At 47.8% G+C, this 72089-nt stretch overlaps 1 protein-coding gene across 1 annotated transcript; it reads right to left on the reverse strand.

Moving 5' to 3' along the window:
* Positions 1-23972: 23972 nt before the first annotated feature.
* On the reverse strand, positions 23973-58650 carry LOC147119877 (uncharacterized). The gene is made up of 3 exons (XM_085985284.1): positions 58414-58650; positions 37369-49329; positions 23973-32667 (listed from the first exon to the last, which is right to left on the reverse strand). Exon 2 carries the CDS (start codon positions 49232-49234, stop codon positions 48053-48055), a length of 1182 nt encoding a protein of 393 aa, XP_085841410.1. The 5' UTR covers positions 49235-49329; positions 58414-58650; the 3' UTR covers positions 23973-32667; positions 37369-48052.
* Between the last annotated feature and the right edge of the window lie 13439 nt (positions 58651-72089).

Genomic DNA, 72089 nt, shown 5'->3' on the forward strand with positions numbered 1-72089 from the left:
CTGGACTCCCCGACCATCGGGAACAACCTTCCTGCATCTAGTCTGTCTAGTCCTGTTAGAATTTTATAAGTTTCAATGAGATCCCCTCTCATTCTTCTAAACTCCAGCGAGTATAAGCCCAATTGACCCAATCTCTCCTAATACATCATTCCTGCCATCCCAGGTATCAGCCTGGTGAATCTTAGCTGCACTCCCTCCATGGCAAGAACATCCTTCCTCAGATAAGGCGACCAAAACTGCACACAATACTCAAGATGTGGTCTCACCAAGGCCCTGTACAACTGCAGCAAGACATCCTTGTTCCTGTACTCAAACCCTCTTGCTACGAAGGCCAACATACCATTTGCCTTCTTAACCGCCTGCTGCACCTGCATGCTTACCTTCAGCGACTGGTGCACAAGGACACCCATGTCTCGTTGCAATTCCCCTTCTCCCAATCTATTGCCGTTCAGATAATAATCTGCCTTCCTGTTTTTGACACCAAAGTGGATAACAATGCATTTATCCACGTTATATTGCATCTGCCATACTTCTGCCCAATCACCCAACCTGACCAAATAGTACTGGAGTTTCTCGGCATCCTCCTCACAGCACACACGCCCACCCAGCTTTGTGTCATCTGCAAACTTGGCGATATTACATCTAGTTCCCTCATCTAGATCATTAATATATATTGTGAATAGCTGGGGCCCAAGGACCGGTCCCTGCGGTACCCCACTAGTCACTGCCTGCCACTCAGAAAAAGACCCATTTATTCCAACTCTTTGCTTTCTGTCTGCCAACCAGTACTCTATCCAAGTCAATATCTTGCCCCCAGTCCCATGTGCCTTAACTTTACATGCTAATCTCTTAAGCGGGACTTTATCGAAAGCCTTTTGAAAGTCCAAATACACCACAGCCACAGGTTCTCCCTTATCTATTTTACCAGTTACATCCTCAAAAAATTCCAGTAGATTAGTCAAGCACGATTTACCTTTTGTAAATCCATGTTGACTTTGTCTGATCCTGTCACTGTTTTCCAAGTGCTCTGTTATTACATCTTTTATAATGGACTCTAGCATTTTCCCCACTACCGAATTCAGGCTTACTGGTCTGTAATTCCGTTTTCTCTCTACCACCTTTTTTTGAATAGTGGGGTCACATTAGCTACCCTCCAATCCAAGGGTACTGTTCCAGAGTCTATCGAATGTTGGAAGATGACCAGCAATGCATCTACTATTTCTCGGGCCACTTCCTTAAGTACCCTATGATGTAGATTATCAGGCCCTGGGGATTTATCGGCCTTCAATCCCGTCAATTTCCCTAACACCATTACCCTACAAATACTGATTTCTTTGAGTTCCTCGATTTCTTCAGACCCTATGTTCCTTAACATCTCTGGGAGGTTATTTGTGTCCTCCTTTGTGAAGACAGAAACAATGTATTTATTTAATTGGTTTGCCACTTCTTTGTTCCCCATTATTAATTCCCCTGATTCTGACTGCAAGGGACCAACACTTGACTTCACCAATCTCTTTCTCTTCACATATCTATAAAAGCTTGTGCACTCATTTTTTATGTTCCCTGCAAGCTTACTCTCATACTGTATTTTCCCCCTCTTAATTAATCCCTTTGTCCTCCTTTGTTGAATCCTAAACTGCTCCTAATCCTCAGGTTTACTGCTTTTTCTGGCCAATTTATATCACCTCTCCTTGGATCTTATGCTATCCCTAATTTCCCTTATTAGCCACAGTTGAGTCACCTTTTTTGTTTTATTTTTATGCCAAACTTGGATCAAAAAATTCTGTAGTTCATCCATGCGATCTTTGAATGTTTGCCATTGCCTATCCACTGTCAACACTTTGAGCGACATTCTCCAATCAATCCTACTCAACTCGCGCCTCATACCATTGTAATTTCCTTTATTTAAATTCAGGACCCTAGTCTCTGAGTCAACTACTTCACTCTCCATCTTAATTAAGAATTCTAGTATATTATGATCGCTCGGACCCAAGGGGCCTCGCACAACAAGATTGCTAATTAATCCTTTCTCATTACATAATACCCAGTCTAAGATGGCCTGATCTCTAGTTGGTTCCTTGACATATTAGTCCAGGAAACCTTCCCAACTACACTCCAGGAAGTCCTCCTCCACAGTATTGTTACTAATTTGTTTAGCCCAATCTCTATGTAGAATAAAGTCATCCATGATAACTGCTGTGCCCTTATTGCACGCTTCTCTAATTTCCCTTTTAATACCATCCCCAACCTCTGCATTACTGTTTGGAGGTCTATATACCACTCCCACTAACGTTTTCTGCCCCATGGTATTTCTCAGTTCTACCCATACAGATTCCACATCATTAGAGCTAATATCCATCCTTACAATTGTGTTAATCCCCTCTTTAACCAGCAATGCTACCCCAGCTCCTTTTCCTTTTTGCCTATCTTTCCTGAATATTGAATAACCCTGGATGTTGAGTTCCCAGCCTTGGCCACCCTGGAACCATGTTTCCGTAATCCCATCATATTATATTCGTTTACTTCTATTTGCGCAGCTAATTCATCCACCTTGTTATGAATGCTCCTCGCATTAAGACACAAAGCCTTCAGGCTTGTTTTTTTAACACTCTTAGACCTTTTAGAATTATTATTTACTGTGGCCATGTTTGATTTAAACCCTTGATTTCTCTGACTGCCACTTTTGCTTTTCTCCTTCCTGTCTTTTGCTTTTATCCTTGTTTCCCTTTCCTCTGTCTCCCTGCTCAGGTTCCCAACCCTCTGCCATTTTAGTTTAAACCCTCCCCCAGAGCACTAGCAAACACTCCCCCTAGAACATCGGTCCCGATCCTGTGCAGGTGCAAACCGTCCAGTTTGAACTGGTCCCACCTCCCCCAGAACCGGTTCCAATGTCCCAGGAATTTGAATCCCTCCCCCTTGCACCATTCCTCTAGCCATGTATTCATCTGAAATATCCTTCTATTTCTACTCTGACTAGCACATGGCACTGGTAGCAATCCTGAGATTACTACCTTAGAGGTCCTATTTTTTAATTTACCTCCTAAATCCCTATATTCAGCTTTTAGGACCTCATCCCGTTTTTTACCTATATCGTTGGTACCTATATGCACCATGACAACTGGCTGTTCACCCTCCCCTTCCAGGATGTTCTGCAGCCGCCCTGAGATATCCCTGACCCTTGCACCAGGGAGGCAACACACCATCCTGGACTCTCATTTGCGGCTGCAGAAACGCCTATCTATTCCCCTTACAATAGAATCCCCTATTACTATAGCTCTACCCTTATTTTTCCTCCTGTCCTGTGCAGCAGAACCACCCCTGGTGCCAGGAAGTTGGCTGCTGCTGCTTTCCCCTGATAAGCCACCCCCCCCCAACAGTATCCAAAGTGGTATATCTGTTTGAAAGGGGGATGAGCACAGGGGACCCCTGCACCACCTGCCTGCGCCTACTACTCTACCTGATGGTCACCCATTCACTTTCTGCCTGTGCAACCTTTACCTGCGGTGTGACCAACTGATTAAACATGATATCCATGACGTCCTCAGCATCACGAATGCTCCAGTATGTATCCACTCGCAGCTCCTGTGCTGCAATGCGGTCTGCCAGTAGCTGCAGCTGGATGCACTTCCTGCACACATGGTCATCAGGGACACAGGAAGTGTCCCTGATTTCCCACATAGTGCATGAGGAGCATGCCACAGGGCCGAGCTGTCCTGCCATGACTTACCGTTTAATTAATTTAAATTAAATTAAATCAAATCAATACAACCAATTACACTACAGTTAAATGATAAACTTAAGGGCCCTCGTTTAACAACAGTCCCTGCTATACCACAGATACCTTAGAAACTATAAACCACAGATTTAAATTTTGGAAAAAGAGAGAAATACTCATCAACCAATCACTCACCTGCTTTCTGGTGATGTCACACTTCGATTACTTTTTACTTCTCTCTCCTGCTCCGAGATTGGTAAATCTACCTGCTGCTGCTGCTGCTTTTATATCACCGCTCCTCCACCACAGCTCCAACCAGGTCTGCCACTGCTGTGCGGCCTAGCTGCTGCTGCTTTTATATCACCACTGCTTTTATATCACCGCTCCTCCGCTGCCGCTCCAATCAGGTCCACCGCTGCCGGGAGAGGCTCATTGTTGGGCAGTGGCGGAGACTGAGTGACCCGACAGGAGAAACAACAAGTGGCCTTGACACAGCAGAGGAAGCAACTCAGAGCCGGTTAGCATCAGGGTGGGCGGTGGATGTAGAACTCGGTCCCTGGCCTCCTGTGTAGGGCTTTCTTGTTGCATCATTTTGAGCTGAAGTGGAGAGGGGGGAGAAGCTGCTGGGTTTAACCCGCAGTACTTCTGAGCCCAGTGGGACCCAACAATTTCCAATGGGAGACTGTGAAGGGAGGAGGATTCTAGGGGAGATTAAGTTGCTGAACAGACACTGTCTGTACAGTGTAAAAGATTATCGTTTTAGGAACAAGTATTTCTGTCGAGGCTTTCAATCCATTTTATATATACAGATTTTTTAAATTCATTCGATGTGGGTGCCACTAGCAAGGCCAGCAGATATTGCCAGTCCCCAGTTGCCCGTTAAGAAGGTGATGCTGCACCTTCTTCTTGAACCTCTGCAGTCCGTGTGGTGAAGGTACTCTCAGAATGCTGTTAGGTGAGGAGTTCCAGGATTTTCACCCAGCGACGATGTAGGAACGCCGATATATGTGACTTGGAGGGGAACTGGGAGGTGATGGTGTTCCTTTGCACCTGCTGCCCTTGTCCTTCTAGGCGGTGGAGGTCACATGTTTGGGAGGTTCTGTCAAATATCTAGTCAAGTTGCAGATATATAAAGTCACTCTCCTTCACCCCTCCCCCTCCCACCTCGCTCTCTCTCCTCCCAAAGAGGCCAGAGTCTTGTGTAGGCCCAGATCGGGAAATGGGTTCCCTTCCCTGAAGGACATTAGTGAACCAGTTGGGTTTTTACGACAATCCGGCAGCTTTCATGGTCACTTTTTTCTCGTGCCGGCCCCACAAATTCCCAGATTCGTTAAGCTCAATTTCACTACCTGCTTTATGTTTTTGTGGGTTCTCTTTCGCACTCACTGTGTCCAGTTTAAATTAATTTTGCAGGATGTTAGAAGTGGAGGATTTGCAGATGGGGAACTCAAAGCAAACAGTACTTCAAGATCTGACAAAGTCACTCGATTCGTCATGTAAGGGGTTTTGAGTGTCGAGGTCTCTCTCTCACTCTAGAGGCCTCTCTCTCTTGCACAGTAATTTACCGAGTGGTTCGACCCACTCACCCCTTAGGTTCTATACACTGGCTTTGAGGCAGGAACTACAATGCAGAGAATACTCTACAGACCAAGTTTAATGAAACGAAATGAAATTTTATTGCATAAAGGAAAAATTGAATGTAAGCCAATAAGGCACATGGGAGGGAAAAACAAATCATAATACAGTACTAACCAATATATATACAGACATATTATACTTTACAATGGTCACCATGAATTGGCGAAACACACGGAACATTGAGGGACTATCCCCTAAAATGTGCACCCCCTAAACCTAGCTAGATCAGATTATGAGGGGCCAGAAACATGCTCACCAATCCAGTTAGAAAGTATAGGGTTTTGAAAGTCTGCGTTTTGGTCCTCTCAGGCGTCCTGTCTCCACGTGGTCGTTGGGCTGTAGGAGCAGCGGGCTGCTCAAGCTGATGGCTTCTTTATTTCAGCAAGACGCGCCGACCATCGTTTCACCCATGGGCCGTTTTCTCGCTGCTCCTTCACACCACGATGGTGGTCACAGTCCCAATTTCTCCGTGCTCCTGCATACATCGATGGCCACCCATTCTGTAGGGCGTTTCGTCTCTTCTTCTTCTTCACCGTTCTCTTCGTCTCGTCAACAGCCCGGGGTTTGTTGATGATCTCCCGATAACTACCCCGGGTCTCGTCTTCTTCTTCTGAACAGCCTGAACGGCTCGAATGTTCAAGATCGAATAATCTTCGCTTTCTCTATCAACAACATTGGCTGGCTCTCCAAAAAGCTCGAAAGGCTACTGATAGCTATCCTGGGTCCCCAATTATACTTCTCATTGAGGCCCTTATCTCCCGTCAAATCAAGGTTAGTCTTTGTTTAACTTTTGGCGGGCTTGTAGCACAGCGGGGTGATTTTTGTGTTTAAAGTACCTTCGGGATGGCCGGTAAATGCCACCTCTGGTCTGGAATGACCTTGTATTGTCTTTAATGGGTCTTGATGTCCCCCTTTGAACTTGAAGCTGTTTCCCTTTGTCTGGGTAAACATTTAGATGGCCTTTAACTACAGGCCGATCTGATCGGATCTGCAGCTAATCTATATGTATGGGGTTCTGTCTGGTTTTGTTTTCTCCAAAACTGCTTTCCAGAACTTACAATGGGCTGAATCCACAAAAGCTGTCTGCGGACTGCAGGAACCATTTTAAAATGTCCCAAAAAGCTGGTCACGGGGTCTGGCGGCCATTTTGTGTGCCCCTTTTTCTGGGCTTCTTTTAAAACAGTCTTTAATTTTAAGGCCTTTTCTGCCAATAGACCCTTATAGGACAATGTTCAATTTTGTGAATCCTACAATCAGGACCTTTGAACATGGAAGCAGAATGCACCGTTCAGAGCGGGGAGAAATCGTACATGTGTTCTTTGTGTGGATGAGGCTTCAATGGATCCTCTGGCCTGTCGAGACACAAGTGCAGTCACACCGGGGAGAAACCGTGTAAATGTGGGAACCGTGGAAGCGATTCAACTACCCATTTGAGCTGGAAACTCGTCGACGAGTTCACACTGGAGAGAGACAATTCACCTGCTCTGTGTGTGTGGGAAGGGATTCACGTGTTCATCCCAACTGCTGAAACACCAGCGAGTTCACGCCAGGGAGAAACCGTTCACCTGCTCCAAGTGTTGGAAGGGATTCACTAATTAATCAAATCTGCTGCAGCACTGGTGAGTTCACACTGACGAGAGGCCCTTTAAATGCCTGGACTGCGGTAATTGCTTTAAAAGTTCCAGGGAACTGACGTGCCATCAACTTTTTCACACTGACGAGAGACCGTTCAGGTGCTCTCACTGCGGGAGTGGGTTCAGCCAATCATCTAACCTCACTGTACACCAGCGCACTCACACCAGGGAGAGACCATTCACCTGCTCTGAATGTGGGAAGGGATTCACTCAGTTAAGCAACCTGCTGAGACACCAACTTGTTCATACTGATAAGAGACCTTTTAAATGTTCTGACCGTGAGAAGATACTTAAAAGAAAAATGGATCTGCTGACACACCAGTGAGTTCACACCGGGGAGAGGCCATTCACCTCCTCTGAGTGGTGGAAGGAATTCACTCGGTCATCCCACCTGCTGACTCACCAGTGAGTTCACACTGGGGAGAGGCCGTTCACCTGCTCTGAATGTGGGAAGGGATTCACTTGTTTATCCAACTTGCTGAGACACCAGCAAGTTCACAAGTGACCGCAGGGGTTGGATTCTGCTGTTGTTGCTGCTGTTAATCACATCCAGGACTGAACCGTGTTCATTCTGACAGTTGGGGTTTGTTTCTGCTGATGTTAAACTCCAGCCCAGTTACAGGGGTTATTAATATTCTGGATATATGTGAAATAAATCAGCTTAGCTTTAAACACATTGTTGTGGATTTTTGACGTTCCCACCTGAGTGTTTAGCATCACCTGGCTGGAGCTCAGAAAGGACAATCTGGGGGGAGGATCGTACGATGGGAACAGAACTACAGTCTGGACACAGTCCTTCAGGGCCACACTGAGAGGGGCAAATGGCACTTTGCTGTCAGTGAAGAGAGACGAGAAAGACCAATGTCCCCGTGAAGGTTAATCTTGAGTCCTGTAAGGAATGTGTCCCAGCTGCTCTCTTCCATGGGTCAGAGCTCCTCGGCATGGAACAGAAGGCTCCTTTACAACTGTGTTTAGAGTCAGGAAGAGCAACTGTGAATGCTGGAAACGTGCTGTCAAATCAGAGATTGGTGTCAAACTGCGATCTGTTCCTGACTGAAAGTGAAACGGCAGGGTTAAGTTTCCAGTCTAAAAATGACTGGAAATTATTCCACAGAGATTTAATGGGCCAGAAATTCCAGGCCAGAAGCGTGAGTGCGCTCGGTGTACTCACGCTTCTGGCCGTTGGAAATGCCGGCGTTCAGCAGGAACAGCGCATGCGGGGAACGCCGGCATTTCCAGACCTCGAGCGCGTGCGACTGCACAGGCAGCGCTTGCGCAGTGAACTTCGTGGATTTCGTTCATGAAATCCGTGAGGGTAAGTCCTCAGAACTTACACTGAAAAAAAGCAAGTGTAAAGTGGTTCATTGGCTGCGGAGGAAGATATATTTTATCGTGGAGCTTTTGAAATGCAATATTTTTGTTTGGGAAAGGGAGGGAAGTTATTTTAAGAAATTTTAAGTAAGTTTTAAAGTTAAATTTTTTTTTTTTTTTTTAAAGGGTTTTCAGAACGGTAGGTAGAAGGAGCATTTGTGGCTGTGTGAATGGAATGTGAGAATGAGTTATGTATGTATGTCCACATATATTCCTTTACGTATATGTATGTATGTTTTATATTCCTTTACTATGAATGTATGTTTTTAATTATGATTTTCCAATAAGTTACTTTCTCTGAAAGTCATAATTAAATAATACATTCATACACATAAGTAAAGGAATATATACATTACACGCAAAGGAATATATACAGACATACATACTTTCAGAAGCTCCACGATAAGAAATATCTTCCTCCGCAGCCTCTGTAGCAACTGTACCCATGCTTTTTTCATGTGTAAGTTGTAATGACTGGACCTCACTGAAAGCATTAATGAAAGCGGCGAATTATACTGCGCACGCGCTGCATGTGCAGTCGCACGCGTTCTGCCCCTGAACCCCTTCGTTCAGAGGACAGGAAATGCCGGTTTTCCCCACATGCACTGTGCATGCTGAAAACCGGCATTTCATCCGGCCAGATGCGTAAGTACCCCGACCGTACTAGCGCATTTGGAAGGGAATTATTGGGCCAACATTTTACATGTCAATAAAATAAAAAATTTAACACTTGCACGACTTGCCCCCTCGCATCTGCGACTGAGGGTCCAAGGAGGTGCATTGCGCAAGAGGTCATCATCGGACGTATCCTCACACCGTTCCCTTTGGGGAACTGTATGAAGTGGTGGAAGGATTTATGGCCGTGATTAACGCTCATTCCGTGACCGTAACCATCTTTGAACCAGCCATTAGGGTGGTTAGTCCTATGGCGGGAGGGTTTTACGGGCTCCCACAACCCATCTGAGGGGGGGGGGGGCCACCAACACCCACGGACGCAAGTATCCCGCTGGATGTCCACCCAGAATTTAAAGTTGGAGCTCCGACTCCACTTGCCGGGACTGTCTGGAGTGGGGTTCAAAACCCTACTCCTTCTGGCCCAGCGGAGGGGATGCTTACTGCTACGCAAAAGGCCCACTCCGCACAAAAGGTGACACCCATACGTTTCCTGCGCCTTTTCCCTCCCCGTGACTGGAGCCCTATGCTGCCATTTCACGTTGCTAATCGGATTGGGCGTTTGTCATAGCGGTAGGATCCCCGCCGCTGGGCCAGATCTGGGTAGGGTTTCGAACCCCGCTCCAGACAGTCCCGGCAAGTGGAGTCGGAGCTCCGGCTCTAAATTCTGGGTTGACATCCAGTGGGATATTTGCGTCCGTGGGTGTGGGTGGCCCCCCCTCCTTGTATAGCTTGTGGGAGCCCGTAAAACCCTCCCGCCATAGGACTAACCGCCCTAATGGCTGGTTCAAAGATGGTTACGGTCACGGAATGAGCGTTAATCACGACCATAAATCCTTCCACCACTTCATACAGTTCCCCAAAGGGAACAGTGTGAAGACACGTATGACGATGACATTGCTAAATAAATAAATGGAATTAAAAAAATTCTTTTAGGGCTTTTAAAAGTCTTTAAATTGCTTTAATTCTCTTTAAAACTACTTCAGATTACTCAAAATAATGTAAACATTTAATTTTTTTTATAAAAGTTACCAAAATCTTGAAAAAACTTCCAAAAACCTATTTAAACTGCTGCTTTGCATGTAAAAAAGCAAAGCAGCTTGACAGAAACATTGGGGGCGTGTCCAGTGAAACTGAGACCTCAAGGGGCGTGTCTCACTTACACTGCACGCTCCTGGGTCCGCGCTGGCTGCACTCCTGGGCGGCGTGACGTCATACGCTGCCCGGGATTCTTGTTTCAGTTTCTGGAAGTGCAGGCGTCCCTGGAGCTGATTGGCAGGAGCGCGGGGTAAGTGCAAATACGGGGCTTGCACGCGCTGCAAGCCCCGTTCTGGAATTTCTGGCCCAAAATGTGTGTGTGACAGTCCTGAGTCTACCATTTTAAGGCAGGTGTTAGCTCATTTAAAATAAACCCGTTTAAAATAAATTGGTTGAAGTCTGCATTAAAATAGCAGAGGGAGGAGTTCACAGGAGCCTGTTAACTGCTGGTACAATTATACAACAGACATTTGATCTCCAGATAAAGAAGGACCTGCAGCATGTTTCCAGGAATTCCCCGTTTTGTTGATGTGTGTGTGTTAGAAACCAGGATAACTAAAAATACATAACCTAGAACATCCACGGGGTTACTCCAGGATCACTCCCGCTGTGGAACTCCACCATTGACCCTGCACCAATCATTACACACTGGAGGTTTATATCAAGAGCTTCTGTGTGATGGTGAGGTGATCACTGGACAATAAAGTGCAGAGACTGGTGGCTGCTCATTATCCTCGGTGTGATTTAATCCCCTTTCCCACTGAATACTGCGGACAGACAGGCTCACCTTGGTAACGGAATGGTCACTGTGACATCACTTTCTAAACAAGAGCCCACAAGACAATATGTGTTATCAATAAATGTTAAAGGGATTCAACGCTCGGAAGTTACATTAAAAGGAAATAAAATGCTGGAAAATAATTGAAGATAATTTATCTCTGTGAAGTTCACTCGCACACATAAAGGATGATGTGTTTTGTTTACACACTCACACATATAACAAACACTTTGTGTGAGGCTCTTATCAGTTGTTCTGTTTAACCCGATGGACACTACCATGGTGGGCTTTACGACCCTGCGGCAGCCCATCCGGCGGGGCCCGCTGGGTCAGGATATAAAGAGACCGCGCGCTGTTCCTCCTCCCACTGCCTGGGGAATGGGCCAGATATTTAAAGGGACAGGGACTCCCCTTTCTCTGTCTATTTATAGTTAAAGGGACAGACCCGTTTATCTTGGAGTGTTGGCGGACTTCACTAACAGAGCTCCCATTAACAGTCGCTCCCTTCTGTACTGTGCAGTGATTGTAAACCTGTCTGTTTCAGTGACTTGAGCCTTTCTAAAATGTCTCACTGTTTTTGACGATCCATTTGACATTGTTTGTTTAATAGTGAAAGTCTTCCGAATTTTGCAGTGTAATTAAGGTTTTGTTTAAAGGTGAAGTGATATTTCTTTCTAAATATTCTGTTCTCACTCTCCCCTTCCACTTTAAAACACTATGTACTACTGACTAGGAAGGTACCAAGGTCAATCCTTAATCTGGGCTGTGAGTTGATCTCCGACAAGGCAGCAGTTCAGGGGCTATAATTATCCCCAGTACCACTGGGCTAACTAAGAGCAAGAATCAGGCACTGACCCTGCTCTTGATGGAGATCCAGTGACATCAACTGGGAAGTGTATGGATGTCCATTGAGGGCAGAATTGGACTGCTGTCACTGCTGACACTCACTGAGTCGGCTGATGGTGAGGCTCTAGAATCATAGACTCATTAGAGCACAGCAGGAGGCCCATCGAGCCCGTGCCAGCTCTCTGCAAGAGCACTTCAGCTAGTCCCACTCCCCCTGCCCTTTCCTCGTAGCCGTGCCAACATTTTTCCTTCAGGTACTTATCCAATACCCTTTTGAAAGCCACAGTTGAATCTGCCCCCACCACCCTTTCAGGCAGTGAATTCCAGATCCTAACCACTCACTGCGTAAAAAGTTTTTCCTCATGACACCTTTAGTTCGTCTGCCAATCACCTTAAATCTGTGTCCTCTGGTTCTCGACCCTTCCGCCAATGGGAACAGTTTCTCTCTATCTACTCTGTCTAGAACCCTCATGATTTTGAACACCTCTATCAAATCTCCTCTCAACCTTCTCTGCTCCAAGGACAACAACCCCAGCTTCTCTAGTCTATCCATGTAACTGAAGACTCTCGTCCCTGGAACCATTTTTTCTGCAACAAATCTTTTCCACACTATCTCGAAGGCCTTCATATCCTTCCTAAAGTGTGCTGCCCAGAATTGGACACAATACTCCAGTTGAGGTCATAAGAACATAAGAAATAAGAGCAGGAGTAGGCCATACGGCCCCTCGAGCCTGCTCCACCATTCCATAAGATCATAGCTGATCATCGACCTCAACTCCACTTTCCCGCTGGATTTCCATATCCCTTGATTCCCCTAGAGTCCAAAAATCTATCTACCTCAGCCTTGAATATATTCAAAGACTCAGCATTCACAGCCCTCTGGGGCAGAGAATTCCAAAGTTTCACAACACTCTGAGTGAAGAAATTCCTCCTCATCTCAGTCTTAAATGGCCTACCCGTTATCCTGAGACTATGCTCCCTAGTTCTAGACATTCCAGCGAGGGGACATAACCTCTCAGCATCTACCCTGTCAATCCTCTTCAGAATCTTATATGTTTCAATGAGATCACCTCTCATTCTTCTAAACTCCAGAAAGACCAGTGTTTTATAAAAGTTCATCATAACTTCCTTGCTTTTGCACTCTATGCCTCTATTTATGAAGCCCAGGATCCCGTATGCTTTTTTAACCGCTTTCTCAACCTGCCCTGCCACCTTCAACGATTTGTGCACATAAACCCCCAGGTCTCTCTGTTCAGGCACCCCCTATAGAATTGTACCTTTAGTTTATATTGCCTCTCCTCGTTCTTCCTACAAAAATGTAGAGGTTAACTAATTGCACCCAGCCAGATTCAGTTCCTTCTGGAGAGAAGGGGAGACACAAAATCCCAGATGATGTAATGAATGTTGTTTTTAGACAGTAAAGATGAAGGGAGTGTGTGTAGAATGGGGAATTTACAGCTTAGGAGGGACAGGAGGGGAAAGAATGTTGTATAGAAACTAGATTTGTTTGTTCTGAAGGTCTATTCTGTTGTAAATGCCATATGAGGGTATTAGAAGGGGAGGATCTGCAGATGGAAACTGAATCCAAACATTGCGTCAAGATTTGACAGATTCTCCGGATTATCAGGACCTGAATATCATCGGCCTTTGGATATAGAAGGAAAAAACACCAATCACAGTGGGGAGAAACAGGACACATGTTCTGTGTCTGGATCCACTTTTAATAAATCGTCTAGCCTGTGAGACTCGTGCGCCCACCTGAATCAACAGTGTAAATGTGGGGTAAAAACAGAAAATACTGGAGATGCTCAGCAGTCTGGAGCCACCCTTTGATTTTTAACCTGTCCCATTACCATCGCCTTTTGCCTTGAATATCCCTTAATCACTCCTGCCTTCTATCCTATCACAGACCTTCCCTTTTGTTCTTTCATCCCCTCCCGCATTTCCCAGCCCCTACACTTGCTTAAATATCTGTTCCATTTCTTGCTTTTTTTCACTTCTGACGAAGGGTCATCGACCTGAAACGTTAACTCTGCTTTTCTCTTCACAGATGATGCCTGACCAGCTGAGCATCTCCAGCATTTTCTGTTTTTATTTCAGATTTCCAGCTTCTGCAGTATTTTCTTTTTGTATTAGTGTAAATATGGGGAATGTGGGAATGGATTCGGTTGCCCGTCTGAGTTGCAAACTCTTGGATACTGTCAGACCGGGGAGAGGCCGTTCACCAGCTGAGTGTGGAAAGAGAGTCACTCACTTATCTCATCTATTCCCACCCTAACATGTTCGTAAGGGGGAGAATCCATTCACTGCTCTGTATGTGGAAAGGGATTCTATCAAACATCCCATTTACTGACACACCAGCACAGTCACACCGGAGAGAGACCGTTTAGATACTTCACGTGTGGGAAGGGATTCACTCCGTTGTTCCAACTGTTGATACTCCAGAGTGTCCACATTGAGAACAGTTGCTGTAAATACTCTGACTGTGAGTAAAACTTTCAAAGTTCAAAGCAGCTGATGCACGATCAGTGCATTGATACTGGAGAGAGGCTGTTTCAATATCCTGTGTGTAGGAAGAAATTCACCCCACCTGCTGAGACTCCAGTGAGTTCACATGTGACTGCAGCGGTTTGGATTCTGTTATTAATCACATCCAGGACTGTGTCTTGTTTTGCACACTTTGTACAAAAATAATAAATTGTAGGACAATGGAGTATTACAGTTTAAACTCTTTTATGAAGCATCAGGTCTGTGATCTGACTCATACAGCACAGTGGGGACAAGATGGAGTTAGGACCCATTACAGATGCCTGCAGGCCAATGACAACTCAGCATGTGATCACGTGAATATAATAGGTATTCCTTACAGATACCTGCGGGCCAATGATAATTCAATATGCAAATGTTACATCCCCTTTCTTTTAAAAGAAAAATATTATGCATTACTTTTAAGGTAACCTTGGATGTCAAGGGATATACGAGAATGGATTAGGAAAGAAAGGGGGGCTTTTGGCAGATACAAAGGACTAAAGACAGAGGAAGCCCTAGAGGAGTATAGAAAGTGCAGGGGGATACTTAAAAAAGAAATTAGGAGAGCGAGGAGGGGCCATGAAATAACACTGGTGAGCAAAATAAAGGAAAATCCTAAGGTGTTTTATAAGTATATTAAGGGCAAGAGGATAACTAGGGAAAGAGTAGGGCCCATTAGGGACCAAAGTGGCAAACTGTGTGTAGAGCCAGAGGATGTAGGTGGGGTTTTAAATGCATTTTTTGCATCTGTGTTCACTATGGAGAAGGGCGATGTGGACATAGAAATCGGGCAGGGGGACTGTGATATACTTGAACATATTAGCACCGAGAGGGAGGAGGTACTCGCGGTTTTAGCAGGCTTAAAAGTGGATAAATCCCCAGGCTCAGACGAGATGTATCCCAGGCTACTATGTGAGGCAAAAGAGGAGATTGCAGGGGCTCTGACACAAATTTTTAGAACCTCTCTGGCCACAGGGGATGTGCCAGAGGACTGGAGAACAGCTAACGTAGTACCATTATTCAAGAAGGGTAGTAGGGATAAACCAGGGAATTACAGGCCAGTGAGCCGAACATCAGTGGTAGGGAAATTATTGGAAAAAATTCTGAGGGACAGAATTGCTCTCCACTTGGAGAGGCAGGGATTAATTAGGGATAGCCAGCATGGTTTTGTCAAGGGAAGATCATGTCTGACCAATTTGATTGAATTTTTCGAGGGGGTGACTAGGTGTGTCGATGAGGGTAGTGCAGTGGATGTGGGTTACATGGATTTCAGTAAAGCTTTTGATAAAGTCCCGCATAGGAGACTGGTCAGGAAGGTAAGAGCCCATGGGATCCAGGGTGCCTTGGCACATTGGATCCAAAACTGGCTTAGTGGCAGAAGACAGAGCGTGATGGTGGAAGGTTGTTTTTGTGACTGGAAGCCTGTGTCCAGTGGGGTACCACAGGGATCAGTGTTGGGTCCCTTGCTGTTTGTGGTCTACATTAATGATTTGGATGTGAATGTAAAAGGTATGATCAGTAAGTTCGCAGATGACACAAAAATTGGTGGGGTGGTAAATAGCAAGGCGGGAAGCCTCAGGCTACAGGACGATACAGATGGGTTGGTCAGATGGGCGGAACAGTGACAAATGGAATTTAACCCTGAAAAGTGTGAGGTGATGCATTTTGGATGGACTAACAAGGCAAGGGAATACACAATGAATGGTAGGACCCTAGGAAAGACAGAGGATCAGAGGGACCTTGGTGTGAATGTACATAGATCGCTGAAGGCCGCAGAACAGGTGGGTAAGGTGGGTAAAAAGGCATATGGGATACTTGCCTTCATTAGCCGAGGCATAGAATATAAGAGCAGGGAGGTTATGATGGAGCTGTACAAAACGCTGGTAGGGCCACAGCTGGAGTACTGTGTGCAGTTCTGGTCGCCACACTATAGGAAGGATGTGATTGTGGAGAGGGTGCAGAGGAGATTTACCAGGATGTTACCTGGGCTATAGCGCTTCAGCTATGAAGAAAGACTGGACAGGCTGGGGTTGTTTTCCTTGGAGCAGAGAAGGCTGAGGGGGGACCTGATTGAGGTATACAAAATTATGAGGGGCATAGATAGGGTAGATAAAGAGGAACTTTTCCCCTTAGTAGAGGGGTCAATAACAAGGGGGCATAGATTCAAGGTAAGGGGCAGGAGGTTTAGAGGGGATTTGAGGAAAATCTTTTTCACCCAGAGGGTGGTTGGAATCTGGAACTCACTGCCTGAAAGGGTGGGAGAGGCAGGAACCCTCACAACATTCAAGAAGCATTTGGATGAGCACTTGAAATGCCATAGCATACAAGGCTACGGACCAAATCTGGAAAATGGGATTAGACTAGATAGGGCTTGATGGCCGGCACGGACACGATGGGCCGAAGGGCCTCTTTCTGTGCTGTATAACTCTATACCTTTCTTTTACATAATGTTCTCGGTAGCATAAACATATAAGTAAACTCAGCATTTAACTAGCACTGGAAACATTTCAACGTTTCAATAACGATGTACAGTTTTTTTTAGGGCAGCGATCCGCCTACACCCTTTGACAGTTTACAAGTCAATGATAACTCTAGGCTTGACTTCTCATCCCGATCTTGTACGGTATGGAACTGAGCATGCTCCTGAATCAGTCAACAAATCAGGTTCAGGTTTAGGTAAGTATGATGTGTTTTGTGTATTGCTCTGTTCATCACACTCTGTTGAACTGATCCTCTCGTTGGAATGACGATGTTGTTCCTTGGTGTTCAGGAGGTGCCTGCAATTGCGGCGGTACACCTGTCCTTCTGGGGTGCGGACGTGATACGATCGCTCAGTGTCAGCTGGCTGGATGACGACTGCTGGCTTCCAGTAGTCATGCTCCTGTATTCTGATGGATTCTCCATTGTACAGTGGCGGCAGTAGTCTAGCTGACCTGTCATAGTATCTCTTTTGGTGTTGCTGTCTCTGTACACATTTTGCATGCACTTGCTTGCAGCTGACAACCTCTGGCTGCAGCTGCTTGTTGGTGCTTGGAAGGATTGAGCGAAGTCTGTGGCTCATCAACAACAGCTGTGCTGGTGACTTGAAGTTGTCCTCGTTGTTCCATGTGAACAGATCCATTGCCCCGACCTGCCAGGACCTGTCTGGGATACGGTGAGGTATCATGGGCTCTTTGACATTTGATGGGCGGCGTTCTAGACAAATGGAACATTTTCCGACAATGTCCTCAATGTGTTTGCACATTCCAGGCCAAAATATAATGTCACGTGCTCTTTGTTTGCATTTTTCCATGCCCATATGTCCAGCATGAATTTTTGTCAACATCTCTTCTCTGAAACTGGTAGGAATGATGATTTTCTCCCCTTTGAAGACGATTCTGTTGATTTGTGACAGTTCGTCTCTGTGGTTCCAGAATTCAGATATGCTCTGAGGGCATTTCCTCCTTTCCTCAGGCCATCCTTCATGTATGACTTTGCTCAGCAGTGTGAGTTGTGCATCTTTCTCTGTTCCTGCTCGGATCTCCTTCAGTTTTGAGTCACTCACAGGTAAGCTGTTGTACACCATGTGCACCTGCACATCCATGCCTTCACTGAGGCTGCTGTCCTGGTAGCTAAGAGACTTTCTGGAGAGCATGTCTGCGACAGGAATGTCTTTGCCTGGACGGTGAATGATTAGGAATTAGTACTTCTGTAGCTGAAGGATCATTCTCTGTAGCCTTGGTGGGGCTGCAGCTAGTGGTTTCCTCATGATTGACTCGAGGGGCTTGTGGTTGGATTCCACAATGACTTGTCGGCCATAGACGTACTGGTGGAAATGCTTGCATCCATACAGAATTGCATATAGCTCTTTCTTGATTGGAGCATAGTTGATTTCACTGTCTGTGAGAGATCTGGAAGCGTAGCCGATGGGCTTTCCTTCTTGCAGTAATACTGCACCTAATCCGTACTTTGACGCGTCCACTTGTAGTCTGAGATCTTTGTTGGGGTCGAAGTAGGCAAGAACTGGTTCTGGTTCTCTGGTGATTAGGTCTTTCATTTTCTGAAATGCAGTGTCATGTTGTTTGTCCCACAGGAACTCATTGGATTGTTTGAGCAACTGATGCATGGGTGCATTGATTTCGGAGAGGCTTGGGGCAAACTTGGCTAAGTAGTTAACAATGCCTAGTACTGTCTCTAGCTCTGCGCGGTTCTTTGGCAGCTCCATCTTCTTGATGGCAGAGATTTTCTCTTGATCCGGCTTAATGCCATCAGTTGAGAGGCAATGCCCGAAATAACTGATCTCGATGGATCTGATTATGCTTTTCTCGGGGTTGAGCCGGATACCTTTCGCCCGTGATCTTTGTAGCATCGCACAGAGGTTCCTGTCAGGTTCCTCTCTATTCCTGCCATAGATGAGGATGTCATCTATGATTGTGACTACTCCATCGAGGCCTTCATAGGTTTCATCGATCTTCTGCTGGAATTCATCCTGAGCTGAGATAAGACCAAATGGTAAACACAGAAATTGGTAGCGTCCAAATGGTGTGGTGAACGTTGTTAGCTTAGATGACTCTACCGTGAGCTTGATAGTCCAGTATCCTGATCATGCGTCCATTACACTGAAGTAACGTGCTCCCACTAACTTGGGTGTGATGTCATCTAGCGTTGGTCGAGGGTAGTGAGGGCGTTTGATAGCCTTGTTCAAATCTCTGGGGTCGAGACAGACTCTGAGCTTGCCTGTACGTGGTTTGTCAACCACTACTAACGCGTTGATCCACTCTGTCGGTTCTGTTTCCTGTACGATGATTTCTGTATTCTCCATGCTCTGCAGCTCCTCCTTCAGGCGACTACATAGAGCAAGGGGTATCCTTCTCGGTGGGCAAACCACAGGGGTTGCTGTTGGGTCAAGGTGAATAGTGCATTCACCTGGGAATAGTCCAATTCTTTTGAAAACGTCAGCAAACTCCTCCACGACTGTCTGCTTCTCAACTGGTGCTGTCAATGATAGCACTAGCTTGACGAGGTCCATGTCTAAACATGCCTTTAGACCTAGCACTGGAGGTGCTTGAGTGTCAACAATGTAAAAATCCAACATCATGTTGCTTTCTTTGTACTTGCATTTCATCACGCATGTGCCTTTTACAATGAGCTGCTCACCCCCATAGCCGGTCATTCTGCATGAGGTGGGCTGTAGCTCACACTCATCCTTCAAGCTGTGATACTCACTCAGAGGAATTACATTAACTTGAGATCCAGTGTCTAGTTTAAACTTAAGCTCTGTGCCCTGTTTTCCTATCTCAATATCGGCATAGGCTTGCTCAGTCTCTGAAATCTGTTTTTTCTGTGACATAGAATCAATAAACAATTCCTCTGCATTTGGCTCTCTATCTGGCATTTGGCTGTCACTCACTGTGTGTACTGCTTCTCCGAAAACAGTCCTGCAGACTTTAGCAAAGTGGTTCTGTTTCCCACATTTAGCACATCGCCTTCCTTTGGCAGGACGTTTCTCCTTTTCCCCATGCCAGTTGTTTCCACAATATCCACAGTTTTTGAAGCGTTTTATGTCTGTGTCGCCCATTTTTAGAACTCTCTCTGTTCTTTCTGTTCTGAAACACGCTCTCTGGGCGTGTTCTTTGGTGTGTGTCTATTAACTGCGTGCACTGTCTGTTCACTCGAGCTGCTCGTGGTGCCGGTTATGATTTTCAACTGCGCTTGGGCTATCTCATGTGATCTAGCGATGTCCATAGCTTTGTCCAGTGTTAGCCCGGACCCAACATTCAAAAGTTTCTCTCTCACTTTAGCTGAATGTATTCCAAACACGATGCGGTCTCTGACTATCTCATCTTTATCTGCATATTCACAGTCATTTACCAGCAGTTTTAACTCAGTCACGAACTGTTCAAACGACACACTAGCTCCTTGCACTTTCTCCTGAAACTTGTACCTAGCGAATATCGTATTTGTCTTGGGCATCACATATGCTTCAAAACGGTCAAAATAACTTTTCAGTACCTTTGCTTCATCCGCGGTGAGAGACCATGTGTTAAAAATGTCTCTCCCTTTTTCTCCGATCCACAGGAGTAGGTAGCTGCATCTTTCTTCCTCCCCTTTGCTTTTCAACAGACCTGAGAACATTAACTCCACATGTTGCTTGAACTTGCTCCATTCTCTATGTAAGTTCAAAGATTCCCAATTCATTCGAGGTAAGGGAGCTCCAACGATGTCCATTTCAAATCCCTATTCTGACACCATGTCTTGTTTTGCACACGTACAAAAATAATAAATTGCAGGACAACGGAGTATTACAGTTTAAACTCTTTTATGAAGCATCAGGTCCGTGATCTGACTCATACAACACAGTGGGGACAAGATGGAGTTATGACCCCTTACAGATGCCTGCAGGCCAATGATAACTCAGCATGTGATCACAGGTGAATATAATAGGTTCACCCGAAACGTCAACTCAAATTTCTTCCACGGATGTTGCCTGCCCTGCTGAGCTTTTCCAGCATTTTCTGTTGTTATTTCGGATTTCCAGCATCTGCAGTATTTTGCTATCATACTAGTGTTTGGTTCACTGCCACACCTCTTCTAGGAATGCCTACTTTAAGAAGTTCTGCTCTTCTCTTCGACGGGATCTCCATTTGGCTCTTCAAGCTTGTTCATCTTCATTACTTTCAGTTTCCCTTCTCGTGTTTGATCAGGTATCTGCCAAGACTCGGTTTCACAGCCATATCATTTTCCTCAGCATCTGTCTCCAGTTCCGACTTATTCCACATGGATTCCAACTAAACTTCCACCCTTCGTGTTTCGGATCCACCCAGGATTTCAAATATCTCCAAGATATTCATCGTTCCTCGAACTACTGCTCTCGCCACATCCTGAGATCCACGCTCAATGCCATGCGGCGCCACATGAACACTCTAGACCTCTCTCTTCAGCAACACCGGCGCACTCTATCTCAAAGCTCTCCGGGTCCACAGTTCCATTTCATCCTTCGACTCATCCGAGGCTTCAACAAAAAACTTTTTTTCTTCCTTTCCGATGTCAAGGATCGCAAGCTTCATCAACTCTTGGACACCAACGCCCCCCCGGAACCTTCTTCCCCATCACTTTCCTCTGACCCCCCTTCTCCCAATCTCACCCCCTGCCGTGTTTTCACTATCCCCTCTGACCTTCCACTCTCTGACCCTGAACGATCAGTCCTCAGCAAAGGCCTGAGCTTCATCCCCTTACGCCCCCACCTCAATGAATTTCGAGCTCAGCATGATGTTGAGCTCATTTTCCGCCGCCTTCATCTCTGTGCCCACTTCTCTGGCAAGGAGTCTTCCCCCCGCATGACTGACCCTTTCTCCCGCTTGCAGAATTCCCGTTCTACCTGGACCCCTCCCCCTGGCCTTTTACCCTCTCTAGATCTTTTCATCGCTAACTGCCGCCATGACATTGGCCGTCTCCATTTCTCTGCTCCCCTCACTCACTCCAACCTACCTCCCTCTGAACTTGCAGCACTCCATTCAATTTGATCCAACCCTGACATTGTCATTAACCCGCTGACAAGGGTGGTGCTGTTGTTGTTTGGCGAACTGACCTCTACCTAGCGGAAGCTGAACGCCAATTCTCCGACACCTCCTCCTACCTCCACCTGGACCATGGCCCCACTACCGAACATCAAACCACCGTTTTCAAGACAGTCACTGACCTCATCCCCTCTGGAGATCTTCCCCCCGTGGCCACCAACCTCATAGTTCCCCAACCCCGCACAGCCCGCTTCTACCTCCTTCCCAAGATCCACAAACAGGACTGCCGTGGTAGACCCATCATTTCAGCCTGTTCTTGCCCCACGGAACTTATCTCTTCCTATCTTGACTCCATCTTTTCTCCCCTTGTCCAGTCTCTTCCCACCTACATCCGCGACTCTTCGGACACCCTCCGCCACTTTAACAGTTTACAGTTTCCTGGCCCCAACCGCTTCCTTTTCACCATGGACGTACAATCCTTCTACACCTCCATCCCCCACCAGGATGGCATGAGGGCACTCCGTTTCTTCCTTGAACAGAGGCCCGACCAGTCCCCATCCACCACCACCCTCCTCCGCCTGGCTGAACTTGTTCTCACATTGAACAACTTCTCCTTTAACTCCAATCATTTCCTCCAAATCAAAGGTGTTGCTATGGGTACCTGCATGGGTCCTAGCTATGCCTGCCTTTTCGTGGGATATGTGGAACACTCTTGGTTCCAGTCCTACTCAGGTCCCCTCCCTCACCTCTTTTTCTGATACATTGATGACTGTATCGGTGCCGTTTCCTGCTCTCGCCCCTAACTAGACAATTTCATTCACTTTGCCTCCAATTTCCACCCTTCCCTCACCGTCACCTGGTCCATCTCTGACTCTTCCCTTCCCTTCCTCGACTTCTCCGTCTCCATCTCTGGGGATAGGTTATCGACCAATATTCACTACAAGCCCACTGACTCCCACAGCTACCTGGACTACACTTCCTCCCACACCCATCCTGTAAGGACTCTATTCCATTCTCCCAGTTTCTCCGTCTCCGCCGTATCTGCTCCGACGATGCCACCTTCCACACCAGTGCTTCCGGCATGTCTTCCTTTTTCCTCAACTGAGGATTCCCCTCTACCGTGGTTGACATGGCCCTCGACCGTGTCCGTTCTATCTCCCGCACTTCTGCCCTCACCCCTGCCCCTCCCTCCCAGAACCACGATAGGGTTCTCCTTGTCCTCACCTTTCACCCCACCAGCCTCCACATTCAATGGATCAGCCTCCACCATTTCCACTACCTCCAAAGTGATCCCACAACCAAATGCATCTTCCCCTGCCCTCCGCTTTCAGCATTCCGTAGGGACCGCTCCCTCTGAGACACCCTAGTCCACTCCTCTATCACCCCCAACAGCTATTCCCCTTCGCCTGTCACCTTCCTGTGCAAGCGCAGGAGATGTAACACCTGCCCCTATACCTCCCCCTTCCCACTGTCCAGGGCCCCAAACAGCCCTTCCAGGTGAAACAGCAATTTACTTGTACTTCTTGCAATCCAGTATAGTGTATTCGCTGCTCACGATGTGGTCTCTTCTACATTGGGGAGACCAAACGCAGATTGGGTGACCGCTTTGCAGAACACCACTGTTCAGTCCGTAAGTTTGACCCCGAGCTTCCGGTCACCTGTCACTTTAATTCACCGCCCCATTCCCACTCGGACCTCACCGTCCTTGGCCTCTTGCATTGTTCCACGGAAGCTCAACGTAAACTTGAGGAACAGCACCTCATCTTCTGATTAGGCACTTTGCAGCCTTCCAGACTCAATATTGAGTTCAACAATTTCAGATCATAACCTCGGCCGCTATTACATTTTTACTTATATATTTTTTCCACCCCTTTGTTTTGGGCTTTCCCTCCACCCCCCTTTCCATTTTTCTCTCTCTCTCCCACATGGCAGCTGTCTCTCTTCCTGCCAGTACACTTCACACCTAATCTGAGCCGTCTTTTGTCTCCACTAGTCCTGTTACCATCTCGTCTGGTTTTGAATACCTCTTAATGTCTCTTTACTTCTTTTGTTCTATCGCAGCCCTGCCTTCGATCTATTTCATTTCCTTTCCAGTTTTGAAAAAGAGTTCACCCGAAACGTCAACTCTAATTTCTCTCCACGGATGTTGCCTGGCCTGCTGAGTTTTTCCAGTATTTTCTGTTGTTATTTTGAATATAATAGGTCTTGTTTTGCACACTTTGTACAAAAATAATAAATTGCAGGACAACGGAGTATTACAGTTTAAACTCTTTTATGAAGCATCAGGTCTGTGATCTGACTCATACAGCGCAGTGGGGACAAGATGGAGTTAGGACCCCTTACAGATGCCTGCAGGCCAATGACACTTCAGCATGTGATCACGTGAATATAATAGCTTTTCCTTACAGATGCCTGCGGGCCAATGATAATTCAATATGCAAATAGTACAGACTGAACCATGGCAGAGTGCCCGTGCACTTGGGTTTCTGAGTGAATTATTGATGAATTCTCTCTCACTGGGATCACAGAAATTCATTCTCCATTCACTGTTTGGGGTTTTCAATGTTCCCCAGCATGCCCCGCGGGGGAGAATGTGCCCCATTCACACTGGAGGAGCCCAGTGCGCAGGCGCAGCACCCGCCTGTATTTTGAGAATGCGCATTGCCAATGTGATCAGAGCCGGGTAAGTGGGATAAGCGCAGAAAGGTCGGTGAAGCGATTTTACGCCGATTACGAATCAGCAGGGCGCAGAGAGGTAACGCACTCGCCAGGTTGGCTTCATAAACACCTGCTGTAGGCCGCAAGCCACGAATGGGAACCTACAGGTTCCGCGTTTGCAGCTCGGAGGCTTTTCCCCAATAACAGGCCCAGATTAATGGCGGCCATCTTTGCAAAGGAAAGCTGTGGGTTTTTTCTGCCGCTATCTTGCATCGTCGAGCGGTAGAGTGCATGTGAAGCCATTTTTGTAAAGGAACCATGAGAAGGCGGGGCTTCCAGGTCCCAGCAAGTAAACTGAAATCAGCCAGAGTCAGCACCTTCAGGGGAGGAGAGGGAGTGGAACCAGTGAGTGTAGAACTGAACCCAGCCAGAGTCAGCACGTTCAGGGGAGGAGAGGGAGGTGAACCAGTGAGTGTGAAACTGAACCCAGCTAGAGTCAGCACCTTCAGGGGAAGAGAGGGAAGAGAAACAGTGAGTGAACTGAACCCAGCCAGAGTGAGCAGATTCAGGGGAGGAGAGGGAGAGGAACCAGTGAGTGTAGAATTGAACCCAGCCAGTGTCAGCACCTTTATAGAGACATGACAGGACAGAGGAGGCCATTCGGCCCATCGAGTCCGTGTCAGCTCTCTGTCGAGCAATCCATTGAGTCCCATTCCCCCGCTCTATCCCCGTAGCCCTACAAGTTTATTTCCCTCAAGCGCCCATCCAGTCTCCCCTTGAAAACATTAAGTGTCTCCGCTTCCACCACTTCCATTGGCAGCGAGTTCCAGGTCCTCACCACACGCTGCGTAAAACGTTTTTGCTCACATCCCCCCTGTATCTCTTGCCCGATACCTTAAATTTGTGTCCCCTAGTCCTTGTACCATCTAGTAGGAACAGCCTTTTCCCATCTAGCCTATCCAAACCCGTCATAATCTTGTACATCTCTATCAAATCAAAGTTTGGTGTCATCTGCAAATTTAGAAATTCTACTTTGTATTCCAATATCCAGGTCATTTATATATATCAAAAAAGCAGTGGCCCCAGCAGTGACCCTTGGGGAACACCACTGTCTACCATCCTCCAGTCTGAAAAACAGCCATTTATCACAACTCGCTGTTTTCTGTCCTTAAGCCCATTCCTTATCCAAGCTGCCACTGACCCACCTATTACATGAGCCTCAATATGCACGGTGGCATAGTGGTTAGCACTGTTGCCTCACAGCGCCAGGGACCCGGGTTCGAATCCGGCCTCGGGCGACTGTCTGTGTGGAGTTTGCACATTCTCCCCGTGTTTGCGTGGGTTTTCTCCGGGTGCTCCGGTTTCCTCCCACAGTCCAAAGATGTGCGGGTTAGGTTGATTGGCCATGATAAATTGACCCTTAGTGTTAGGGGGGATTAAATACGTGGGGTTACGGGGATCGGGTGGGATATGTGTCGGTGCAGGCTCGATGGGCCGAAATGGCCTCTATCTGCACTGTGTGATTCTGTGAATCTGTGAAACCAGCCTTCTATGTGGTACTTTGTCAAACGCCTTCCTAAAATCCATGTAGACAACATCCATTGCATTCCCTTAATCAATCTCCCCGTTACTTCATCAAAAATTTGAATTAGATTAGTGAAACACGATCTGCCTTTTAAAAATCCGTGTTGGCTCTCCTTAATTAGCTTAAACCTTTCCAAGTGCCCATTCAATTTTTCCTTGATTATTGTTTCTAAAACTTTACCCACCACTGATGTTGAACTGGCCGGCCTATAGTTACTAAGATTGTCCTTACACCCTTTCTTGAACAATGGTGTCACATTTGCCACTTTCCAATCCTCAGGCACTTCCCCTCGCATCTAGAGAAGGTTGGAAAATTATGGATTGCCCTTCCGCTACCTCCTCCCCCAATTCCCTTAGCAACCTGGGATGCAACCCATCTGGACCAGGTGACTTATCCACTCTAAGCACACCCAGCCGTTCTAGTAAATCCTGTCTATCAATTTTCACCCCTTCCATTGCTTCTGTCTTTTCCACTTCTACCGATATTTTGTCAGCATCCACCTCCTTAGTAAACACCGATACAAAGTACTCATTGAGTATTCTAGCCTTGCCCTGCCCCTCTAAGTATATATCACCTTCTTTGTCCCTAATAGGCCCCACCCGCCTCTTACTGCCCGCTTACTGTTTACATGCCGGTAGAAGATTTTGGGGTTCCCTTTTATGTTAACCGCCATTCTACTCTCATATTCTGTTTTTGCCAATCTTATTTTCAGCTTCACTTCCCCTCTCAACTTATTGTATTTGGTCTGGTTCTCCCTTGAAGAATTCACCTGACATTCATCATACACCCACTTTTTTTGTTTCATCATCTTCTCTATTTCCCTCATCATCCAAGAAGCCCTTGCTTTGGTTCCCTTACCCTTCCCTCTTGTTGGAATGTACCTAGCCTGTACTTGGAACATCTCCACCTTAAAGATCACCCATTGTTCTGTTACAGTTTTTCCTGTCAGTCTTTGGTTCCATTTTAACCCTGGCTAGATCTTTTCGCATCCCACTGAAGTTAGCCCTATTCCAGTTTAGAAGTTCCACTCTAGCTTGTTCCTTGCTCCTCTCCATTGCTAATCTAAATCTTATGATACGATGAGCACTCATACCCAAGTGTTCTCCCAGACACTTGGTCGATCTGGCCCACCTCATTCCCCAGCACCAGATCCAGCAATGCCTCCTTCCTAGTTGGACCAACAACATATTGGTGAAGGAATTTCTCCTGAACACATTTCAGAAATTTCTCCCCCTCCTTTGCCTTTACCCTAGCATTATCCCAATCGATATATGGGTAATTAAAGTCCCCCAATATCACCACTCTATAGCTCTTGCATATCTCTGCGATTTCCCTGCAGATTTGCTCCTCTACCTCCCTCTCACTATTTGGAGGCCTGTAGAATACCCCCAATAGCGTGATCATACCCTTTTTGCTCCTCAACTCTAACCAAATGGATTCTGTCCTTGTCCCCTCAAGAACATCCTCCCTTTCCAACACTACAATGTCTTCCTTCATCACACCCCACCTCCCTTTTTTCCTCCCCTATCCTTTCTGAAAACCTTGTACCCTTGAATATTAAGTGCCCAGTCCTGACTATTTTTAAGCCACATTTCCGTTATTGCCACAACATCATATTGCCGCATGGCTAATTGTGCTTGTAGCTCACCAGTCTTATTCACCACACTTTGAGCGTTTACGTACATGCATTCTAAACCCATTTTTGAATTTTTCGTAGTCTTTCTTAGTCTGCTCCTATATATGGTACTACTTCCGCCTCCAGTACACAGTCAGAGTGTGTTTTTGCTGATCTTAATAACCCCTACACTTGGGCTGGAGATTAATATTCTGTATCAATATTGAATAAAGCAGCTTTGTTTCAAACACAGTGTATTGAATATTTGATTTCTCCATGATCAGAGGAGACTAATTGATGTTCTGTTACCGACTGTTCCATTTTTGGGCTTTTCTTACTCTTGATTATATCACTTCTCACCTAGTTCACCTTCTACCACATCTAATCCCAAGCTGGTTCCGTTTGACTACATGGCTTGTGGGTGTCATAGACTGAACTTTATACTCCTCTGAAATTCCTTTCAACCAACCCTTGAAAGAACTCTCTTGCTTCAGATTTGAAATCAGTTATTGTGTGCATGGTTTAACACTTCTTGGATGTGGTTAGTACAACTCCTCCACAGGTCCTGCATGTGACAGCCTTTGGAATGTTCTGATCTTTGTCATTGTCTTTGCTGATTGTGATGGTGTCCTTGATTTAATCTCCTGGAACTAACACACCGTGCACTATTTCCTGCATCGAGATCATTGTTTCAAATACTGAGCTTGAGCACAGAGCTTGGAGACAGAGCCGGGAGATTCGCAAACGGAGTGATTCACAAGCAGAGTGGACGCAGGAATTGGTGGAGAGGGAGAAGGTGGTGGAGACGTCTGAGTGAAAAGGAGGAGTGGAGCCACAGAACCCAAGTTACTAGGCGCGAGAGCGGAGCCGTGGGACAGCGAGAGGAGCGGCCAAGAGTCTGGAGGGAGCACCAGTTTCAGGGAGAAAGGTAAGTGAGCTCAGCACAAGGGAAGGAGCAGATTGGGGAGGTATTGTTTTTTTAAGTCTTTGCTTATTTCTGTTAAGATACTTAAGAAAAAGAAGTTAGTTAATAGTCGAATAAATAAAGGCACAGTAGGGCCACTCGGTCCAGCGGATGCACATCATGTGCCTTTCCACCATCTACAAGGTACAACTGAGGAGTGCGATGGAATACTCTCCACTTGCCCGGATGAGTGCAGCTCCAACAACACTCAAGAAGCTTGACACCATCCAGGACAAAGCAGCCCACTTGATTGGCACCCCATCCACCACCTTAAACATTCACTCCCTCCACCACCAGTGTACCATGGCTGCAGTGTGTACCATCTACAAGATGCACTGCAGCAACTCGCCAAGGCTTCTTCAGCAGCACCTCCCAAACCCGCGACCTCTTCCAACTAGAAGGACAAGGGCAGCAGGTGCATGGGATCACCCCAACCTCCAAGTTCCCCTCCCAGTCACACACCATCCTGACTTGGACATATATCGCCGTTCCTTCATCGTCGCTGGGTCAAAATCTTGGAACTCCATTCCTAACAGCACTGTGGGAGTACCTTCACCACATGGACTGCAGCGGTTCAAGAAGGCGGCTCACCACCACCTTCTCAAGGGCAACTAGGGATGGGCAATTAATGCTGGCCTTGCCAACGACGCCCACATCCCATGAATGAATAAAAAGAAATTGTGGGAACTCCAGGATGCTTCCCGTGTCCTGGACAACCATGTGTGCAGGAGGTGTCGTCAGCTGGAGGAGCTCGAGCTCCGGGTTTCAGAGCTTGAACAGCAACTGGCGTCACTGCGGTGCATCCACGAGGCTGAGAGCTACGTGGATAGCATGTTTCAGGAGGTGGTCACCCCCCAGCTAATGAGTGTGCAGGCAGAGAGGGAATGGGCGACTGCCAGACAGAAGGAGGACCAGGCAGGTAGTGCAGGAGTCCCCGGAGCCCATCTCGCTCTCCAACCAGTATTCTGTGCTGAGTACTGGTGAGGGTGATAGTTCCTCTGGGGAGTACAGCCAGGGCCAAATCCATGGTACCACGGGGTGGCTCAGCTGCACAGGGGTGGAGGAGGAAGACAGGGAAAGCAATAGTGGTCGGGGATTCAATTGTTAGGGGAGGAGACAGGCGTTTCTGCAGCTACAGACCTGACTCCAGGATGGTATGTTGCCTCCCTGGTGCCAGGGTTAAAGATGTCACTGAGTGGCTGCAGGACACTCTGAGGGGGGAGTGTGAACAGCCAGAGGTCGTTGTCCATATCGGTACCAACAACGTAGGTAGAAAGAGGGATGAGGTCCTGCAGACAGATTTTAGGGAGCTCGGAAAGAGATTAAAAAGCAGGACCTCAAAAGGTAGTAATCTCTGGATTACTCCCGGTGCCACGCACGAGTGAGTATAGAAATAGGAGGATGGAGATGATGAATGTGTGGCTGGAGAGATGGTTCAGGAGGGAGGGCTTCAGATTCCTGGGGAATTGGGGCCGGTTCTGGGGGAGGTGGGACCTGTACAGGCCGGATGGGTCGCACCTCAACAGAGCCTGTACAAATATCCTCGCGGGGAGGTTTGCTAGTGCTGTTGGGGAGGGTTTAAACTAAGCTGGCAGGGGGATGGGCACCAGGATGTAACGTTAGAAAGGGGAAATAAAGTGCTCAAAGGATTGGGAGAGGCAGAGAGCACTAAAGTAAGAAATAGTAAGGTATTAGGTGGGTGAAACTAAGAGAGAATACAGGATGGTCTAAGATGGGTTTACAGTGTATGTATGTGAATGCACGAAGCGCAGTAAACAAGGTAAGTGAGCTGCAGGCACAAATAGCCACATGGGAATATGATGTTGTGGCAATAACTGAGACCTGGCTCAAAAAAGGGCAGGATTGGGTATTAAATATTCCTGGTTACAAAGTTTTCAGGAAAGATAGGAGGTGGTGTGGCAGTATTGGTCAAGGAGAATGTTACAGTGCTGGAGAGGGAGGATGTCCTGGAGGGGTCAAGGACAGAATCTATATGGCTAGAGTTAAGAAATAATAGAGGTGCCATTACACTACTGGGTGTATTCTATAGACCACCAAATAGTGGGAAAGATATAGAGGAGCAAATTTGCAGAGAAATTACAGAGAGGTGCAAGAACTATAGAGTAGTGATAATGGGGGACTTCAACTGTCCTAATATAGACTGGGATCGTAATAGAGTAAAGGGCACAGAAAGGGAAGAATTTCTGGTGTGTGTTCAGGAGAACTTTCTTGATCAGTACGTTTCCGGCCCAACATGGGAGGAGGCATTGCTGGATCTGGTTCTGGGGAATGAGGTAGGTCAAGTGGAGCAAGTGTAAGTAGGTGAACATTTAGGGAACAGTGATCATAGTATCATAAGGTTTAGATTAGCTATGGAAAAGGACAGGGAGCAATCTAGAGTAAAAATGTTTAACTGGGGGAAGGCCAATTTCAGTGGGATGAGAACGGATCTGGCCCGGGTAAACTGGAATCAAAGATTAGCAGGCAAAACTGTAATGGAACAATGGGCTGCCTTTAAAGAGGAAGTAGTTCAGGTACAGTTGAGCTACATTCCCACTAGGGGGAAAGGCAGGGCAACTAAAATCAGGGCTCCCTGGATGACAAAAGAGAGAATATGATGAAGCAGAAAAAGATCACGTATGACAGATGTCAGGTTGCAAATACATCTGAGAATCAGGCTAAATATAGAAAGGTCAGAGGAGAAGTGAAAAAGAAAATAAGAGGGGCAAAGAGAGGGAATGAGAATAGAATGGCAGCCAACATAAAAGGTCATCCAAAAGTCTACTATAGGAATATAAATAGTAAACGGGTATTAAGAGGAGGGGTAGGGCCGATTAGGGACCATAAAGGAGACCTATGCATGGAGGCAGAGGGTATGGCTGAGGTACTAAATGAGTACTTTGCATCTGTCATTACCAAGGAAGAGGATGCTGCCATAGACATAGTAAAGCAGGAGGTAGTGGAGATACTTGATAGGATAAATATTGATAAAGAGGAGGTATTAGAAAGACTGACTGTACTTAAAGTAGATAAATCACCAGGAGTGGATGGGATGCATCCTCGAATGCTGAGGGAATTGAGGGAAGTACTGGCCATAATATTCCAATCCTCCTTGGATACGGGGGTGGTGCCAGAGGACTGGAGAACTGCAAATGTTACATCCTTGTTCAAAAAAGGGTGTAAGGATAAACCCAGCAACTACTGGCCAGTCAGTTTAACCTCGGTAGTGGGGAAGCTTTTAGAAACAGTAATCAGGGACAAAATGAAAAGTCACTTGGATGGCTGTGGATTAATTAAGGAAAGCCAGCACAGATTTGTTAAAGGCAAATCGTGTTTAACCAACTCGATCAAGTTTTTTGATGAGGTAACAGAGAGGGTTGATGTAGTGTACATGGATTTCCAAAAGGCGTTTGATAAAGTGCCACATAGTGTGAATTCGCCAGTGCTGCAGCAGGTTGAATGAATAAGGGAATCCCTTCCCACACTCAGAGCAGGTGAATGGCCTCTCCCTGGTGTGAACTCACTGGTGTACAGTGAGGCGAGATGATTGCCTGAATCCAGTCCCACAGTGCGAGCACCTGAACAGTCTCTCGTCAGTGTGAACATGTTGATGGCGCATCAGGTCCCCGGAACTTTTATAGAACTTCCCGCAGTCGGGCATTTAAAAAGGTCTCTCGTCGGTGTGAACTCGCCAGTGCTGCAGCAGGTTGAATGAACGAGGGAATCCCTTCCCACGTTCAGAGCAGGTGAACGGCCTCCTCTCCCCAGTGTGAACTCGCTGATGTGTCAGCAGGCTGGATGAACATGTGAATCCCTTCCCACACACGGAGCAAGTGAACGCCCTCTCCCCAGTGTGAACTCACTGGTGTTTCAGTAGGCCGGATGAAAACGTGAATCTCTTCCCACACTCAGAGCAGGTGACTGTACTCTCCCGCATGTGATTGTGCTTGTGACTCGACAGGCTAGAGTATTGGCTGAAGGCTCGTCCACACACACAACACATGTACGGTTTCTCCCCGCTCTGAACGGGGCTTTCTGCTTCCACGTTCAAAGGTCCTGATGAATCGAGCGACTTGAAGTGATGTTTGGTTTGAGCTTCCCATCTGTAAATCCTCCCCTTCTAATGCCCTGCAAAATGAATTGAAAACAGGAAAAAGGGTGAGAGAGAACCCACAAAAACACAAAGGCAGGTTGTGAAATTGAGCTGAATGAATCTGGGAATTTGTGGGCCCGGCACTCGAAAAGTGACCATGAAAGCTGCCGATTGTCGTAAAAACCAAACTGGTTCACTAATGTCCTTCAGGGAAGGGAACCCGCCACCCGGTCTGGGCCGACACAAGACTCTGGCCTCTTTGGGAGGAGAGCGAGCAAGGTGGGAGGGGGAGGGGTGAAGGAGAGTGACTTTATACATCTGTAACTCGACTAAAACTTTGACAGCACGTCCCAAACGCATGACCTCCACCACCTAGAAGGACAAGGGCAGCAGGTGCATGGGAACACCATCACCTCCCAGTTCCCCTCCAAGTCACACACTATCCTGACTTGGGCATATATTGCCGTTCCTACATCGCCACTGGGTGAAAATCCTGGAACTCCTCACCTAACAGCATTCTGAGAATACCTTCACCACACGGACTGCAGAGGTTCAAGAAGGAGGCCCAGCATCACCTTCTCAATGGGAAGCTGCGGACTGGCAATATATGCTGGCCTTGCTAGCGGCACCCGAATGAATTTAAAAAATCTGTATATATAAAATGGATTGAAAGCCTCTACAGAAATACTTGTTCCTAAAACGATAATCTTTTACATTGTGCGGACAGTGTCTGTTTAGCAACTTAATCTCACCTAGAATCCACCTCCCTTCACAATTCCACGTTGGAAATTGTTGGGTCCCACTGGGCTCAGAAGTACTGGGGGTTAAACCCAGCAGCTTCTCCCCCCCTCTCCACTCCAGCTCAAACTGATGCAACAAGAAAGCCCTACACAGGAGGCCAGGGACCGAGATCCACCCTGATGCTAACCGGCTCTGAGTTGCTCCCTCTGTTGTGTCAAGGCCACTTGTTGTTTCTCCTGTCGGGTCACTCAGTCTCCGCCACTGCCCAACAATGAGCCTCTCCCGCGCATGCTCAATTCACGCTGCTTGGGTGATTGACGGGAGCTCCGGACCAATAGGAAGAGTGGAAATAACAACAGAAAATGCTGGAAAAACTCAGCAGGTCAGGCAACATCCATGGAGAGAAATTTGACCGAACAGGCGACTGGTCCTCCAACCAATCGGAATGCGTGAGGAGCGGGGCTTGCGGCACCCAATGGGCTGGGCTGAACCCGGATCTCCCTCATTGGCTGAAACTCTGCCTCATTGTTCAAGCTGATTTCTCTCAAACTCCAGGAGAAAACTGGACCTTTCTGTTGTGGCTTTGAACAGATGGAACCCTGTGGGGTGGAGCAAACATTGCAACATTTGGCAGTGAAATGGATTCATCAGGACAGACAGCAGGGATTATTTCAGGAAATAACACAGTGTAGTGAGAAAGGAAATGCAGTGGATATTGTGTAAATGGATTGTTAAAAGGTGTTTGATCAGGTGCCGGACAGGAGGCTTGTTGATCAAATTAAGGCTGACGGTATTAAAGGGAGTGGGGCAGCGTGGATAGGAAGTTGGATAAAGGGCAGAAAACAGAGAGTAGTGGTTAATGGATGTTCTTCAGACTGGAGGAATGTACACAGTGGTGTCCCCCAGGGTCAGTGTTGGGACCACTGCTCTTCTCAAAATAGAGAAATGATCTGGGCACAAGATCAAACTCTCCAGATGAGACCAAAATAGGGACCCTGGCCAACTGTGAAGAGGACTGTAAGTGACTTCAGTGTGAATACACAGGTTAGTAAATGGGGCCGGTAGATGTCCGCTGAAATGTCATGCATTTTGTGAGTTGGAAAAAGATAAAATCTACATTAAATGGGAAACATTTAAAAGGAGTAGAGGAGCAGAACAGTAAAGTGATGTAAGATTCTAGCTGATGCCTTGTCTTATTCATTAGCAGGTTCTAGAGTCTCATGTCAACAACTTTAATACCTTATTAGAAATATAAGATGAGCAGATTCTCTGTCCTCTCCCGTACCTTACATTGATCCATCAATCAGAGTAAACTTGCAAGTCCCGCGTGTCCACAGTAACTTACATGAGGTCAGCCCACTGGATGGAACCTCGGGCGCCCTGAGCTTGATCTCCGGTGTCTCCAGTCCCGACTGCCCCCTTACATCAGGATCCCCTCACTTTTATACCCTGTAGTGATCCATCTCTGGCACCTGACTCTTCTTTGTCTTCTCTGCTGGGTTTCAGCAGGAAGCGAGGGAAAGACAGCTGGAACTTCTCTAATCTGTGGTTTACAAGGACACTTTCCCTGGTTCCCAGCAGTTACTTTTCTTCAGTAATGTTCTCTTTATCCCTAAACTACCCTGCCTGCTGTTAATGATGTTATTTTACAGCTTCACAGTTATAGATATAAACATCACACCTTATAATCTGATCTATTCTATTACTCACTTTGGTTTAAGCTTATATTGTGGTTATTAACAGACAAACCCGGTTCTTTCCCCTGATCTGATTAGAGTTTCCCCCAGTGGAATTTGTGGAATGGAATGTCTTATCAGTGTTGCCATGGTGACCTGTTTGCAGTGAAGCGCATGTGAGTTTCTAACTCAGACTAAACTTCTCTCTCCCATATTACACATTATATCAGCAATTTATGTTAATGTACTTTAGCCATGTTATGTTAATATCACTAAAACCAACAAGCGGTTCAGATACACAAACCTTTAAAAGTGGGAGGGACAAGCTGATAAAGTGTTTAAAAAGCACATTGGATCATAGATTTTATAAATAGGGGTGTAGAGTACAAAAAGGCAGGTACAGCACGGGTTAGACACAGAGTAAAGCTCCCTCTACCCTGTCCCAACAAACACTGCCAGCCCATAATGAGCAGGGCTTAGGGAGGTTGGTTGCTAGGCACTGCAGTGATGTCATAAAGCAGGGCCATTCAGCCCAGCTGGTCGTCTCCTTGTCCCTTTAAAGGAGGAGAGCGGGGACACCCTGTCTCCAAACACATCCCACCTGTTCATACTGAGAATCCCCGGGGCAAGGCCCAAGGCCCAGAGTGTGGAACACAACCAAGGGGGAAAGAGGAGGAGAGCGGGGACACCCTGTCTCCAAACACATCCCACCTGTTCATACTGAGAATCCTCGGGCACGGCCCAAGGCCCAGAGTGTGGAACACAACCAAGGGGGAAAGAGGAGAGTGGGGACACCCTGTCTCCAAACACACCCCACCTGTTCATACTGAGAATCCCCGGGCAAGGCCCAAGGCCCAGAATGCGGAACACCACCAAGAGGGAAAAGAGGAGAGAAGGGGAGGAGTCGGAACTGAGGGACACCAACCTTCAATTTTAGAGCCTGTAGACTTCAGGAGGGAAGACTGAGTTCAGTAGTTTTAGGATCCAGGGAGAGAACAAGGAGCAGATGGGGAGACTGGTGTGGATTCCAGCACAGTGAGGATGTAGGGGGAGGGAGATTGTGTCGGGCCGTGTATTAGGGGTGTAGGAGGGACAAGAGAGGAAAGGTCAGAGGAGCAATTACTGCAGCAGTGTCCGTGAATAGTGAGAGAAGGTGGGGGTTACAGTGGACCATGGGCAGTCTGTTAAACTCTCTGTTTGCTGTGACTACACAGGATTACACAGGGTATACGGCACAGACAGGCCATTCGGCCCAACCAGTCCATGCTGGCATTTATGCTCCACTCGAGCCTCCTCCCGTCTTTCCCTATATAACTCTATCAGCATAACCCTCTATTCCCTTCTCCCTCATATGCTTGTCTAGCCTCCCCTTAAATGCATCTATACTATTCGCTTCAACCACTCCCTGTGGTAGCGAGTTCCACATTCTCACCACTCTCTGGGTAAAGAAGTTTCTCCTGAATTCCCGATTGGATTTCTTGACGACTATCTTATATTGATGGCCTCTAGTTATGCTCTTCCCCACAAGTGGAAACATTCTCTCTGTATCTACTGTAGCAAAACCGTTCATGAACTTAAAGACCTTTCATGAAATTAGACCTTTTTTCAAAAGAGACCCAGCCTGTCCATCCTTTCCTGACAGGTGTACCCTCGTATTTCTGGTATCATCCTTGTAGATCTTCTCTGCACCCTCTCCAGTGCCTCTCTATATCCTTTTATATGGTGACCAGAATCGCTCCCCTTCTGTTAAACAATCTCCTCCTGTGGCCCATTGACACAAGCAGCCCATTAAACTCCACCAATGGCCTTTATTGCAGGGGGTTGGAGGACAAGTGTAAGGAAGTCTTGCTTTCTAACTAATGAAGAATTGTTTGTCTGACTGGAGGGAAGTGGGCAGTGGGGTCCCCCAGGGGTGGGTATTAGGACCATTGCCTTTCCTGTTATATAGAAATAACCTGGACGGGTATCGGGAGGACAATTCAACATTTGCGGATGATACAAAACTTGGCAACATAGTGTGAGCAGGATAGCAGCAGACTTCAGGAGGACTTCGAGTGGTTGGTGAAATGGGCGGACACATGGCAGGTGCAGTTTAATGTGGATCATTTTGAAGAGATGCACTGTGGGGGGAAGATCATCGAGGGGCAGGACAATCGAAATGGTTCAACACTGAGGGGGAATATTCACAAATCTGTGAAGGTGGCAAGGCAAGTTGATAAGGCTGTTAAGAAAGCTTATGGGATACTTGGCTTTATACACAGAGGCATTGAGTACACAAACAAGGAAGTCAGACTAAACCTAAGAATTATAGAATCTTACCGCACAGAAAAAGACCATTCAGCCGCTGTGCTTCTGTCGGCCTTTTAACGTCTCCACGTTTGCTGACGATACAAAGCCAGGTGGGACAGTAACCTGTGAGGAGGACACAGAGTCTGCAAAGCGATATAGACAGGATAAGTGAGTGGGCAAGAAGATGGAATATAATGTGGAGAAATGTGAGGTTATTCACTTTGGTAGGAAGGATAGAAAAACAGAATATTTTTTAAATGGTGAGAAATTATTAAATGTTGTTCAGAGGGATTTGGGTTTCCTCGAACACAAATCACAGAGAGTTAGCATGCAGGTACAACAAGCAATTAGGAAGGCATATGGCATGTTGGCCTTTATTGCAAGGGGTTGGAATACAAGAGTAAGGAAGCCTTACTACAATTGTACAGGGCTTTGGTGAGACCACACCTGGAGTTCTGTGGACAGTTTTGGTCTCTGTACCTATGGAAGGATATACAGGCCTTAGAGAGGGTGCAACGAAGGTTGACTAGATTGATTCCTGGGATGAGAGGGCTGTCCTATGATGAGAGATTGAGTAGATTGGTCCTATACTCTCTGGAGTTTAGAAAAATGAGAGGTGATCTCAGTGAAACATGTAAGATTCTGAGAGGGCTTGACAGGGTAGATGCTGAGAGGCTGCTTCCCCGGGCTGGAGAGTCTAGAACTAGGGAGCATAGTCTCAGGATAAGGGTAGGTCATTTAGGACTGAGAGGAGAGGGTTGTGAATCTTTAAAATTCTCTACCCCAGAAGGCCGTGGATGCTCAGTCATTGAGTATATTCATGGCTGAGATCAATAGATTGTTGGATATTAAGGGAATCAAGGGATATGCAGAGCGGGTGGGAAAGTGGAGTTGAGGTCAAAGATCAGCCATGGTCTTATTGAATGGTGGAGCAGGATCAAGGGGCCATATGGCCTACTCCTGCTCCTATCCCGTGTCGTCCCACACTCCAGCTTTCCCCCATATCATTACAAATTAGTCCTCTTCAAGTATGTGAAAATAGAATGAGAGTAAACTAGCAAGAAATATGAAAACAGACTGTAAGTCCTTCTACAAGTAAAGAGAGAAGCAAAAGTAAACATTGGTCCCTTAGAGGCTCAGACAAGAGAAATTATATTGGGGAACAAGAAAATGGCAGCGATTTTAAACAAATATTGTATATCTGTTTTCATAGTAGAACACACAAAAAGCAGACCCAAAATAGTGGGGAACCAAGGGGCTAATGAGAGTGAGGAACTTAAAGTAATTAATATCAGTAGAGAAAAAGTACTTGAGAAACTAATGGGACTAAAATCCGACAAATCCCAATGACCTGACGGCCTACATCTGAGGGTTCTAAGAGGTGGCTGCAGAGATAGTGGATGCATTGGTTGTGATCTTCCAAAATTTCCCAGATTCTAGAACAGTCCCAGCAGATTGGAAGATAGCAAATGTAACACCGCTATTCAAGAAAGGGTTTTTTAAACTCTTGGGCAGTTTAAACCGGAAGTAGAATCCGGGTATAAAAGGGGAGGGGCTAGTGCAGTGCACGGAGTGCCTTGTGCATTGAGTGGTGCTGGAGTTTTGCTTAGTGGGAGAGTTCGGACAAGTGGGAGGTGAGGGTGTGTTTTCTGCTCTGTTTTGTTCCCCACTCCCAGGCTTGGACAACACTGCGGAGGCGGAGCAGCGAGACGAGTCAACCAAACAGGCCCCACAGACAGTATTCAAGGAGGAGGTTGGTGATCAGCTGGTTGGTTGGTTTTCTTCCTTCTCTTCTCTTTTATACCTTTAAGTTGGTAAGTCCTTTGAATAGTGGTGTGACATTATCATCTATATCCGGGCAGGGTCTTCATAACTAATAATAAGAAATTTAATTAATTATATAGAATGGAGCAGGTGATGTGTTACTGTTGCGAGATGTGGGAGCCGGTGGTCCCCATTGAGGCTCATGGTGATTACATCTGCGACAAGTGTTTGCTGCTAGAGGAACTCAAGTTCCATGTTATGGAGCTTGAGACCGAGCTTCAGACACTGCGACACATCAGGGAGGGGGAGAAGTTCCTGGACTCTATGTTTCAGGAGATGGTCACACCTATGAAGTTAATTACTGCAGATGTAGTCCGTGGTTAGGGACAGGACGGTGTGACTACGAGTGAGGAAGGTACAGGGATCTAGGATGTAGTGTTGAAGGAGACGCAGCCCTTGTTCTTGTCCAGCAGGATCGAGGTTCTTACTCCCTGTGAGGGCGGGAGCGGGGACTGCAGGGAGGATGAGCAACCTGGCCACAGCACCGTGGTACAGGGGGCCATTCAAGTGGAGGGAGTAAAAAGAAATGTTGTAGTGGTAGGGGATAGTATCATTAGGGGGATAGATAGGGATCTCTGCAGTCAAGAGCGGGAGTCCCGAAGGCTGTGTTGCCTGCCCGGTGCGAGGGTTAAGGACATCTCTTCTGGGCTGGAAAGAAACTTGGAGTGGGAGGGGGAGGATCCAGTTGTCGTGGTCCATGTTGGTACAAACGACGTAGATAGGACAAGGAAGACGGTTCTGTTAAAGGAGTATGAGCAGCTAGGGGTCAAATTAAAAAACAGAACCTCAAGGGTAATAATCTCTGGGTTATTACCTGAGCCACGAGCGAATATGGCTAGGATAAATAAAATTAAAGAGTTAAATGCGTGGCTCAAAGACTGGTGTGGGAGAAATGGGTTTTGCTTCTTGGGACACTGGCACCAATACTGGGACAGGAGGGAGCTGTTCCGTTGGGACGGACTCCACTTGGCCAGTGCTGGGACTAGAGTCCTGGCGAATCATATAACTAGGGCTGTAGAGACGGCTTTAAACTAATTAGTGGGGGGGAGGTTTCTGGAGAGCAAATAATAGAAATGACAACAGAGAAGGTCATAGACTTAGGTAGCAGTGGGGCAATTAAAAAACAGAATGTGTCAGGAAGGGACAGAAGGTATGGAGCCAAAAGTACTAAAAAGGGAAAAAACAGGAACTAAGTGTTACAAAACATATTTGAAAGTTCTTTATCTGAATGCACGTAGCATTCGTAACAAATTGAATGAGTTAACGGCACAAATAACGACATATGGGTATGATCTTGTGGCCATTACAGAAACATGGCTGCAGGGTGACCATGACTGGGAATAAAACATACCAGGTTATTTAACCATCAGGAAGGACAGGCAGGAAGGGAGAGGAGGTGGGGTGGCTATGTTAATAAAGGAAGGAATCACTATAATACAGAGAAATGATATTGGGTCAAAGGAGCAGGATAGTGAAACAGTTTGGGTGGAGATAAGGAATAATAAGGGGAAAAAACACTAGTGGGTGTAGTCTATAGGCCTCCGAACAGTTGCAACTCTGTTGGACGGCGTATTAATCAGGAAATAGTTGAGGCTTGTAATAAGGGAACAGCTATAATTATGGGGGATTTTAATTATATTAACTGGACAAATCAAATTGGGCAGGGCTGCCTTGAGGATGAGTTCATTGAGTGTATTAGGGATGGGTTTCTTGAGCAGTATGTAACTGAACCAACCAGTGGGCAAGCAACCTTAGATTTGGTCCTGTGTAATGAGACAGGATGAATTAAAAATGTCCTAGTAAAGGATCCCCTTGGAATGAGTGACCATAACATGGTTGAGTTCCATATTCAATTAGAGGGTGAGAAGGTTGGATCTCAAACAAGCGTGCTGAGCTTGAATAAAGGAGACTATGAAGGTATGAGAGCGGAATTGATTAGAGTGGACTGGGAAAATAGATTAAAGGGTAAGACGGTACATGATCAGTGGTGTACATTTAAGGAGTTATTTTACAACTTCCAAATAATATATATTCCACTGAGGAAAAAAGGGTGTAAAAGAAAAGATAGCCATCCGTGGCTAAGTAATTAAGGATAGTATCCAACTAAAAACAAGGGCATATAAGGTAGCCAAATCTAGTGGGAGGATGGAAGATTGGGAAGTCTTTAAAAGAGAGCAAAAAATAACTAAAAGATTGATTAAGAAAGGGAAGATAGATTATGAAAGTCAATTAGCAAAAAATATAAAAACAGACAGTAAAAGTTTCTATAGTTATATAAAAAGAAAAAGGGTGGCTAAAGTAAATGTTGGTCCCTTAGAGGATGAGACCGGGAAATTAATGGTGCGAAACATGGAGATGGCAAAAACACTGAACAATTATTTTGTATCAGTCTTTACAGTAGAGGACACTAAGAATATCCCAACACTGGACAAACAGGGGGCTCTAGGGGGGGGGGGAGGAACTAAATACGATTAAAATCACTAAGGAAGTGGTACTTGGTAAAATAATGGGACTCAAGGCGGATAAATCCCCTGGACCGGATGGCTTGCATCCTAGGGTCTTGAGGGAAGTAGCGGTAGGGATTGTGGATGCATTGGTAATAATTTTCCAAAACTCACTGGACTCAGCAAAGGTCCCGGCAGATTGGAAAACTGCTAATGTAACACCCTTATTTAAAAAGGGTAGTAGGCAGAAGGCTGGAAACTATAGACCTGTTAGCCTAACATCTGTGGTTGGTAAAATGTTACAGTCCATTATTAAGGAGACAGTAACGGGACATTTGGATAAACATAATTTAATAGGACAAACTCAGCATGGTTTCATGAAGGGGAAGTCATGTTTGACAAATTTGCTGGAGTTTTTTGAGGAAGTAACATACAGGGTGGATAAAGGGGAACCAGTGGACGTAGTGTATTTAGACTTCCAAAAGGCATTTGACAAGGTGCCACACAAAAGATTATTGCTCAAGATAAAAAATCACGGGATTGGGGGTAATATTCTGGCGTGGGTGGAGGATTGGCTCTCTAACAGAAAGCAGAGAGTTGGGATAAATGGTTCGTTCTCAGATTGGCAACCAGTAACTAGTGGTGTTCCGCAGGGGTCAGTGCTGGGTCCCCAACTCTTTACAATCTATATTAACGATTTGGAGGAGGGGACCGAGTGTAACATATCAAAGTTTGCAGATGATACAAAGATGTGACGGAAAGTAGTGAGTGAGGAGGACATAAAAAACCTGCAAAAGGGACATAGACAGGCTAAGTGGGCAGAGATTTGGCAGATGGAATACAATACTGGAAAGTGTGAGGTTATGCACTTTGGCAGGAAAAATCATAGAGCAAGTTATTATCTTAATGGCAAGAAACTGGAAAGTACTGTAGTACAAAGGGATCTGGGGGTCCTGGTGCACGAAACTCAAAAAGTTAGTATGCAGGTGCAGCAAGTGATCAAGAAGGCCAATGGAATGTTGGCTTTTATTGCTAGGGGGATGGAATATAAAAACAGGGAGGTATTGCTGCAGTTGTACAAAGTATTGGTGAGACCGCACCTGGAATACTGCATACAGTTTTGGTGTCCATACTTAAGAAAAGACATACTTGCTCTCGAGTCAGTACAAAGAAGGTTCACTTGGTTAATCCCGGGGATGAGGTGGTGGTCATATGAGGAGAGGTTGAGTAGATTGGGACTCTACTCATTGGAGTTCAGAAGAATGAGAGGCGATCTTATTGAAACATATAAGATTGTGAAGGGGCTTGATTGGGTGGATGCGGTGAGGATGTTCCCAATGATGGGTGAAACTAGAACTAGGGGGCATAATCTTAAAATAAGGGGCTGCTCATTCAAAACTGAGATGAGGAGAAACTTCTTCACTCAGAGGGTGGTAGGTTTGTGGAATTTGCTGCCCCAGAAAGCTGTGGAAGCTACATCATTAAATAAATTTAAAACAGAAATAGATAGTTTCCTAGAAGGGAATTAAGGGTTACGGGGAGCGGGCAGGAAATTGGACATGAGTCTAGGTTCGGAATGGTCATGGCCCTGTGGGTAGTGGAGTGGGCCCAGGGGCCGTGTAGCCTGGTTCTGCTCCTACTGTTTTCTAATTCTGTTAGATTTCAGGAGATGGTTATATTCCTGTTCCTGGCTGGGGTTGAGATCGCCTTTACAGAAGGTAAGTACTGTAGAAAATATAGGGACAGAGTGATCTCCTGGAAGAATTTCGATCGCGTAGATGGGTCGGAGAGGAATTTCCCAGATTTTTTTCTCCCAAATTGGCCATTGGGTCTTTATCTGGTGTTTCGCCTCTCCCGGGAGATCACATGGGTTCGGGTGGATGCACAGTGATAGAAGATTTGAGGTTAGGATCAGATCAGCCATGATCTTATTGAATGGTGGAGCAGGCTCGAGGGGCCGATTGGCCTCCTCCTGCTCCTATTTCTTATGTTCTTATCTTATGTTCTTATGAGAGAGAAAACAGGGAACTACAGGCCAGTTAACCTGACATCAGTCGTCAGGAAAATGCTGGAATCCACTGTTAAGGAAGTGGTAACAGGACACTGAGAAAATAATAACATGATTAGGCAGAGTCAACATGGTTTTAGAAGGTAAATTGTGTTTAACAAATTCATTAGAGTTTTTTGAGGATGTAACTAGCAGGGTAGATAAAGGGGAACCAGTGGATGTAGTATATTTGGGCTTCCAAAATGCATTCGATAAGGTGCCACATAAAAGGTTGCTACGCAAGATATGGGCTCGTGGGGTTGGGGGTAATATGTTAGCATGGATAGAGGATTGGTTAACGGGCAGAAATCAGGGAGTGGGGATAAATGGGTCATTTTCTGTTTGGCAGGCTGTAACTAGTGGGGTGCTGCAAGGATCAGTGCTTGGGCCTCAGCTATTTACAATCTATATCAATTACTTTGATGAAGGGACCGAGTGCAATGTATCCAAGTTTGCTGATGATACAAAGCTAGGTGGGACAGTAAGCTGTGAGGAGAACACAGAGTCTGCAAAGGCATATAGACAGGTTAAGTGAGTGGGCAATAAGGTGGCAGATGCAGTATAATGTGGGGAAATGTGAGGTTATTCACTTTGGTCGGAACTATAGAAAAACAGAATATATTTTATATGGTGAGAAACTATTAAATGTTGGAGTTCAGAGAGATTTAGGTGTCCTCGTACAGGAAACACACAAAGATAGCATGAAGGTACAGCAAGCAATTAGGAAGGCAAATGGCACGTTGGCCTTTATTGCAAGGGGTTGGAATACAAGAGTGAGGAAGTCTTGCTACAATTGTACAGGGCTTTGGTGAGACCACACCTGGAGCTTTTGTCGCCTTATCTGAGGAAGGACATACATGCCTTAGAGGCGGTGCAATGAAGGTTCACTAGATTGATCCCTGGGATGAGAGGCTTGTCCTATGAGGAGATTGAGTAAATTGGGCCTATACTCTCGGGAATTTAGATGAGAGGTGATCTCATTGAAACATAAGATTCTGAGGGGGGATTGAGAGGTTTTTCCCCCTGGCTGGAGAGTCCAGAAGTTAGTGCTGTTGGGGAGGGTTTAAATTAATTTTGCAGGGGGATGGGCACCAGGATGTAGCATTAGAAAGGAGCAACAAAGGATTAGGAGAGACAGATAGCATTATAGTAAGACAGAGTAAGGTAATAGATGGAATCAGACTAAGAGAGGATACAACAAGGTCTAAGATCGGTTTACAGTGCATGTGTGTAGACGCACGAAGCATGGTAAATAAGGTTGGTGAGTTGCAGGCGCAGATAGCCACATGGAAATATGATGTCGTGGCAATAACGGAGACCTGGCTCAAAAAATGGCAGGATTGGGTACTAAATATTCCTGGATATAATGGGCACTTGGAGAGGTTTAAGCTCATTAAGGAGAGCCAACACGGATTTGTAAAAGGCAGATCGTGTTTGACTAATCTAATTGAACTTTTTGATGAAGTTACAGGGAGGATTGATGAAGGGAATGCAATGGATGTTGTCTACATGGATTTTAGGAAGGCGTTTGACAAAGTACCACATAGAAGGCTGGTTAACAAAATTGAGGCTATGGAAAAGGTGGGTCAGTGGCAGCTTAGATAAGGAATTGGCTAAAGGACAGAAAACAGCCAGTTGTGGTAAATGGCTGTTTTTCAGACTGGAGGATGGTAGACAGTGGTGTTCCCCAAGGGTCAGTGCTGGGGCCACTGCTTTTTTGATATATATCTATATATATAAAAATAAATGACCTGGATATTGGAATACAGAGTAGAATTTCTAAATTTCCCAATGACACCAAACTTGGGGGTGTGCCAAACAGTGAGGATGATACCAATCGACTGCAACAGGACATAGAAAGGCGAGCAGAATGGGCAGACAATCGGCAGATGGAATTTAATACAGAGAAGTGTGAGGTGATGCATTTTGCCAGAAGGAACAGGGAGAGGCAATATACACTTAATGGCACAGTTTTAAAGAGTGTGCAGGGACAGAGGGCTGCCTTTAAAGAGGAGATGGTTCAGGCACAGTCAAGGTACATTCACACGAGGGGAAAAGGTAGGACAACCAAAGCCAGAGCTCCTTGAATGATGAAAGAGATAGGGAGTAATTTGAAGCAGAATAAGCGGGAGTATGACAGATGTCATGTTGAGAATACAAGTGAGAACCAGGCTGAATATAGAACGTTCAAAGGGGAAGTGATAAAGGAAATAAGAGGGGCAAAGAGAGAGTATGAGTATGGACTGGCAGCTAACATAAAAGGCAATCCTAATGTCTTCTATAGCGTATAAATAATAAACGGGTAGTAAGAGGAGGGGTGGGGCCGATTAGGGACCAAAAGGAGACCTATGCATGGAGGCAGATGACATGCCTGAGGTACTAAATGAGTGCTTTGCATCTGTTTTTACCAAGAAGAAGCTGCCAAAGTCACAGTGAGAGCAGGTAGTTGAGATACTGATGGGAGAAAAATTGATAAAGAGCAGGTACTATAAAGGTTGGCTGTACTTAAAGTAGATAAGTCACCAGGACCAGATGGGATGCATCCCAGGATGCTGAAGGTAAGGGTGAAAATTGCAAAGGTACTGGCCATAATCTTCCAATCCTCCTTGGATACGGGGGTGGTGCCAGAGGACTGGAGAATTGCAAATGTTACACCCTTGTTCAAAAAAGGGTGTAAGGATAAACCCAGCAACTACAGGCCAGTCAGTTTAATCTCGATGGTGGGGAAGCTTTTAGAAATTATAATCCAGGACAAAATTAACAGTCTCTTGGACAAGTGTGGATTAATTAAGGAAAGCCAGCACGGATTTGTCAAAGGCAAATCGTGTTTAGCTAACTTGATTGAGTTGTTTGATGAGGTAACAGAAACAATTGATGAGGGCAATGCAGTTGATGTAGTGAACATGGACTTCCAAAAGGCGTTTGACAAAGTGCCACATAATAGGCTTGCCAGCAAAGTTGAAGCCCATGGAATAAAAGGAACAGTGGCAGCATGGATACGAAATTGGCTAAGTGACAGGAAACAGAGAGTAGTGGTGAACGGTTGTTTTTCGGACTGGAGGAAGTTATACAGTGGTGTTCTCCAGGGGTCGGTTCTAGGACCACTGCTTTTCTTGATATATATTAATGACTTGGACATGGGTGTACAGGGCACAATTTCAAAATTTGCAGATGACACAAAACTTGGAAGTATAGTGAACAGTGAGGAAGATAGTGACAGACTTCAAGAGGACAGAGACAGGCTGGTGGAATGGGCAGACATGTGGCAGATGGAATTTAACACAGAAAAATGCAAAGTGATACATTTTAGTAGGAAGAACGAGGAGAGGCAATATAAACTAAAGGGTCGAATCCTAAAGCGGGTGCATGAACAGAGAGGCCTGGGGGTTTATGAGCACAAATCGTTGATGGTGGCAGGGCAGGCTGAGAAAGTGGTTAAAAAAGCTTACGGGATCCTGGGCTTCATAGGTAGAGGCAGAGAGTACAAACACAAGGAAGTTATGATGAACCTTTATAAAACACTGAAATAACAACAGAAAATGCTGGAAATACTCAGCAGGCCAGGCAGCACCCGTGGAGATAGAAACAGAGTTAACGTTTCAGGTCTGGGACACTTCATCTGTTTCTCTCTCCACGGATGCTGCCTGGCCTGCTGAGTATTTCCAGCATTTTCTGTTGTTATTTCAGATTTCCAGCATCCGCAGTATTTTGCTATTTTATAAAACACTGGTTCGGCCACAACTGTAATACTGTGTCCAATTCTGGGAACCGCACTTCAGGAAGGATGTGAAGGTTTAGAGAGGGTGCGGAAAAGATTTACAAGAATGGTTCCAGGGATGAGGAACTTTAGTTACGTGGATAGACTGGAGAAGATCGGGTTGTTCTCCTTAGAGCAGAGAAGGTTGAGAGTAGATTTGATAGAGGTGTTCAAAATCATGAGGGGTCTAGACAGAGTAGATAGAGAGACACTGTTCCCATTGGCGGAAGGGTCGAGAACCAGAGGACACAGATTTAAGGTGATTGGCAGAAGAATCAAAAGTGACATGGGGAAAAACTTTTTACACAGTGAGTGGTTAGGATCGGGAATGCACTGCCTGAAAGGGTGGTGGAGGCAGATTCAATCGTGGCTTTCAAAAGGGAACTGGATGAGTACCTGAAGGACAAAAATTTGCAGGGCTACGAGGGAAGGGTGGGGGAGTGGGACTAGCTGAAGTGTTCTTGCACAGAGCCAACACGGGCTCAATGGGCCGAATGGCCACATTCTGTGCTGTAACCATTCTATGATTCTATGAACACGTTAAACCTTCATAGAGTAATTACCAGTCATTTTTAGACTGGGAACTTAACCCTGCCGTTTCACTTTCAGTCAGGAACAGATCGCAGTTTGACACCTGGTGTCTCAGCAGGTCGGATGACTGAGTGAATCCCTTCCCACACACGGAGCAGGTAACGGCCTCTCCCTAATATGAACTCGCTGGTGTTTCAGCAGGTGGGATGACTGAGTGAAACCCTTCCCACACACAGAGCAGGTGAACGGTCTCTCCCCAGTGTGAACTCGCTGGTGTGTCAGCAGGGTGGATGACTCAGTGAATCCCTTCCCACACTCAGAGCAGGTAAACGGTCTCTCCCCAGTATGAACTCGCTGGTGTTTCAGCAGGTGGGATGAACACATGAATCCCTTCCCACACTCAGAGCAGGTGAACGGCCTCTCCCCAGTGTGAACTCGCTGGTGTGTCAGCAGGGTGGATGACTGAGTGAATCCCTTCCCACACACAGAGCAGGTGAACGGTCTCTCCCCAGTGTGAACTCGCTGGTGTGTCAGCAGGTTGGATGACTCAGTGAATCCCTTCCCACAGTCAGAGCAGGTGAACGGTCTCTCCCCAGTGTGAACTCGCTGGTGTATCAGCAGGTGGGATGACCGAGTGAATCCCTTCCCACACTCAGAGCAGTTGAACGGTCTCTCCCCAGTGTGAATTCGCTGGTGTATCAGCAGGTGGGAAGACTGAGTGAATCCCTTCCCACACTCGGAGCAGGTGAACGGCCTCTCCCCGGTGTGAACTCGCTGGTGTGTCAGAAGTTCGGATGAACACACAAATCCCTTCCCACACTCAGAGCAGGTGAACGGTCTCTCCCCGGTGTGAATTCGCTGGTGTATCAGCAGGTTGGATGAACGAGTGAATCCCTTCCCACACTTGGAGCAGGTAAACGGCCTCTCCCCAGTGTGAGTGCGCTGGTGTACAGTGAGGTGAGACGATCGCCTGAACCCAGTCCCGCAGTAAGAGCACTTGAACGGTCTCTCGTCAGTGTGAACACATTGATGGTGTGTCAGTTCCCTGGAGCTTTTATAGCTCTTCCTGCAGTCCTGACATTCAACAGGTCTCTCGTCAGTGTGAACTCGGCAGTGCTGCAGCAGGTTGCATGACTGAGTGAATCCCTTCCCACACACAGTGCAGGCGAACGGCCTCTCCCCAGTGTGACTGCGCTTGTGTCTCGACAGGCCAGAGGATCGGCGGAAGCCTCGTCCACACACAGAACACGTGTACGGTTTCTCCCCACTCTGAACGGTGCTTTCTGCTTCCATGTTCAAAAGGTCCTGATGAATCGAGTGACTCTGTCAGATCTTGAAGTGATGTTTGGTTTGAGTTTCCCGTCTGCAAATCCTCCCCTTCGAACACCCTGCAAAATGAATTTAAAACAGGAAAAAGGGAGAGTGAGAGAGAACCCACAAAAACACAAAGGCAGGTTGTGAAATTGAGCTGAATGAATCTGGGAATTTCTGGGGCCAGTACAAGAAAAAAAGCAACCATGAAAGCTGCTGGATTGTCGTAAAAACCCAACTGGTTCACTAATGTCCTTCAGGGAAGGAAACCCGCCACCCGTTTTGGCCAACACAAGACTCTGGCCTCAATGGGAGGAGAGTCAGGTGGAAGGGGGAGGAGTGAAGGAGAGCGTCTTTATACATCTGTAACGCGACTAGAACTTTGACATCACCTCCCAAACACGTGACCTCCACTACCTGGAAAGACAAGGGCAGCAGGTGCATGGGAACACCATCACCTCCCAGTTCCCCTCAAAGTCACACTCTACCCTGATTTGGACATATATCGCCGTTCTTACTCGATGTTGCCGCGGGCTCGGGGTCTGAGAACCGCACTCGGAGTGGCTGAGGGTTCCCGCCCCGAGACCGCGCGCGGGGAGCCCAGCCCCGGGACCGCGCGCGGGGAGCCCAGCCCCGGGACCGCGCGCGGGGAGCCCAGCCCCGGGACCGCGCGCGGGGAGCCCAGCCCCGGGACCGCGCGCGGGGAGCCCAGCCCCGGGACCGCGCGCGGGGAGCCCAGCCCCGGGACCGCGCGCGGGGAGCCCAGCCCTGGGACCGCGCGCGGGGGTTCCAACCCTGGAAGTGTGCGAGGGGATTCCAACCCTGGGACTGTACGTGGGGATTCCAATCCTGGGACTGTACGTGGGGATTCCAACCCTGGGACTGTACGTGGGGATTCCAACCCTGGGACTGTACGTGGGGATTCCAACCCTGGGACTGTACGTGGGGATTCCAACCCTGGGACTGTACGTGGGGATTCCAACCCTGGGACTGTACGTGGGGATTCCAACCCTGGGACTGTACGTGGGGATTCCAACCCTGGGACTGTACGTGGGGATTCCAGCCCTGGGACTAGCCATGGGGATTCCAACCCTGGGACTGCACATGGGGATTCTAACCCTAGGACTGTACATGGGGATTTCAAACCTGGGACTGTACATGGGGATTCTAACCCTGGGACTGTACATGGGGATTCCAACAATGCGACTATGCATTTGGATTCCAACCCTGGGACTGTATCTGGGGATTCAAACCCCGGGACTGTATCTGGGGATTCCAACCCCGGAACTGTACCTGGGGATTCCAACCCCGGGACTGTACATGGGGATTCTAACCCTGGGACTGTACATGGGGATTCCAACCCCGGGACTGTACATGGGGATTTCAAACCTGGGACTGTACATGGGAATTCTAACCCTGAGACTGTACATGGGGAATCTAACCCTGAGACTGTACATGGGGATTCTAACCCTGGGACTGTACATGGGGATTCCAACCATGCGACTGTACATTTGGATTCCAACCCTGGGACTGTATATGGGGATTCTAACCCTGGGACTGTATATGGGGATTCCAACCCTGGGACTATATATGGGGATTCCAACCCTGGGACTGTATATGGGGATTCCAACCCAGGGTCTGTACATGGGAATTCTAACCCTGAGACTGTACATGGGGATTATAACCCTGGGACTGTACATGGGGATTCCAACCATGCAACTATACATTTGGATTCCAACCCTGGGACTGTATATGGGGATTCTAACCCTGGGACTACACATGGGGATTCCAAACCCGGAACTGTACCTGGGGATTCCAACCCTGGGACTGTACATGGGGATTCTAACCCTGGGACTGAACATGGGGATTCTAACCCTGGGACTGCACGTGGGGATTCTAACCCTCGGACTGTACGTGGGGATTCCAACCCTGGGAATGACCGTGGGGATTCCAACCCTGGAACTGTACATGAGCATTCCAACCCTAGAACTGTACATGGGGATTCTAACCCTGGGACTGTGCATGGGGATTCCAAACCTGGGACTGTACATGGAGATTCCAACCCTGGGACTGTACATGGGGATTCCAGCCCTGGGACTGGCCATGGGGATTCCAACACTGGGACTGTGCACGGGGATTCCAATCCTGGGACTGTACATGGCGACACCAACCCTGGGACTGTATATGGGGATTCCAACCCTGGGACTGTAGATGGGGATTCCAAACCTGGGACTGTACATGGAGATTCCAACCCTGGGACTGTACATGGAGATTCCAGCCCTGGGACTGGCCATGGGGATTCCAACACTGGGACTGTACATGGGGATTCCAACCCCGGGACTGGCCATGGGGATTCCAACCCTGGGACTGTACATGGGGATTGCAACCCTGGGACTGTACATGCGGATTCTAACCCTGGGAATGTACATGGGGATTCCAACCCTGGGACTGTACATGGCGATTCCAACCCTGGGACTGTACATGGCGATTCTAACCCCGGGGCTGTACATTGGGATTCCAGCCCCGGGACTGCACATGGGGATTCCAACCCCGGACCTGTACATGGGGATTCCAACCCCGGAACTGTACATAGGGATTCTAACCCCGGGACTGTGAATGGGAATACTAACCCTGGGACTGTACATGGGAATAGTAATCCTGGGACTGTACATGGGGATTCCAAACCTGTGACTGTACATGGGGATTCCAACCCTGGGACTGTACATGGGGATTCTAACCCTGGGACTGTACATGGGGATTCTAACCCTGGGACTGTACATGGGGATTCCAGGCCTGGGACGGTACATGGGGATTCCAACCCTGGGACTGCACATGGGGATTCCAAACTTGGGACTGCACATGGGGATTCCAAACTTGGGACTGCACATGGGGATTCCAACCCTGGGACCGTACATGGGGATTCCAACCCTGGGACTGCACATGGGGATTCCAACCCCGGAACTGTGTACGGGGATTCCAAACCTGGGCTGTACATGGGGTATCCAACCCTGGGACTGTATCTGGGGATTCCAAACCTGGGACCGCACATGGGGATTCCAACCCTGGGACCGTACATGGGGATTCCAACCCTGGGACCGTACATGGGGATTCCAACCCTGGGACCGTACATGGGGATTCCAACCCTGGGACCGTACATGGGGATGCCAACCCTGAGACCGTACATGGGGAATCCTACCCTGAGACTGTACATGAGGATTTCAACCCTGGAGCTGTCCATGAGGATTCCAACTGTGGGAATGCACATGTGGTTTCCAACCCTGGGACTGCACATGGGGATTCCAACCCTGGGAATGCCCATGGGGATTCCAACCCCGGAACTGTACATTGGGATTCTAACCCTGGGACTGCACATGGTGATTCCAACCCTGGGACTGCACATGGGGATTCCAAACCTGGGACTGCACATGGGGATTCCAACCCTGGGACTGTACATGGGGATTCCAACCCTGGGACCGTACATGGGGATTCCAACCCTGGGACCGTACATGGGGATTCCAACCCTGGGACCGTACATGGGGATTCCAACCCTATGACCGTACATGGGGATTCCAACCCTGGGACTGTACATGGGGATTCCAACCCTGGGACCGTACATGGGGATTCCAACCCTGGGACCAGACATGGGGATTCCAACCCTGGGACCGTACATGGGGAATCCAACCCTGAGACTGTACATGGGGAATCCAACCCTGAGACTGTACATGAGGATTTCAACCCTGGGGCTGTACATGGGGATTTCAACCCTGGGGCTGTACATGGGGATTCCAGCCCTGGGACTAGCCATGGGGATTCCAACCCCGGGACTGTGCATGAGGATTCCAACCGTGGGAATGTACATGGGGTTTCCAACCCTAGGACTGTACATGGGGATTCCAAGCCTGGGAATGTACATGGGGATTATAACCCTGAGACTGTACATGGGGATTCTAACCCTGGGACTGTACATGGGGATTCCAACCCTGGGAACGTACATTGGGATTCCAACCCTGGGACCGGACATGGGGATTCCAGCCCCGGGACGAGCCATGGGGATTCCAACCCTGGGACTGTACATGGGGATTCCAACCCTGGGACAGTACAGGGGGATTCCAACCCTAGGAATGTACATGGGGATTCCAAACCTGGGACTGTACATGGGGATTCTAACCCTGGGACCGTACATGGGTATTCCAAACCTGGGACAGTACGTGGGGATTCCAACCCTGGGACTGTACGTGGGAATTCCAACCCTGGGACTGGACGTGGGGATTCCAAACCTGGGACTGTACATGGGGATTCTAACCCTGGGACCGTACATGGGTATTCCAAACCTGGGACAGTACGTGGGGATTCCAACCCTGGGACTGTACGTGGGAATTCCAACCCTGGGACTGGACGTGGGGATTCCAACCCTGGGACTGTACATGGGGATTCCAACCCTGGGACTGTACGTGGGGATTCCAACCCTGGGACTGTACGTGGGGATTCCAACCCTGTGACTGTACATGGGGATTCCAACCCTGTGACTGTACATGGGGATTCTAACCCTGGGACCGTACATGGGATTCCAACCCTGGGACCGTACATGGGGATTCCAACCCTGGGACCGAACATGGCGATTCCAACCCTAGGACCGTACATGGCGATTCCAACCCTGGGATTAGCCATGGGGATTCCAGCCCTGGGATTAGCCATGGGGATTCCAGCCCTGGGATTAGCCATGGGGATTCCAGCCCTGGGATTAGCCATGGGGATTCCATCCCTGGGATTAGCCACGGGGATTCCAGCCCTGGGATTAGCCATGGGGATTCCAACCCTGGGACTGTACGTGGGGATACCATCCCTGGGACTGTACATTTGGATTCCAACCCTGGGACTGCACATGGGGATTCTAACCCTGGGACTGCACATGGGGATTCCAAACCTGGGACTGTACATGGAGATTCCAACCCTGGGATAGTACATGGGGATTCCAACCCCGGGACTCTACATGGAGATTCCAACCCTGGGACAGTACATGGGGATTCCATCCCTAGGACTGTACGTGGGGATTCCAACCCTGGGACTGTACGTGGGGATTCTAAGCCTGGGACTGTACGTGGGGATTCCAACACTGGGACTGGCCGTGGGGATTCCAACCATGGGACTGTACGTGGGGATTCCAACCCTGGGACTGTACGTGGGGATTCCAACCCTGGGACTGTACATGGGGATTCCAACCCTGGGACTGTACATGGGGATTCCAACCCTGAGGCTGCCCATAGGGATTCCAACCCCGGAACTGTACATGGGGATTCCAGCCCTGGGAGTGTACAGGGGGATTCCAGCCCTGGGGCTGGCCATGGGGATTCCAACCATGGGACTGTAGATTTGGATTCCAACCCTGGGACTGTATATGGGGATTCCAACACTGGGACTGTACATGGGGATTCCAACCCTGGGACTGTACATGGGGATTCCAACCCTGGGACTGTACATGGGGATTCCAGCCCTGGGACTAGCCATGGGGATTCCAACCCTGGGACTGTACATGGGGATTCTAACTCTAGGACTGTACATGGGGATTTCAAACCTGGGACTGTACATGGGGATTCTAACCCTGGGACTGTACATGGCGATTCCAACAATGCGACTATACATTTGGATTCCAACCCTGGGACTGTATATGGGGATTCTAACCCTGGGACTGCACATGGGGATTCCAAACCTGGGACTGTACATGGAGATTCCAACCCTGGGATAGTACATGGGGATTCCAACCCCGGGACTCTACATGGAGATTCCAACCCTGGGACAGTACATGGGGATTCCATCCCTAGGACTGTACGTGGGGATTCCAACCCTGGGACTGTACGTGGGGATTCTAAGCCTGGGACTGTACGTGGGGATTCCAACACTGGGACTGGCCGTGGGGATTCCAACCATGGGACTGTACGTGGGGATTCCAACCCTGGGACTGCACGTGGGGATTCCAACCCTGGGACTGTTCGTGGGGATTCCAACCCTGGGACTGTACATGGGGATTCCAACCCTGGGACTGTACATGGGAATTCCAACCCTGGGACTGTACATGGGGATTCCAACCCTGGGACTGTACATGGGGATTCCAACCCTGGGACTGTACATGGGGATTCCAACCCTGAGGCTGCCCATAGGGATTCCAACCCCGGAACTGTACATGGGGATTCCAGCCCTGGGAGTGTACAGGGGGATTCCAGCCCTGGGGCTGGCCATGGGGATTCCAACCATGGGACTGTAGATTTGGATTCCAACCCTGGGACTGTATATGGGGATTCCAACACTGGGACTGTACATGGGGATTCCAACCCTGGGACTGTACATGGGGATTCCAACCCTGGGACTGTACATGGGGATTCCAGCCCTGGGACTAGCCATGGGGATTCCAACCCTGGGACTGAACATGGGGATTCTAACTCTAGGACTGTACATGGGGATTTCAAACCTGGGACTGTACATGGGGATTCTAACCCTGGGACTGTACATGGCGATTCCAACAATGCGACTATACATTTGGATTCCAACCCTGGGACTGTATATGGGGATTCTAACCCTGGGACTGCATATGGGGATTCCAACCCTGGGACTGCATATGGGGATTCCAACCCAGGGTCTGCACATGGGGATTCTAACCCTGGGACTGTACATGGGGATTCCAACCATGCGACTATACATTTGGATTCTAACCCTGGGACTACACATGGGGATTCCAACCCCGGAACTGTACCTGGGGATTCCAACCCTGGGACTGTACATGGGGATTCCAACACCGGAACTGTACCTGGGGATTCCAACCCTGGGACTGAACATGGGGATTCTAACCCTGGAACTGTACATGGGGATTCTAACCCTGCGACTGCACATGGGGATTCTAACCCTGGGACTGCACATGGGGATTCCAAACCTGGGACTGCACATGGGGATTCCAATCCTGGGACTGTACATGGGGATTCCAATCCTGGGACTGTACATGGGGATTCCAATCCTGGGACTGGACATGGGGATTCCAGCCCTGGGACTGGACATGGGGATTCCAGCCCTGGGGATTCTAACCCGAGACTGTACATGGGAATTCCAACCCTGGGACTGTACATGGGGATTGCAATCCTGGGACTGTACATGGGGGTTCTAAACCTGGGACTGTACAGGGGGATTCCAGCTCTGGGACTGTACAGGGGGATTCCCACCCTGGGACTGTACATGGGGATTCCAACCCTGGGACTGTACATGGGGATTCCAACCCTGGGACTGTACATGGGGATTCCAACCCTCGGACTGTACATGGGAATACTAACCCTGGGACTGTACATGGGGATTCCAACCCTGGGACTGTACATGGGGATTCCAACCCTGGGACTGTACATGGGGATTCCAACCCTGGGAACGTGCATGGGGATTCCAACCCTGGGAACGTACATGGGGATTCCAACCCTGGTACCGTACATGGGGATTCCAACCCTGGGACCGTACATGGGGATTCCAACCCTGGGACCGTACATGGGGAATCCAACCCTGAGACTGTACATGGGGAATCCAACCCTGAGACTGTACATGAGGATTTAAATCCTGGGGCTGTACATGGGGATTCCAGCCCTGGGACTAGCCATTGGGATTCCAACCCCGGGACTGTACATGAGGATTCCAACCGTGGGAATGTACATGGGGTTTCCAACCCTAGGACTGTACATGGGGATTCCAAACCTGGGACTGTACATCGGGATTCCAACCCTGTGACTGCAGATGGGGATTCTAACCCTGGGGCTGTACATGGGGATTCCAACCCTGGGACTGTACATGGGGATTCCAACCCTGGGACTGTACATGGGGATTCTAACCCTGGGACAGTACATGGGATTCCATACCTGGGACTGTGCATGGGGATTCCAGCCCTGGGGCTGTACATGGGGATTCTAACCCCGGGACTGTACATGGGGTTTCCAACCCTGGGACAGTACATGGGATTCCATACCTGGGACTGTACATGGGGATTCCAACCCTGAGAGTGTACATGGAGATTCTAACCCTGGGACTCTACATGGAGATTCTAACCCTGGGACTGTACATGGGGATTCCAACCCTGGGACTGTACATGGGTATTCCAACGCTGAGACTGTACATGGGGATTCCAACCCTGGGACTGTACATGGGGATTCCAACCCCGAGACTGTACATGGGGATTCCAACCCTGGGACTGTACATGGGGATTCTACGCCTGGGGCTGTACATGGGGATTTCAACACTGGGACTGTGCACGGGGATTCCAACCCTGGGACTGTGCACGGGGATTCCAACCCTGGGACTGTGCACGGGGGTTCCAACCCTGAGACTGTACATGGGGATTCCAGTTCTGGGACTAGCCATGGGGATTCCAGCCCTGGGACTGTACGTGGGACATTGTAGCCCTGGGACTGTACGTGGGACATTCTAGCCCTGGGACTGTACGTGGGGATTCCAACCCTGGGACTATACATGGGATTCCAACCCTGAGACTGTACATTGGGATTCCAGCCCTGGGACTGTACATGGGGACTCTACCCCTGGGACTGTACATGGAGATTCCAACCCTGGAACTGTACATGGGGATTGTAACCCTGGGACTGTACATGGGGATTCTAGGCCTGAGGCTGTACATGGGGATTCCAACACTGGGGCTGTACATGGGGATTCCAGCCCTGGGACTGTACATGGGGATTCCAACCCTGGGACTGTACATGGGGATTCCAACCCTGGGACTGTATTTGGGGATTCCAACCCTGGGACTGTACTTGGCGATTCCAACCCTGGGACTGTACTTGGGGATTCCAGCCCTGGGACTGTACTTGGGGATTCTAATCTGGGACTGTACAAGGGGATTCCAAACCTGGGACTGTACATGGGAATTCTAACCCTGGGACTGTACATGGGGATTCCAACCCTGGGACTGTAAAAGGGGGGCCATTGTGTGGGATGTTATCCGTTTGACCTGCTTTTCCCAGCGCCTTCAGGAGAGATGGTGAGAAATTCTAAGTGTGGAGAGTCTGAATCAAATAACTGAGTCAGTCACATACTCCCCGGGCACTAGGACCCGGTTGGGAAGAGACACTGAAGCCCCGCCCACTCTCTGTTCGTGCCCAAAATGTCTGCGCATGCGCTTTGCTACTCACTGCATCAAGATGGCGGCCGTTATCCTCGGTTTGTGACCGGGAGAAGCCCCGAAGCTGCAAACGCGGGACCTTCAGGTTTTTATTCGCGGCTTCCGTCCTGCACCAGTTGTTTATGAAGCCTCTCCACCCACCCGCCGGTAAATTACTCCGCTCCGTCCAGCCGCTTCTCAGTAATTTATCAGGACCTAATTGGCACACTGTCTTCCGCGATGACACGCACCGCGCATGCTCCAAAGCCAGGGGGTTCCGCGCCTGCGCACTGGGCACCTGTAGTCTGGGTGCGGCACCTTCTCCCCCGCGGGGAATGCTGGGTAAAAACCCCACCTTTGAAAGGCCACGTTCGTGAATAGAACAAGATTTACTGGGATTACATTGCGCTTTGAACCATGTTCATTCTAGCAGTTAGAGTGTGTTTTTTGCTGATCATTATAACCCCTATACCTGGGCTGGAGATTAATATTCTGTATAAATATTTAATAAATCAGCTTTGTTTCAAACACTGTATTGAATAACAACAGAAAATGCTGGAAATACTCAGCAGGTCAGGCAGCATCCGTGGAGAAAGAAACAGAGTTAACGTTTCAGGTCTGTGGCCCTTCGTCAAAACTGGAAAAAGTTAGAGATGTAACAGATTTTAAGGGGTCGATTGGACTTATACTCAGTGGAGTTTAGAAGAATGAGAGGGGATCTCATTGAAACTTATAAAATTCTAACAGAACTAGACAGACTAGATGCAGGAAGGATGTTCCTGATGGCGGGGGAGTCCAGAACCAGGGATCACAGTCTAATGATAAGGGATAAGCCAATTAGGACAGAGACGAGGAATTTCTTCACCCAGAGAGTGGTGAACCTGTGGAATTCTCTACCACAGAAGGCAGTTGAGGCCAATTCATTAAATATATTCAAGAAGGAGTTAGATATATTTCTTAAGGCTAAAGGGATCAAGGGATATGGGGAGAAGGCAGGGACAGGGTACTGAATTTGGATGATCAGCCATGATCTCATTGAATGGCGGAGCAGGCTCGAGGGGCTGAATGGCCTACTCCTGCTCCTAGCTTCTATGTTTCTATGTAAGCAGGGGAAGGGGTGGGGAGGAAAGAATAAAAGGGACGGTCTGTGATTGGGTGGAAGGCAGGAGTGATTAAACGTTACTAATGGGGATGGCAGAATCATCAACAGCTGCTGCCTGAAAAAATAGGGGCAGAGGTTATAGTCTGAAACTGTTGAACTCAGTGTTGAACCACTGCTCTCGCCACATCCTGAGATCCACGCTCAATGCCATGCGCCGCCACATGAACACTCTCGACCTCTCTCTTCAGCAGCACCGACTCACTCTATCTCAGAGCTGTCCTGGTCCACAGTTCCATTTCATCCTTCGCCTCATCTGGTGCTTGAATATGAAACTTTTTTTCTTCCTTTCAGCTGTCAAGGATCGCAGGCTTCAACAACTCTTGGACACCAACGCCCCTCCGGAACCTTCTTCCCCTTCACTTTCTTCTGACACCATCCCTTCTTCCAATCTCACCCTCTGCCGTGTTTTCACTATCCGCTCTGACCTTCCCCTCTCTGACGCCGAACGATAAGTCCTCAGCAAAGGCCTGAGCTTCATCCCCTTATGCCCCCACCTCAATGAACTTCGAGCTCGGCATGACGCTGAGCTCTTTTTCCATCGTCTTTGTCTCGCTCCCCACTTCTTTGGCCAGGAGTCTTCCCTCTGCACAGCGGAACCTTTCTCCCGCTTTCAGAATTCACGCTCTACCTTCTCTAGATCTTCTCATTGGGAACTGCTGGCGTGACATCGGCCGTCTCAATTTCTCTGCTCCCCTCACTCATTCCAACCGACCTCCCTCTGAACTTGCAGCATTCCGTTCTCGCCGATCCAACCCTAACATTGTCATTAAACCTGCTGACAAGGGTGGCACTGTTGTTGTTTGGCGAATCGGCCTCTACTGTGTGGAGGCTGAACGCCAACTCTGACATCTCCTCCTACCTCCCCCTGGACCATGACCCCACTACCAAAGATCAAGCCATTGTTTCCAAGACTGTCACTGACCTCATCTCCTCTGGAGATCTTCCCTCCATGGCCGCCAACCTCATAGTCCCCCAACCCCGCACAGCCCGCTTCTACCTCCTTCCCAAGATCCACAAACCGGGCTGCCCTGGTAGATGCATTGTTTCAGCCTGTTCTTGCCCCACGGAACTGATTTCTTCCTATCTCGACTCTATTTTTGCTCCCCTTGTCCAGGCTCTTCCCACCTACATTTGCGACTCTTCCGATGCCCGCCGCCATCTGAATAGTTTCCGGTTTTCTGGCCCCAACCGTCTCCTTTTCACTATGTATGTCAAATCCCTATACACCTCCATCCCCCACCAGGATGGCCTGACGGTGCTCTGCTTCTTCCATGAACAGAGGCCCAACCAGTCCCCATCCACCACTACCCTCCTCCGCCTGGCTGAAATTGTTCTCACATTGAACAACTTCTCCTTTGACGCCACTCACTTCCTCCAAATTAAAGGTGTTGCTATGGGAACCTGCATGGGCCCTAGCTATGCCTGCCTTTTCATGGGATAAGTGGAACTTTCTTTGTTCCAGTCCTAATCAGGTCTCCTCCCTCACCTCTTTTTCTGGTACATTGATGACTGTATTGGTGCTGTTTCTGGCTTTCACCCTGAAATAGAAAATGTCATTCACTTTGCTTCCAATTTCCACCCTTCACTCGCCTTCACATGGTCCAAGCCTGACTCTTCCCTTCCATTCCTCGACTTCATTATCTCCATTTCTGAGGATAGGCTAACGACAAACATCCGCTATAAGCCCACAGCTAACTGGACTACACTTCCTCCCACACCATTTTCTGTAAGGACTCTATTCCATTCTCCGTCTCCGCCGCATCTGTTCTGACGATGCCACCTTCCATACTAGTGCTTCCGATATGCCTTCCTTTTTCTTCAACTGAGGATTCCCCTCTACCATGGTTGACATGGCCCTCAACTGTATCCGTCCATTTCCAGCACTTCTGCTCTCACCCCATCCCCTCCCTCCCAGAACCATGATAGGGTTCCCCTTGTCCTCAGTTTCACCCTACCAGCCTCCACATTCAACAGATCATCCTCAGCCAGTTCCACCACCTCTAGTGTGATCCCACCACCAAACGCATCTTCCCCTCACCTCCCCTTTCAGCATTCCGAAGGGACCGCTCCCTCCACAGCTCCCTGGTCCACTCCTCAATCACCCCCAACAGCCCCTCCCCTCCCCATGGTACCTTCCCGTGCAAGCGCAGGAGATACAACACCTGCCCTTTTACCTCTTCCCTTCCCACTGTCCAGGGCCCCAAACACCCTTCCAGGTGAAACAGCGATTTACATGTACTTGCAATTTAGTATACTGTATTCGCTGCTCACGATGCGATCTCCTCTACACTGGGGAGACCAAACGCAGATTGGGTGACCACTTTGCGGAACATTTCTGTTCAGCCCGTAAGGGTGACCCCGAGCTTCCGGTTGCTTGTCACTGTAACTCTCCGCTCCACTCCCACTCTGACCTCTCCGTCCTCGGCCTCTTACACTGTTCCAAAGAAGCTCAATGTAAGCTCGAGGAACAGCACCTCATCTTTTGTTTAGACACATTACAGCCTTCTGGACACAACATTGAGTTCAACAGTTTCAGACTGTAACCTCGGCCCCTATTTTTTCAGGCAGCAGGTGCTGATGATTCTGCCATCCCCATTTGTAACATTTCACCACTCCTGCCTTCCACCCAATCACAGACCGTCCCTTTTATTCCTTCCTCCCCTCCCCCTTCCCCTGCCTCTGCACCTGCTTAAAATCTGTTACATCTCTAACTTTCTCCAGTTCTGACGAAGGGTCCCAGACCTGAAACATTAACTCTGTTTCTCTCTCCACGGATGCTGCCTGACCTACTGAGTATTTCCAGCATTTTCTGTCGTTATTTCAGATTTCCAGCATCCGCAGTATTTGCTATTCTGCAGTGTATTGAATATTTGATTTCTCCATGATAAGAGGAGACACAGTGATGTTCTGTTACTGACTGTTCCATTTTGGGGCATTTCTTACTCTAGATTATAACGATTCTCACCTAGTTCACTTTCTACCACATCTAACACCAAGCTTGTTCCGTTTGAGTACATGGCTTGTGGGTGTTATAGACTGAACTGCAGTGTCCACTCCTTTATAGAACTATCCTGCATAAGATTTGAAATCCGTTATTTTCTGTATCATTTAACCCTTTTTGGATCTGATTTAGTAAAAACTCCTTCACACATTCTGCATGTGATCCCCTTTGAAATGTTCTGATCTTTGTAATTATCATTGCTGATTTTGATGGTCTCTTTGATTTAATCTCTTGTTACTAACATACCTTGCACTATTTCTTTATGCGAGATAATTGTTTCAAATACTTCCTTTATCGGGTCTTTAGCTCCTCCATTGATCCCTGTCAGTAATCCTTGGTTAGGGTTTAGGGGCTGGGGTTCGGGTTAGGATGTTAGTCTATGAGACAGTGATTAGGGATAGAAACCACGATTGACAACGCCAGTGTCACTAGACATGTTCTCTTTCATTTCATGGTGTTTTATCCTCAGATGAGTCAGAAAACAGCCTCATGAATTGTTCATTCAATTAAACTTCTTTCTGGCCCAAGCCTGATTTCCTCCCTTCTTTCACATCTCTACATTTGCCGCAAAAAAACACATCAGGGTCATTAGACTTTGGACAGGAAAAGGTGGATCCAGGTGTTGTTCTGGTTACATCCAATCATCAGCCTGCCTGAAAAGGTCTTGTGAGAATAACCTGTCACCAGGCCCCACCAGTCGCCATCTGATTCCACCGTCATATCTTCATCCATTACCTGCCTTTCACCCTCACGTAGAAACATAGAAGATAGGAGCAGGAGTAGGCCATTCGGCCCTTCGGGCCTGTTCCACCATTTAATGAGATCATGGCTGATCATCCAAATTCAGTACCCTGTCCCTGCTTTCTCCCCATATCCCTTGATCCCTTTAGCCTTAAGAAATATATCTAACTCCTTCTTGAATATATTTAATGAATTGGAGCTGATTTCACCTCCATGACCATCCCATACTGAGGATTTCTGATTCACATTTTATAGACTCAGTGTAAGTGGTCCCTGAATTTGGTGTCTCAGTGTAAGTGGTCCCTGAATTTGGTGTCTCAGAGTAAGTGGTCCCTGTATTTGGTGTCTCAGAGTAAGTGGTCCCTGTATTTGGTGTCAGTGTAAGTGGTCCCTGAATTTGGTGTCTCAGAGTAAGTGGTCCCTGTATTTGGTGTCTCAGAGTAAGTGGTCCCTGTATTTGGTGTCTCAGAGTAAGTGGTCCCTGTATTTGGTGTCTCAGAGTAAGTGGTCCCTGTATTTGGTGTCAGTGTAAGTGGTCCCTGAATTTGGTGTCTCAATGTAAGTTGTCGCGGAATCTGGTGTCTCCGTGTAAGTGGTCCCTTTACAGAATAGGTTCCCCAGGCCCCGCCCCCATACAGAGCGGGTTCCCCAGGCACCGCCCCCACACAGGGCGGTTTCCCCAGGCCCCGCCCCCACACAGGGTGTGTTCCTCAGGCCCCACCCCCACACAGGGTGGGTTCCCCAGGCCCCGCCCCCCACACAGGGTGGGTTCCCCAGGCCCCGCCCCCCACACAGGGTGGGTTCCCCAGGCTCCGCCTCCACACAGGGTGGGTTCCCCAGGCCCCGACCCCACACAGAGTGGGTTCCCCAGGCTCCGCCTCCACACAGGGTGGGTTCCCCAGGCTCCGCCCCCACACAGAGCGGGTTCCCCAGGCTCCGCCCCCACACAGGGTGGGTTCCCCAGGCCCCACCCCCACGCAGGGTGGGTTCCCCAGGCCCCGACCCCACACAGGGCGTGTTCCTCAGGCCCCACCCCCACACAGGGTGGGTTCCCCAGGCCCCGCCCCCCACACAGCGGGTTCCCCAGGCTCCGCCCCCACACAGGGTGGGTTCCCCAGGCCCCGCCCCCCACACAGGGTGGGTTCCCCAGGCTCCGCCTCCACACAGAGCGGGTTCCCCAGGCTCCGCCCCCACACAGGGTGGGTTCCCCAGGCTCCGCCCCCACACAGGGTGGGTTCCCCAGTCCCAGCCCCCACAAAGAGCGTGTTCCCCAGGCCTCGCCCCCACAAAAAGCGAGATCTCCAGGCCCCACCCCCACACAGAGCGGATTCTCCAGGCCCCGCCCCCACACAGAGCGGGTTCCCGCTGGGTCAGGATATATTGGGCTGGATTTTCATTGAGGAGGCAGGTAGGAGGCGGGACTGTAACTTTCGGGGTTGTAATCCCGCCTCCATCGAGTTCTAGCCAACCCACGTGATTTTGACTTGATTGACCTTGTTGAGCCCGCCACCGGGCTCAGCAGGCCAATTAAGGGCCACCCGACAACAAGTGACGTCACAGATTGACATTTCATTTGTCAAGACCTTTTGACAGATGAAATATCAGCGTTTCACAGTTGTTTGAAGCTGTCAAACACTGACAAACTGCACTCTAAGTTATGATAGCAAAATACTGTGGATGCTGGAAATCCAAAATAACAACAGAAAATGCTGGAAAAACTCAGCAGGCCAAGCAACATTTGTGGAGAGAGAAATAGAGTCAACGTTTCGGGTCGAAACCCTACTCCTTCCTTCCTCTCAGGATGATTTAGAGATCTCACTGGAACAGAAAGCTAAATGCTGCAATTTTTGACAGCTCACGGCCATTCTGCTTTCTGTGCCGGTGAGATGAGGGATTCCCGAGACCTGAAGGAAGGAAGGCTGTAAAGGTAAGTTAAACTTCTTTAAACACTTTAAACACACCAAACACACTTACCTCTGCACTCATGCGCCCATCACTCACCTGAACAGCGGACATCTCGACCCCTGCAAGCCCTTCAGCTCGATGGCCTGCCTCGCTAACTTGGCGTGGTTTCGAGCCGTCAGGAATCCTACACTTCAAGAATGAAAATAGGGATTAGGTTAACAGGCAGTTAATTGGCACTAATCCCCTTCCCGCCTCGGGGAGGCGGGTCCTAGTGCAGGTCGGGTACCCGCCTCCTTTGAAATGGCATGGAGGCGGGATGGGTTGGTGCCCCCCGATTTTGGGATTTTAACCCCCCACACGCCTCCAATCCCGCCTCCACGGCCCATTAAAAATCATGCCCAAAGAGACCGTGCGCTGTTCCTCCTCCCATTGCTTGGGGGAATGGGCCAGATATTTAAAGGGACAGGGACTCTCCTTTCTCTGCCTATTTATAGTTAAAGGGACAGACCCGTTTATCTTGGAATGTCGACGGACTTCACTAACAGAGCTCCCATTAACAGTCGCTCCCTTCTGTACTGTACAGTGATTGTAACCTGTCTGTTTCAGTGGCTTAAGCCTTTCTAAAATGCCTCACTATTATTGAAGATACATTTGACTTATTTGTTTAATATTGAAAGTCTTCAGATTTTGGCAGTGTGACAAAGCTTTTGTTTAAAGGTGGAATAGCATTTGTTTCAAAATATTCTGTTCTCCCCCTCCCCCTTCCACTTTAAAACACTCTGCGCTACTGACAAGGAAGGTACCCAGTTCAATCCTTGATCTGGGCTGTTAGTTGATCTCTAACAAGGCAGCAGTTCAGGGGCTATAATTATCCTCAGTACCACTGGGCTAACTAAGCGTAAGAATCAGCCACTGCCCCTACTCTTGATGGAGAGCCAGTGACATCAACTGGGAAGTGTATGGATGTCCATTGAGGGCAGGATTGGACTGCTGTCACTGCTGATACTCACTGAGTCGGCTGATGGTGAGGCTCTAGAATCATCGAATCATAGACTCGTTAGAGCCCAGCAGGAGGCCCATCGAGCCCGTGCCGGCTCTCTGCAAGAGCACTTCAGCTAGTCCCACTCCCCCACCCTTTCCTCGTAGCCCTGCCAACATTTTTCCGTCAGGTACTTATCCAATTCCCTTTTGAAAGCCATGATTGAATCTGCCTCCACCACCCTTTCAGGCAGTGAATTCCAGATCGTAACCACTCGCTGCGTAAATTTTTTTTGCCTCATGTCACCTTTGTTTCTTCTGCCAATCATCTTAAATCTGTGTCCTCTGGTTCTTGACCCTTCCGGCAATGGGAACAACTTCTCTCTATCTACTCTGTCTAGACCCCTCATGATGTTGAGCACCTCTATCAAATCTCCTCTCAACCTTCTCTGCTCCAAGGAGAACAACCCCAGCTTCTCTAGTCTATCCACGTAACTGAAGTCCCTCGTCCCTGGTACTATTTTTTCTGGAACAAATCTTTTCCACACTATTTTGAAGTCCTACATGTCCTTCCTAAAGTGCGGTGCCCAGAATTGGACACAATACTCCAGTTGAGCTCATAAGAACATTAGAAATAAGAGCAGGAGTAGGTCCCACGGTCCCTCGAGCCTGCTCCGCCATTCAATAAGATCATGGCTGATCATCGACCTCAACTCCACTTTCCCGCCCGATCTCCATATCCCTTGATTCCACTAGAGTCCAAAAATCTCTCTCTCTCAGCCTTGAATATACTCAAAGACTCAGCATTCACAGCCCTCTGAGGCAGAGAATTCCAAAGATTCACAACCCTCTGAGTGAAGAAATTCCTCCTCCTCTCGGTCTTAAATGGCCTACCCCTTATCCTGAGACTATGCCCCCTAGTTCTAGACTCTCCAGCCAGGGGAAACAACCTCTCAGCATCTACCCTGTCAATCCCCTTCAGAATCTTGAATGTTTCAATGAGATCATCTCTCATTATTCGAAACTCCAGAGAGGTCGGACCAGTGTTTTATAAAATTTCATCATAACTTCCTTGCTTTTCTACTCTAAGCCTCTATTTATGAAGCCCAGGATCCCGTATACTTTTATAACCACTTTCGCAACCTGCCCTGCCACCTTCAACGATTTGTGCACATATACCCCCAGGTCTCTCTGTTCAGGCACTCCCTATAGAATTGTACCTTTAGTTTATATTGCCTCTCCTCGTTCTTCCTACCAAAATGTAGAGGTTAACTAATTGCACCCAGCCAGATTCAGTTCCTTCTGGAGAGAAGGGGAGACACAAAATCCCAGACGATTGTACCAAGATCTGACATATTAATTGGATTATCAGGACCTGAATATTATCGGCCTTTGGATATAGAAACATAGAAGATAGGAGCAGGAGTAGGCCATTCAGCCCCTCTAGCCTGCTCTGCCATTCAATGACATAATGGCTGATCATCCAAATTCAGTATCCTGTCCCTACCTTCTGCCCATATCCCTTGATCCCTTTAGCCTTAAGAAATATATCCAACTCCTTTTATGATTATATTTAATGAATTGGCCTCCACTGCCCTCTGTGGTAGAGAATTCCACAGGCTCACCACTCTCTGGGTGAAGAAATTCCTCCTCATCTCTGTCCTAAATGGCTTACCCCTTATCCTTAGACTACGACCCCAGGTTCTGGACGCCCCGACCATCGGGAACATCCTTCCTGCATCTAATCTGTCTAGTCCTGTTAGAATTTTATAAGTTTCAATGAGATCCCCTCTCATTCTTCTAAACTCCAGCGAGTATAAGCCCAATCGACCCAATCTCTCCTCATACGTCATTTCTGCCATCCCAGGTATCAGTCTGGTGAATCTTTACTGCGCTCCCTCCATGGCAAGAACATCCTTCCTCAGATAAGGCGACCAAAACTGCGCACAGTACGCAAGACGTGGTCTCACCAAGGCCCTGTACAACTGCAGCAAGACATCCTTATTCCTGTACTCGAACCCTCTCGCTACGAAGGCCAACATACCATTTGCCTTCTTAACTGCCTGCTGCACCTGCATGCTTACCTTCAGCGACTGGTGCACAAGGACACCCAGGTCTCGTTGCACTTCCTCTTCTCCCAATCTATTGCCGCTCAGATAATAATCTGCCTTCCTGTTTTGCCACCAAAGTGGATAACCTCACATTTATCCACATTATACTGCATCTGCCATGCTTCTGCCCAATCACCCAACCTGTCGAAATCATACTGGAGTTTCTCAGCATCCTCCTCACAGCACACACGCCCACCCAGCTTTGTGTCATCTGCAAACTTGGAGATATTACATCTAGTTCCCTCGTCTAGATCATTTATATATATTGTGAACAGCTGGGGTCCCAGCACTGATCCCTGCGGTACCCCACTAGTCACTGCCTGCTTCTCCGAACAAGACCTGTTTATTCCAAATCTTTGCTCCCTGTCTGCCAACCAGTTCTCTATCCATGTCAGTACCTTGCTCCCAATCCCATGTGCCTTAACTTTACACGCTAATCTCTTTATGCAGGACCTTATCGAAAGCCTTCTGAAAGTCTAAATACACCACATCCACTGGTTCTCCCTTATCTATTCTACCAGTTACATCCTCAAAAAATTCCAGTAGATTAGACAAGCACGATTTACCTTTTGTAAATCCATGTTGACTTTGTCTGATCCTGTCACTGTTTTCCAAGTGCTCTGCTATTACATCTTTTATAATGGACGCTATCATTTTCCCCACTACCGATATCAGGCTTACCGGTCTGTAATTCCTCGTTTTCTGTCTACCACCTTTTTTGAATAGTGGGGTAACATTAGCTACCCTCCAATCCATGGGAACTGTTCCAGAATCTATCGAATTTTGGAAGATGACCAGCAATGCATCTACTATTTCTAGGGCCACATCCTTAAGTACCCTAGGATGCAGATTATCAGGCTCTGGTGATTTATCGGCCTTCAATCCCATCAATTTCCCTAACACCATTTCCCTACAAATACTGATTTCTTTTAGTTCCGCCCTCTCATTAGTCCCTATGTTCCCCGACATCTCTGGGAATTTATTTGTGTCCACCTTTGTGAAGACAGAACCAAAGTATGTATTGAATTGGTCTGCCATTTCTTTGTTCCCCATTATAAATTCCCCTGATTCTGACTGCAAGGGACCTACGCTTGACTTCACCAATCCCTTTCTTCCCTATCCCTTCGTATCTGTCTTTCCCTATCTCTATCTCTGTTCTATCCCTTTCCTCCTGTTCCTCTTTTTCTTCCCTCATCCATCTTTTAAAATCCTCCCTTCCCCGTCTCCTCCTGGCTGTCCTCTTTGGGGACCTCCCCACTTTGGTTTGGCCCCTGTCCTTCCCTTCCTCCCCCTTTCCTCCAGCAGTCTAATTTCTTATGTCCTGGCTTGTTACAATTATAGCAAATTAATTTTGTATCCGATGCTGGTCTGACAGCTCTTACATAGAAACATAGAAACATAGAAGATAGGAGCAGGAGAAGACCATTCGGCCCTTCAAGCCTGCTCCGCCATACAATGAGATCATGGCTGATCATCCAAATTCAGTACCCTGTCCCTGCCTTCTCCCCATATCCCTTGATCCCTTTAGCCTTAAGAAATATATCCAACTCTTTTTTGAATATATTTAATGTATTGCCTCCACCGCCCTCTGCGGTAGAGAATTCCACAGGTTCACCACTCTCTGGGTGAAGAAATTCCTCCTCATTTCAGTCCTAAATGGCTTACCCCTTATCCTCAGACTATGACCCCTGGTTCTGGACTCCCCGGCCATCATAAACATCCTTCCTGCATCTAGTCTGTCCAGGCCTGACAGAATTTTATAGGTTTCGATGAGATCCCCTCTCAATCTTCTAAACTCCAGTGAGTATAAGCACAATCGGCACAATCTCTCCTCATACGTCATTCCTGCCATCCCAGGTATCAGCCTGGTGAATCTTCGCTGCACTCCTTCCATGGCAAGAACGTCCTTCCTCAGGTAAGGCGACCAAAACTGCACACAATACTCAAGGTGCGGTCTCACCAAGGCCCTGTGCAACTGTAGCAAGACATCCTTGTTCCTGTACTCGAACCCTCTTCCTACGAAGGCCAACATACCATTTGCCTTCTTAACCGCCTGCTGCACCTGCATGCTTACCTTCAGCGACTGGTGCACAAGAACACCCAGGTCTCTTTGCACTTCCCCGTCTCCCAATCTATTGCCATTCAAATAATAATCTGCCTTCCTGTTTTTGCCACCAAAGTGGATAACCTCACATTTATCCACATTATAGTGCATTTGCCATGTTTCTGCCCAATCACCCAACCTGTCCAAATCGTACTGGAGTTTCACGACATCCTCCTCACAGCTTACCCTCCCACCCAGCTTTGTGTCGTCTGCAAATTTGGAGATATTACATCCAATTCCCTCGTCCAGATCATTAATATATATTGTGAACAGCTGGGGTCCTAGGACCGATCCTTGCGGTACCCCACTAGTCACTGCCTACCACTCGGAAAACGACCCGTTTATTCCAACTCTTTGCTTTCTGTCCGCCAACCAGTTCTCTATCCAAGTCAATACCTTGCCCCCAATCCCATGTGCCTTAATTTTGCACGCTAATCTCTTATGTGGGACCTTATCGAAAGCCTTCTGAAAGTCCAAATATACCACATCCACTGGTTCTCCCTTATCTATTATAGCAGTTACATCCTCAAAAAATTCCAGTAGATTAGTCAAGCATGATTTACCTTTTGTAAATCCATGTTGACTTTGTCCGATCCTGTCACTGCTTACCAAGTGCTCTGCTATTCCATCTTTTATAATAGATTCTAGCATTTTCCCCACTACCGATGTCAGGCTTACCGGTCTATAATTCCCCGCTTTTTCCCTACCACCTTTTTTGAATAGTGGGGTAACATTAGCTACCCTCCAAACCATGGGTACTGTTCCAGAGTCTATCGAGTTCTGGAAGATGACCAGCAATGCATCTACTATTTCTCGGGCCACTTCCTTAAGTACCCTTGGATGTTGATTATCAGGCCCTGGGGATTTATCGGCCCTCAGTCCCATCAATTTTCCTAACACCATTTCCCTACAAACGCTGATTTCTTTCAGTTCCACCCTTTCATCAGGCCCTATGTTCCCCGGCATCTCTGGGAGGTTATTTGTGTCCTCCTTTGTGAAGACAGAACCAAAGTATGAATTTAGTTGGTCAGCCATTTCTTTGTTTCCCATTATAAATTCCCCTGATTCTGACTGCAAGGGACCTACGCTTGACTTCACCAATCTTTTTCTCTTCACATATCTATAAAAGCTTTTACAGTCAGTTTTTATGTTTCCTACTAGCTTACTCTCATATTCTATTTTCCCTTTCTTAATTAATCCCTTTGTCCTCCTTTGTTGAATCCTAAACTGCTCCCAATCCTCAGGATTATTGCTTTTTCTGGCCAATTTATATGTCGTCTCCTTGGATCTTATGCTATCCCTAATTTCCCTTGTTAGCCACGGTTGAGTCACCTTTTTTGTTTTATTTTTATGCCAAACTGGGATGAACAAATTCTGTAGCTCATCCATTCGGTCTTTGAATGTTTGCCATTGCCTATCCACCGTCAACCCTTTGTGTGCCATTCCCCAATCAATCCTACCCAACTCGCTCCTCAGACCATCGTAGTTTCCTTTATTTAAATTGAGGACCCTAGTCTCTGAGTCAACTACTTCATTCTCCATCTTAATGAAGAATTCGATCATATTATGATCGCTCCGACCCAAGGGGCCTCGTACAACAAGATTGCTAATTAATCCTTTCTCGTTACATAATACCCAGTCTAAGATGGCCTGATCTCTGGTTGGTTCCTCGACATATTGGTCCAGGAAACCATCCCGTAAACAC

The sequence above is a fragment of the Somniosus microcephalus genome, chromosome 4, assembly GCF_052327205.1.
Source record: "Somniosus microcephalus isolate GS21.2 chromosome 4, FLI_Smic_1.0, whole genome shotgun sequence".
Taxonomy (NCBI): Eukaryota; Metazoa; Chordata; class Chondrichthyes; order Squaliformes; family Somniosidae; genus Somniosus; species Somniosus microcephalus.

Bases quoted from the DNA above. Each gene is read 5' to 3' on its own strand.
- LOC147119877 (XM_085985284.1), bottom strand. From the start codon at position 49,234: ATGGAAGCAGAAAGCACCGTTCAGAGTGGGGAGAAACCGTACACGTGT.